Source organism: Salarias fasciatus, chromosome 6 (assembly GCF_902148845.1).
Source record: "Salarias fasciatus chromosome 6, fSalaFa1.1, whole genome shotgun sequence".
In the NCBI taxonomy this organism is placed as follows: Eukaryota; Metazoa; Chordata; class Actinopteri; order Blenniiformes; family Blenniidae; genus Salarias; species Salarias fasciatus.
Window position 1 is genome coordinate 39569494 of NC_043750.1, and position 54625 is coordinate 39624118.

Genomic DNA, 54625 nt, shown 5'->3' on the forward strand with positions numbered 1-54625 from the left:
TGTCGAACATCCGTCCAGCTGTTGGCAGCAGGTGAAGCATTCGCACAGGCTCTCAGTGCTCCGAGCCAGGCCGGCTTCAGCATTTATGCTCTCCTATCTGAGGAAACCTAAAAGCCAGATCGCACAGATCAGTTTGTTTAATTATCATCAGGCCTGATCTAGATTCATTGATAAACTGTATAGAGCACGTGGTTGTAAACTGAGCTGCACTCATTTAGATGGTTTTATTGAACAAAAGCTGAAATTACAGTAAAATTGACTAAATTAGTTTCCTCTTTGAGGAAATATTTGAACTAAGAGCTCTTTAAATGATGCATTTCCTCTAATGCAGCTTTGCCTTTTGACTCAAATTCCTTGAAAAAAAAAAACACAAATGTTCAAAAAGAGCAATAGATTCAATCAGCTACTCACAAAAAAATGTTCAAAATCACTTTCACATAACAAATCAGGCACTCATGTAATTCCTTCACAGTCCCTCACAAAGACTTTGTTTTAAAGTGAGATACTCGAAAACTAGAAAGCCTCATTTCAACAAAAACCTTGAACAATTATCATCAAAACTTGAACAGAATTAAAAAAAAGAAAAAGATAAATCTGGAAATCAGTCTTTGGTTTCTGTCCTTCAGCAGACATTAAATTCACTCATATCCAAAAAAAACAGATTTGTGGTAAAACAGCAAGGTTCAGCTTTTTCAGATGCTTCTGCTGAAAACAGAAAGACTATTTTCTATCAATGCCAATATGGGAATTCAGTCGAATTGAATCAACTCAATCTTCAGGTAATTCACTATCAAATCATTTTGTGAAAATAATAAATCAAATTTAAAACTGGAAAAAAAATTTGCAAACACTCAAATTACGGTGAAAATGAGGAAACGATGCTCCTCTTGAGCAGACAGTGTTAGTTAACAATTAACAATTAACTACTACATTGTTTTTTTTTATGAAAAATGTTAACAACTGACAATTCAGTCATTACCACTGCTACTCACACCCAAGCACAGTTTAAAGTCCACACAAACAAATTTCACAATTTCAAACCGTCTCTTAAAAAATCTGGACTTTCAGCCACTTGTGACACTGGAAATACCAACAAAAAAAAATCACATTTTTACATAAAACATGAGCAAATACCACCAGAAACCTGCTGCATTTGTTAAACCAACACAATCTTCCTCGCTTTAGCTGATTTCATACAAAATCAACCTTTTTTTAAATCCAAAAAGCCTGAAACCAGTGTCTGGAATCTATTTCAAGTTCAACATTTTCCATTTGAAGATTCACTTCCTGTCAAAGCAGCCTGCTCCATTGTCTTAACACATAGAGAGCAGTCTGGCCTTCCTAGTCTCGTCTGTGTGTTTGTCCACTGTCTTACCTGTGGCAGTGTGTGCGTGAAATGGAAGTGGACTCTGGGCTGGCGGTCTGTGTGACAGCGCCGGGCCCCCCGCCGCTTTTATATGCTGGCGCCCAGAGAGGGGGGATTATGGACACAGAAACAAAGTCGCTGAGCTCACAGCCAACACAGAATAGAAATACTCAATCATCAAAGAGAGAGAGGGAGAGACGGCAGAGAGAGGGAGAGAGAGAGAGAGAGAGAGAGTGCCGCAGACCAGGATGTGGTGAAGAGAGGAGACAAATATGAAAATATCAATCTGAGTGTATTTGGCCTGAAAAGGCTTCGTGAAAACCCTGAATCTGGAGACTGAGGCTTTCGGCTTCGACACTGAGCGGCGTTTCAAACCGCAGCTCCAACCAGCGGCATGTTTCTGGAGCCGCCGCCGCCGCCTCATCCACCGCTGCTCTCTGTCATAAAGAGGCGCTGGGACAAACTGTAGCGGGCGAAGCAGCAATAAACAGAGAGAAGCAATAATCTGGATGCACCTGCACCTCAGGGTGGGCAGAGCGTGTGTGTGTGTGTGTGTGTGTGTGTGTGTGTGTGGACAATAACCTGAATCTCTCTCCTCATCACACTGGGAGGACGTTATCAAATTAAAGCCTGATGCCTTTTTCTTTTTTTTTTCTTGCGTGGGTGAGTGAAGCGCTGTGGTGGGAGTTATCAGCAGAGGGAAAGTCCGTCAGGTGCTTATGCCAAAGCGCACAGGCAGGAAAAGACGAGCCGGGCAGAGTTTAGAGAGGACGGAGATTAGATTCTCTTCACAGACGTTTTTCACCTTAGGGCTTCAGACCTTCACAGACTCCTCTCTGAAATGTGTCTTTTATAAACTCAGGCGGTGGAGTCGATCGGCTATGACACCCGGCACAGGTCAAGAGGTCACCACAGGACACACACACACACCAGGCAGTTTTAGAGACTCCAGGAACACATTGTCACGGCCAACCAGGACCAGGAGAACCTGGACTGGGAGTCTTGACACTCTCACTGTTCTTATCGTCCATCGTGCAGAACAGCTCTGTACTCCGACCAGCAGCAGCTTCTCAACCAGGCATTTCTTAAAAGTTCAACCTTAGAAGCTGTTTTCAGCTCAGGTCCTGAGCTTCATTGATAAAGACGGTGGCATTAAAATGCATTCCTAACGAATACGTTGTTATTTTTCATTGTTAATACTGAATAAAATTAAATTAAATCTGTACTAATTCATTGCAATAAGCAAAAGCAATCACCTGCACAGTAGAGAAAAGGTTTCTTCACTGGTCGAAACCCCAGAACTCACCAGAGGAACCGTTCTGCCTGTTTTGTTTTACACTGAATGCTCATCTTGATGTCTTACATTAAACTGAGCCCAAAATGCCCAAGAAATGTACGACTTTTCTCACCTCAAGCCGTTTTTCAGGTATGAGAAAAACAATAATCCACAGTTTCAATATTCTCCTTGATTTTTTTCACTGTTCTCGTGGAATTTGTAAAGTTTCTCTCATTTTATTTCCACGTTTTCAACAGTTGATCCTCGGTTGTGTGTAATTCTCGCCACGGGTCGCTGGAGCCTGCTGGCTGAGGGTGAAGTTTGCACACTGGACAGAGACACACAAACACACTCCTTCACTCTCACAGCTCTCAAATCACCACTTCAGTCTGGATGCTCATTCTGGGAATCAGAACCAAAATATCTGGAGAATAGAAATGGAAACAGAGCTTTTAATGTAAGACTTTAAACGTCGAGTGTAAAACTGACCAAACTGAAGTTATTTTTATCTTAAACTTGCGGTCAGATTGGGTTTTAGAAGTTTACTTCCAGTCCAGAAGTTGAGAAACTCACAGATGGAAGCCAGTAAGACAAAGATACACAGAGAGAATCCAAACACCGAATCCCGGGTGAAACTGTGACCGGATGAATCCGGGCCGGGACAAACAGCAGACACGTGACACAGAGAGTCAACACAAACCGGCTGATATTATTCATCTCCTGCCTCTCAATAACGCTGCTGTACAAACTTCAATCTACGCTTCAGGCTGAAGTGAGCGTCTGGCTAAGGTCAAGGGGCGCCGCACGCCGCTCCCGGCGGCGGCGGAACGTCCTCACGTGCTCCTTATCGGAAAACATCACGTCGCATGTTTAAACATGGCGCTCTCCACGGCGTTCGTCTCCCGTCTGGAGGAGGAAGTCCGGTCCTCTTCCTCCTCGCGGCGGCGGACGGAGACCGAACCCTCCATTAAAACAGGCTTTCAAGCCGTTGAAGATGCTGCGGTGTTGGATTGCTCTTCTCCTCTCGGGTCTTATCAGCGTCTCCAGCATGCTTCAGAAACAGCTGGATGACGTGAACCTGGATTCTCTTTGCTTTAGACAGGAGAAGGTTTTCAGCTCATCCTCTCCTGATATACAGTCAGCTCACAGTATTCATCCACCATCTTACAATAATTACAGGGACATAAAGTGATTTACTCACTATACAATTATGAAACGTTGAGAATGAGTCACTCCTATAATAATAAGCATGAAAACACACAGATATGTGCGGCGGTTCTCCCACCGGTCGGTTTCTGGCTCACTGAAGGTCAGACATGAGCAGAGACCAGGAAGCGTCTCTGCATGAAACACAAGACGCTGACGACGGGGCCAAGGCTTCAGCTGTGTTTAATTACATGTTTAAAATGTTTCCATTGGATCACAGTGAGCTGGAACAAGACTTTTCTCTGTTATTATCCTTCTATTTACTGAGCTGTAGGTGAAATGTTTCACAACCAGGTTCATACGTCGTGAACAGGAACCTTCACACCTCGTTATCGTGTCTTCAGTGTCATACAGAGACGCCACCGTAGTGATTTCCTGGGCGTTGAGCATTTCCTCCAGCGATCAGTGAATTTATCTTCACATAGATTCATGGAAAGTGTTTCCAGCTCCGCGTCACTGATCTGCTTCAGTAATCAGTTTCTCCCTTTGACTGCTCATAGATGTGTAACTGGCTGCAAAGCAGAACTGTTTGAGCCGTAATTTATTATTAAAATGTCATACACTGTAACATTGTTGACTCAATAAAGAAAAGTCTTGAACAAGGAATAATTGTTTTTGTCTTAACTGAGGTGTTTCTTCCAACCCGACTGTGACAAACTGATGAACATTTCTAATGAATGTTTTATACATTCTAAAAAACAAACAAACAAAAAAAAAAATTAAATGCTGACAAAATGATCGTAACTTTAGCTACTACACCACACTGGAATTAAAACAAGCCACGACCGCTCCAGTCTATACATGATTAATGTCCTTATTCCTACTCTTTGTCAAAATATCTTTCAAAACTTCTCTTAGTTTAAACTCTAAGAGTGGAGTGTCAAACATAAGGCCCGCAGGCAAAAGCCGGTCCGCGGGAGGCTTCAATCCGGCCAAAGCAAATCTGTTAAAATTTAAAAGAAAAGAGATTTTGAAAGAATGTTCTTGGCAGTAGCTGCCTGGATGCTATCAAAGTCATGCTGTTAGGAGGAGTTTGGAAAAACTCCCATAATGCAACAGTGACAGGAGACATTTCACCAGATTCTACACCAGAACGTTTCATTAAAACTGACTTTCTGTTGAGATTAGAGTCGTTTTCAATAGTAACTGTTTGGTTTTTTGTAGCTATTCTGATCACATACCCTCTTCCCCACAACAAATATAATCTTACATTTAAAGGTTTTTATGTCAATATTTCACCGTTCCGGCCCAATTAAGATGAAATTGTTCTGAATGTGGCCCTGAACTAAAATGTGTTTGAACCGCCTGATCTATGGTTTTGAATGTTAGTATTTTTTACATTAAGGCAGCCAGTCCCACTCTGCTTTTATCAAGGTGATTTGAGCTGATTCAATTTGAGCACTTACACTCTCTGGGAACATTTCTTCTCTTTAGTTTTGTGTCTCGCCTGTTTGGTGATCGGAGAGTCAATATCAAAAGATCATTTATAAAAACTAATGTCTGGCACTGAAACTGTGATCAGTGTTTGTACAGAGGCAGATCAGAAGTTTACTCTCTTCAATCTTTATCACTCTTGTCTTTTTTATATATTCTCTTTTTCAAATGTGCAATTAATGAATCAGAGAGTGCAGGATCTGAGGGACGTTAAGTGGAAGCAGGTCAGAAAGGCTTGACTTTATCTTGATTGTGGCAATATGTGAGTGATAAAATCTCTTTATATCAGAATTACTGAGCCATAGAAAGTTTTTTTTTGTTTTTTTTTTTTTTTGCGTTGATGGGAATAAGTTGCACTTTTTATGAATAAACTCATCTGAAGTTTATTCATTGAAGAAAAGTATTTCAGCTTCTATAACTTATAAACATGTTTAAGAAAAAAACCTAACAAATTTCAAGCAAGTATAAATGAAAAAAAAACAACCTCTCTCTAACACCAGGAAGAAAATGAATTTTATTGCTATTTATCTGAAAATAAATCTTGAAATCAGCCAGTAATTCTATTACTGCAAGTTAAATGTGAAATTTACAGTGTTTACTGTGAGAACGGTGACTGTTCTCATGTCCTTGTATTTTAATAAATGTAATAAATGAATAAATGAACAGAGAGGCCTTGGTTAAAGGAGTTCAACATTAAGTCATGATCTGGTCTGCCTGTGAACCGGAGATAGAACCAGTGAACCGTTGACCTCCACTTATCACCTGATTTCACCAATAAACAAAGACTAAACTCTTCTGCGTGTTTAAAAGAACTCATTAAACTCTAAATAAGTCAGAGCTGAGCTTCAACTGTTTCCATGGTTCTTTGTTCTTCTTTTCATTCAAAATAGCTTTGTAGTCATCATCCTGCAGAATCCATCAGATTCCTCCTTCATAACGTTTATTTCCCACCTGTGACGTTTACGATTTGAATATAATGCCTTATATCCGCATTACTCCAAATCATTTGCTGCATTTCTGATTCTTGAAACGACTCGAGCTTGAATTGAAGAGCAGAGGAAACAACATCTAATCTCATTTCGAGTTGAAGAGTCTCTGTGGTTGAAAACGACTCATGGAAATACTCGACTGGGTTATTTACATACAGACCAGGAGTGGCGTCTCCAGAGTCAAGCTCACTTCATGGCCATCTTGTCGTGAGAAGCATTCACACCACCTCTGCAGACTGTTTATCTTTCATTCTGAGGAGAAATAAATGCAGGAGATGACATGTCTTCCTGCAAAATGAATTTATTGTTAATATGCAAAATGTGTATCACAAAAAACTATGTCCATGTCCTGTGCATTTATAATCTGCAACGTTTAAAATGACGGCATTAAAAATATGAAAGAAAATGGTGACTAATTATATTAATTTAAATTTTTTTTATTATTTTCAAGGGACACTCCGAAGGCCGTTGTTTTAAAGACGAATAGAAGCTCAACCAATAACCTTTAGCTGATACTGAATACTAATAGCAGTACCTCATTTTTTTCCAAAAGCTGCAAAATATACATTTCTAATGTCTAGTAAACCTGTCATCTCGAAACAGTATTTCACAAAAGACATCCTCTGATGCAGAATGTCTTTCTTTCAATACGTAATTAATGTGAGATCCACAGTAAATGATGCACTTCCTCTGATAATGAAGTGGACTCCACAAAAGCTAATGACATTTTCCCTGTGTGCAGCAAAACAATCCGCACAAAGAGCCCATTGATTAAAGTCTGCAGCGCCCAACATGCGTGACATACAACCCCTCTGCAAAATCACGCTTTTAATTGATTCTTCTCCTCCAGGGTGGAGAATAAATAGCAGATAAATGTCCCTGAAGTGACACTTTCCACTTTACTTTCCATGTAATGTATGCTATGTTTACACTTGAGGCTGTTTCAGCTCTTCAGGTGAATGGCTGCTTTATTGAAGGCTGGATTTCATCCATCCATCACCGTGACAAAGAATCCCCTCACTGTTCAGCGCAGCGTCACCAACCGGCTGCTCTGCAGCGGCGTCCGGCTGTGAGACTGCTGCCTTGGAAAAAGATGCTCCTAACTTAGAACCCGTTCTCACTGCAGTGTTTCAAGTGAAAAACGCATTGTTTTTGCTTTTTCCTTTCAGGAGAGTTTTGCGTTTACATGGCAACACTCTGAAGATAACATCCGTTTACAAGGGTTTCCAGACAGTTGTGTTTTCTCCCATTTCCATGGAGACGGAGTCAGAATGTTTTCGGAGACTTCCACCTTGAGAAACAGTTGTGTTTTCAGTGACTCTGAACACTCAAAACACAATGCAAGATTTGTGTTTCTACTGGAAATCGTTGCCACGTTAATGGTCCCTTATTGTCATGGATTTATTATCAAACAGCCCAAAATGTCCCTTTACACGTGAAGGTTTTCTGAAACGAAAACACAACACTTCACTTCAAACGGGGCCTAATATAAGCTTGATCTAAGTGCGCTGTATTTACCGGAGAAAAGAAATGATGGCATTTATGAAGAAAGCTGCAGCAAAACCACTGGAAAATGAGCAGCTTCGTTATTATTTCTCTGAACTCCTGTTTACTTAAGTTAATCCAGAGCAAACTACAGAACCGTGAAAGATTCTAGATTCCTCTGATCCGTCCACAGTGTCGAGTCTTCTGCCTCGTGATATGACGTGTGTGTGTGTGTGTGTGTGTGTGTGTGTGTGTGTGTGTGTGTGTGTTTCAAAGCGATCGCTCGTCGCGGTGCTCGAACCACTGCTGGAGCAGCTCTCGGTGATTTTCTTCGGTGTGCTCCATCCTTTTGTTAACGTGGATCTTTGTGTGTGTGTTTGCATTACGGTGAACATGTGAAGATGAACTTGGTGCTCGATACTTCCAACGTATGCTTGGGGAAATGTCAAGGACCGAGACCCGCATGACGCAGTTTGTGGGTTGTTGCCGTGGTAACCGTGGCCCTTTTGTCCAAAGCCGTGGCCAGTGGATGTTTGACATCAGGCATGTTACATGTTCTGCAGATAAACATACATGCTCGAGTGAGGGTGTCAACCGTGTGAGAAATGAACTGCAAAACCTAAAAAAATAAGAATATTATTAACCTCATTTTGGACAAAAAGGCAAGTGACTTTTTAACTTGAGGTATTTTCTGTCTGCTAACACTACTTAGTGAGAGTATGAAGACAAATATGTTCAACTCACATACACATACGGTCTTCTCACCTTAACCCTAACCCAACAAGACAAACATGTCATTCTGGACCAAAATGAAAAAAATGTCAAAAGTACAAGCACCCATTAGTCTCACGCCACCATTTTAATGTACTGCATTAAATCCATGTTGGAGGGTGAACAGTGAAAATATGCACACAGGAAGTCTTTCATTTTAGAGGAGGACAAAAAAAAGAAAACATGAAAACAAGAAGGGGGGCACAAAAAAGGAACAGATGAAAAAAGGGGGAAAGAAAAAAGAAAACAGCTTTTGGCAACTTTACAACGGACTTACCAAAAGTCACATTTTTTACTTCGAGTAAACTCATTTTGTCAATGATAAAAATTGTTTAAACTGTGATAATAAGCTGGCTGATTTTTATTAAATTGAGGATTACATTTGAAAGCTTTCATTTGGGGCTGTCAGTTTTAGTCCGATTAATTAATGGAGAGCTGTCAATGACTAATTTTTTAAATTATGATTAATCGTAGGATTAGAGTTCAGGTTAGCAGGTGGTTCAAAGAAAAGAAAAAGAAATAGGACAGAAAAGTCATTTTCCTGTCATTAAGACTTCACTGCCTTTTCCTCCCTGTGCAGTGCAGGTGAACAATGAGGATCAGATTCTTCATTTGAAGCTTGGAAATGTGACAAACATCCTGCTGTGGACATGTTCTGGACTGTTCAACACCGATAGAGAAAACTGGCTTTCCCTTGAGAAACTCAACATTAAAATGTTTGGATGGTTCAAATTCCCTCCGGTGGGCTCACCACCCACCGAGGGAACCGTTGGAGCCAGGTGCAATGTGGATTGGGTGGCAGCCGACGGCAGGGTGCTCAGCGACCCAATCTCCGGACACAGCGAATAGCTCCAGGGACATGGAATGTCACCTCATTGGGGGGGAAGGAGCTTCAGCTTGTCAGAGAGGTTGAGAGGTACTGGCTAAATATAGCTGGGCTCACCTCCACACACAGCCTGGTGTCTGGAACCCCACCTCTCGAGAAGGGCTGGATTCTTGGCTATTCTCTTATTGCCCATGGTGAGAGGCGTCAGGCTGTTGTGGGTTTCCTTATAACCTCACAGTGTCACGCCCTGTGCCCCTGTGTCCTCGTGGAGGTGCTGGGGTCCTGTTCTGTTTGTCTGCCCTCATGTTCTCCCGCCTCGTTACTCCCTAATGTGCCTCACCTGCCCTGCCATGTATTTAAGTCCCGTGCTCCAGGTGTGTCTTGTCGGCTCCTTGTGGGTCTGTCTGTGTGCGTCTGTGTGCGTGCCTCCATGTCCCTGCCTGCACCTCCGCTCCGTTTGCCTTTTTGTTCCTGAGTTCCCGATTTGCCTTGAGTTCTGGATTCCCTTGTTTTGGAGAATAAAGACTTTCTTACCCTGCCTGGCTGCCTGCGCCTGGGTCCTTCCACCCCGCACCCGTGACACACAGATTAGCCACCATGTGTTTGAGTTCACCCCAGTGATCAAGAGGGTCATCTGACCTCCAGCCTCCTGTTTTGGACACTCAGGTGAAGAGAGGAGCAGCGCTATCAACCGATCACCACCTGGTGGTGAGTTGGATTCACTGGTGGAGGAGGAAACTGGACAGACTTGGCAGACCCAAACGTGTTGTGAGGGTCTGTTAGGAATGTCTGTCAGAACCCTTTGTCAGCACGGTTCTCAACTCCCACCTCCGGGAGAGCTTCTCTCATATCTCGAGGGAGGCTGGGGACATTGAGTCCGAGTGGACCATGTTCTCTACCTCCATTGTCAAAGCAGCTGCTTGGAGCTGTGGTCGTGAGGTCTCCGGTACCTGCTGTGATGGTGACCCCCAAACCCGGTGGTGGACACCAGAAGTAAGGGCTGCCATCAAGCTGAAGAAGGAGTCCTATTAAGTCTTGTTGGCTCGTGGGACTCCAGAAGCAGCTGGCAGGTACCGGCAGGCCAAGCGAATTGCAGAGCAACTGTGGAGGCAAAAACTCAGGTTTGGGAGGAGTTCGAGGAGGCCATAGAGGAGGAGTACCGGTCGGCCTCGAAGAAATTCTGGCAAACCGTCCGGCGCCTCAGGAGGGGAAAGGTCTCCACCAACACTGTTTACAGTGGAGGCGGGGAGCTGCTGACCTCAACTGGATATATTATTGGATGGTGGAAGGAATACTTTGAGGACCTCCTCAATCAAGTCTTCTGTGGAGGAAGCAGAGGCTGAGGTCTCAGAGGTGGACTCGTCCATCACCCAAGCTGAAGTCACCATGGTGGTTGGTAAGCTCCTCGGTGGCAAGGCACCAGGGGTGGACGAGATTTGCCCTGAGTATTGTAAGTCTTTGGATGTGCAGGGAAAGTCTTGGTTGACACGCCTCTGTAACATTGGGTGGCAATTGGGAACAGTGCTTCTGGATTGGCAGACCGGGGTGGTGGTTCCCCTTTTTAAAAGGGGGACAGGAGGGTGTGATCTAACCATAGGGGGAATCACACTCCTCAGCCTCCCTGGGAAAGTCTATTGGATGCAGGAGGAACAATACGGTTTTCGTCCTGGTCATGGAACACTGGACCAGCTCTAGACCCTCCATAGGGTGCTCGAGGGTTTGTGGGAGTTTGCCCGACCAGTCCACATGTGTTTTGTGGATTTGGAGAAGGCGTTCGACTGCATCCCTAATGGTATCTTGTGGGGGGTGCTTTGGGAGTACGGAGTTCAGGGCCCCTTGTTAAAGACCATCTGTATGACCGGAGCAGGAGTCTGGTCCACATTGCCGCCAGTAAGTCGGACCTGTTCCTGGTGCATATCGGACTATGGCAGGGCTGCCCTTTGTCACCAGTTCTGTTGGTCATTTTTATGGACAAAATTTCTAGGTGCAGCCAGGGGCTGGAGGGGGTCCAGTTCAGGGCCCAGAGGATTTCATCTCTGCTTTTTGCAGATGATGTTATCCTGTTGGCTTCATCAAACCTGGACCTGCAGCATGCACTGGGGCGGTTTGCAGCCGCGTGTGAAATGATGGGGATGAGAATCAGCACCTCCAAATCCAAGGCCATGGTCTGCCCTCTCCAGGTCAGCGGAGAGACCTTGCCCCAAGTGAAGGAGATAAAGTATCTTGGGGCCTTGTTCACAGTGGGGGATGGATGGAGGTGAGATTGACAGGCGGATCGGTGCAGCGGCTGCAGTGATGCGGTCGTTGTATTGGTCCGTTGTGGTGAAGGAGCTGAGCTGAAAGGCAAAGCGCTTGATTTACCGGTCAATCTATGTTCCCACCCTCACCTATGGTCATGAGCTTTGGATCATGACCGAAAGGACAAGATCCCGGATACAAGCGGCTGAAATGAACTTCCCTCATAGGGTGGCTGGGCGCTCCCTTAGAGATAGGGTGAGGAGCTCAGTAACCAGGGAGGAGCTCAGAGTAGAGCCGCTACTCCTCCACATCCAGAGGAGCCAGCTGAGGAGGCTCGGGCATCTATTGAGGATTTCTCCTGAACACCTCCCTGGGGAGGTGTTCCGGGCATGTCCCACTGGGAGGAGGCCCCGGAAAAGACCCCGGACACACTGGAGAGACTTTGTCTCTCTGCTGACCTGGGAATGCCTTGGGATCCTCCCGGAAGAGCTGGAGGAAGAGTCTGGGGACAGGGAATGTCTGGGCATCTCTGCTGAGACTGCTGCCCCTGCCACCCGGTCCCAGATAAACAGAAGAAAATGGATGGATGGATGGATGGATGGGTTCAAATTCCACATTAGTGAGTGTTTTCTGATGTGAAACTGCTCCACTCCGGTTAAAAGATTCAGGTAAAGCCGTTTCTGTGCATTAGATTGGTCATTTTGTGTATTGATTACAAGTTCAGAAATGATGCGATTAATTTTGGTCTGAGTTGTGGTAATTTGTTCAAAATTTGTAAGAAAGTTCTTTTCATTTTGAAATTAAAGCAGGAAGTCCTGACATTCAGCCTTTATTGATGTCACTCTGAATCATTGAATGAATGAATGAATGAATGAATGAATGAATGAATGAATGAATTTATTTATTTTTCGAACATGTATAAAAAGAAAAAAGATAAAAAGGAAAGTTAATGCAAATCAAAGAAAAAGAAAAAAACAAACCAAAAAAAACAAAACAAAAAAAAAACAACATAACAGCACAGTTCGAAAAAAGGAGTAGGAAGAAGTAAACACTTTTTAGAGATTCCTACCCCTTTTTAACTATTAACAAGTTTTAAAATCATACATCATTTTTGAACAGATACAAACATCCTGGACCTTAAACAGGCCGTATGCACCTGCTGTGCACCTTTTTGTATCAGTTTCATCACCATCATATTGATTACAAGCGTTAATTAAAATTCTTGGGCCCAATATTCTGAATTTTGTGGAACTCCCTGTAGACACAGGCTCCCCAGGCCAGCTCTCCAAATCCTCCTCTTTCTCTGCCTATAGCCCCCCGGCCTTTGTTGCCCTATACGATGGCACTGCTGACCTATACGAATAGACCACAAACACAACCGCATTCAACTCACGCATCTCTGTGGCTGCTCTGTGTATGATGTGCTGAGTCTGCAGGCAGCACAGAGCCACAAAGAGAGAGAGAGGGGGGGAGAGAGAGGGAGAGAGGGAGAGAGAGGGGACATTTGCCCAAACACAGGAGGCTTCACCCTCTCACCTGTGTGTCAAGTTCATCAGGCTTTGTCGGTGAAACACCATCTTTCCTCTACACAGCCAAAATAAAAGCAGAAGGATTTTTGCACAAGAGGTTCAAATTTACATGAAATAAAATTTTCAAAGCTTAATTAAGCAGTATACTCTTATTATGTGATCAAATGTAATCATAGTGTGAGTTATATGGATGGATGGATGGATGGATGGATGGATGGTGGATGGACACATATAATATAGAGACCAACCAAACATCAGCTTCAAAAATGATCCCTGCAAAAGATTAAAAGTTATTTGATGGATGAATGTGTTTGGCACAAAAAAAATGTACCTTCTAAATAGCCAGAAATTGAAAGTAAATATTTATACATTAGAGTAACATGAGTATGGGCGTACCTGATGAAGATTAACAGAGATAGTTGTTGAATACATGGTGTAAATTATAATTAAGTATAAATGAAATGCTCTTCTTGAAGAAACCGGTAATATTCCCTAATTACACTGTCGTTACGGCTGACCTGAACTTCGACTCCTACAACACTGAGTTCTCACAGGAAAAGATCTTCAGATTGTTTTTAATAAGTGAATTATTTTCACATTTTTTCTGTTACACATCTTTAATCAATTTATTTTGATTATATAATGTTTATATTCACTAAAAGATAAAAACAATACAACAATAAATATGAGTACTTTAGAGATTACGTGACCTGTTAAAGGCATTTTCAAGCAATAAACAGACAAACAATATGGAAAAAACAAGTTAAACAGGCTGACAAATAGAAATAAAATGACTTTCTTTTACGTACATTTGACTTTTGAAGTGAAAGGGTATTTTATTTTGAACTCTCAAACCGGAAGTCTTTCTCTCTCCACTTGATTGATGCACAGCTGACCTCGTGAGAGGGGTCAGCACACGCACGAGCATTCCGCGTGGACGCCCATATATAACGGGGCTGCACGTGCTGGCGAAAGTCTAGTAAAGAGGATTTTAGAGGAGCGCGAGGACGGCGTGCAGGTAAGACGGAAAAGTTCAGAGAAGCTTCCAGAATTTTTACACTTTTTCCTGCTGAAATGAAATATTTTATTTCTCTTTTGTGTGTTTAATCCCGGATATAAAATCATATAAACTCTTCAAGCATCTTTGTTTACATTTTAGAACTGTAAAAGTAAGAATTACTCTTTTTTTTCTTGTTTTTCCTTTTTTATTCTTTGACTTTTAAACACAAAAAAATTTTTGATTATTTTCAAATTTGGTGTTTTCTCAGATGATTGCATCATATAGTGAGGAATAAATGTGATTTTTTTTTTTTTTTAACTTGTTTTCTTCTTTTTCACTTCAGAGATGTACAGATTCACAAAAACCCACATGACCTCCCCCATGTACATCCCCAGCATGGGCATGGCCCCTTTCTTCAAGGTGAATTAACTCACATCCAGCAGTAAGGGAAGGAAAGCGGCGGCCTGTGGAGGAGCTGATCTCTGTGCCGCCCTGTGTGCAGGTGACCGTGTTCGAGCAGGAGCATTTCCAGGGCAAGTGTCTGGAGTTCACCACCGAGTGCTGCAACATCCATGACTGCGGCATGGACAACATCCGCTCCATCCGGGTGGAGAGTGGAGCGTGAGTCATACAACCTGTACGCCTGCAAGTCTCTGTGGACAGCTGACTCTCAGTGTGTGTGTGTGTGTGTGTGTGTGTGTGTGTGTAGAGAGAGAGAGAGAGAGAAGAAGCATCCATTCACCCACGTTAAAGCTCCTACATGATGTATGAGAAACTCCAGTGTGAGAAAACCTCCATTTACCATCACCTGAGGAGCAGCCAAGGTCCTTTAGCTGCCCGGAAATCCGTTTCAATGGCAAGATTCTGTCTTTGTGCGGGTTATTCAGTCATCAGGAAGTGATCAATCCAGGCCATTAGAGTGTTTTTGTGGCTTGTTGTTCCATCTCTCGTCTCCCATTCTCTATGTGTGAAGGGAAATGTCAAGATTTCACTGAGGAAGACGTTCTTTCAGATTTTACAAACCCACACCGGGACGAGATTGAAAGAAACACATAAGATAAGCTTTATCTACATTTCTCCTTCTTTCTCCTCTCATTTCACACTTTTTTGTCTTTATTGCAACAATATCAGATTTTTTTAATGGTGTTCGTCTATTTTCTCTGCTGCGTTGTCCAGCGCAGGGCCACACAGGGAATTTTGATTTAATTATTAATAAAACAACAAAAAAAGCCCATTTTTCACATTCTGTAGCTTTAAAATGTGTCTCAGCCAGGGGTGTCAAACATGAGGCTTGTTGGCCAAATCTGTCCCGCCAAACCACCATCTTTTTGTTTCAGCATCTTCCTGTTCTTCCTCTCAAACCTTTATTGGTGGAGCGTAAAGTATCTTAGCATTTAAAGTAATTTTGTAGAAAAATTGTTTTTCCCCCCTGTTCACATCGTATTTAATGATCTGCGTTGATCAAATTACAGATATGTCAACATGTGAACATTTGTCCCAGCTTTCAAAAATAACATATTTAAGCTCTTTTCTTGTTGTTTATTTGCACAGATCAGAGAAAGAACCCTCTTTTTCTGACCAAATGTGGCAATGCTGTGCTAAATGTGGAAAAGTTGACCTTTAAAAAGAAATGCTGGGATATTTTTTCTCCATTTAAACATATTTTAATTTGAATTTATTGAATTATTAAGTGACATTAAGTGAGTAAATTTGTCACCTGCTTGTTAAACATAAATACAGTGTGATTATATTATGATAAAGGCTTTATTCATTTTTTATTTATTAAACTCAAAAAGTCTTAAAATATATTACAGCCACGAGGTTAAAATATGAAAGTATTTCACTAAGTGTGGTTTATTACTGTAGAATTGGAAGTGAGAAGAGGCAGAGGACAGATGATGGATGTGAAGAGGATTTCACAGCAGTAGAAATCCTTCAGTAATCCTCCGGCAGACTCAGTGACTGCAAACGGCCTCCAGCTTCCACGTTTACTCGGTTTTCCAGCTCAGCTCGCTCAAACGTCGAGTTTCTTCTGGGTTGAGAAAACCTGGAGTCCCGTCAGACGACGGCTCGGGGAGAGCTCTGCGTTTTGTTTATTCTTAACCGAGCGTGTGAACCGACTCGGGTCGCCCTCGGAGTCTTGACGCACATCAGCGACGGCGCTTTGAGCTGCGAGTGGCTCCGTACGTAACAGGCCAGGCCTGAGTCACGCCGGCTGAGGCCCGCCGACGTCCAAGTGCTTCTCCAAACACCTGCTGACTGCAGATCTCTCTTCATCGCATCGCGTAGAAAAAGTGTTTCTGAATTCAGCGCTGGCAGGTTGTCATTAAAGTGCCGAACCTCGGAGCTGATCCGGTTCAGTCACTTCATAGATCGGTGCCAGACAGCCGAGGTGTGAGACAAATCAGTCTAAAACTACCGGGGCAGATTTCTCTGAGATGAACTGAATTTCTGTGCAGCTCAGCCAAACCTGTCTTTTTGTAAGTCAACACTGGAAACTGACTGAGTTTTTAAACATAACAAAGGTTTACCGGGTCCAGATTCACTCGTTACATCCCTCCAGAGCTTCGCTCTTAAAGCTTAATGCTTTTCAGAAGGTCTCACATGTAGTTACGCAGATTACGATGAAATTTATTGGTCTTCAAATTCTTTCATAATGTGGGAATGTTTCCCTGGTGATGGACTGGAAACCTGACGAGGTTATTAGATGCAGGGATGGATGGATGGAGGGATGGAGGGATGGATGATGGATGGATGGATGGAGGGATGGATGATGGATGGAGGGATGGATGACGGATGGATGGATGGAGGGATGGATGATGGATGGAGGGATGGATGACGGATGGATGGATGGAGGGATGGATGATGGATGGAGGGATGGATGACGGATGGATGGATGGAGGGATGGGTGATGGATGGATGGATGGAGGGATGGATGATGGATGGATTACAAATCTCATGCACTCATCATAATCTGATTTGCGATCTGAATAACCCTCCTTCAGTTCTTTTCAATGCCCAAAAAAATATGATAAAAGTTAGCATTTTTAAAATCAGACATTGTGATGTTTGAGCGATAGATAATAATTTTCTGGTCCTACTGCAACAGAATGAACCATGTGATGATTGATCTCATGCACTGCAAAAAAAGAAAGGGAAAATTTCCTTTTCTGGAGGAAAAATATTCAGAATACATGACTTCTTTAGTTTTTGTTTAGTTTATTTCAAGTACTTGACAAAATACAATTTAAAGAGAAGAAAAAAATCAAACTGAATCGATTGATTAGAACTGGAAAGGGAATGTGAAGAAGAAAACTTGATGAATCCAGTTCACCTCACAAGTGGTTCAAACAAGAAAACATTAAACATTCCCATCCGAAGTGTAGATGAAAAAAATAGAACAAGGTTTGCTGGTGTCACCATGGCAACAGTATATCACATCCCATAAACATAGCATGGCAACAATAACAACTGACCTACCAGCAATGGAACGGAAGAATACTGGAAGGTGAAGAGCAGCAGGCAGAACAACAGTCACATGTCAGTATCCCAGTGTTCATGATGTACTGTGTTCCTGAAGCGGAGCCAGAGTGGGGGCAAGGGGGCGGTCGCCCCAGGGCCCACAGGGTCATAGGGCCCCATTTCATGTGATGTGTTCACATGTACTCGTGAATAAATTATTATAATAAAATGTGCAGTGTGTGCCAGAAGGTATACCATATGATTGTGGGCTCCAATTTGCCAATTCTTACATTACGACTGTCCATGAATGCATCAGAGCTGTAAGCCAGCGCTGATTGGCTGTGCGACATGAAGGAGTTTTTTTCTTTGCACTTGATCTGGACTCTTTGGAGGGAAGTTAAACAGTATGTTAAACACTATGCTAGCTGCTAGCGGTACTACCCAAAACCTAACATCGGAGCCACTGGTGAGTCAGTGAAACCTTCAAAAATATTATCTTTATCAGAATGCTGTGGTCTTAAACACCTGCCTACTTGAATGTGCCTTGTGTTGCTCTCAACTATGGGAGACCGCTGAGTCTATTTTTTTCTAATATACGTGAATTCCAAAAGATATAGATAGCTGTGTCTATATCTATCTGAATAGATTGTGTAATTTTAGACCAGCTGTGTTCATTTTATATTTAAGCTGTATCAAAGATGGTACAGATTTAGCCCGTTATCTGAGCTTTCAGCACCATGGACAGCGGACGCTCTGAGATTGACACCTGTCAGGCTGGATTTGTTTCAGTGTGTGTGTGTGTGTGTGTGTGTGTGTGTGTGTGTGTGTGTGTGTGTGTGTGTGTGTGTGTGTGTGTGTGTGTGTGTCTTTGTGTGTGCGTGCGTGCGTATGTGTATTTGTTCTTCAGAACAAGTTTGTGAACTGGTTTGTGACTTTATTCTGCTTTCTGAGGCATATAGGTTTGCTTGGCTCAATAAAAGTGAGCATTAGTGTGTTGTTTGATGGTAGCATGAGGGATTGTTTGAATGGTAAAATTACTATCATAAGGGCCAGTCGAGAATGCTCCGCCCCCTCTGTACTGAGACCCACGCTCCGCCTCTGACTGTGTCTTTATACTGGACCAGAAATGTTCATACTACACTTTAAACCGGTTGATGTTTTGCTAATTGTTGAGCTGGTCCAGATTCTCTCTCCACACAGACACACAAAAATCTTTGCAAATGGTTCAAAACTCAGGCACATCTTTAAAAACAAATGTGGTAAGTTCAAATAAACATGAGCTCCATCATCACAACTTTCAGCATTTACACTGCATGCTCGACGTTCCACATTTATCAAGTTAAAAAAACATTGAAGGAATTTTCACAAAAGTACAAAATCTTCGATGTTGCCTTGATTGAGAAAGCAAAGAATCTCAGTTTAAGAGAATGTTTCTGGAGCATACTGCACCTTATAGAGGCTAATTTTTAGCTAAAAAGGCAAATAATCTTTTTAAAAAACATAAATGGGACCATCTATCCCACCTATGTGGATCATCCATGTCAGGATGTCACTGTTCTGGGTCTGATCCCATCAGCGGGTGTTAATTTAAAAGCAACCGCCTCAAACAGATGAGGGAGGAAACTGGACTCTATCAGGAAACGGGGGAAAAGAGGAAGAAACTCTCACTGTGTCACTGTGAGTTCAGACTGTTCACCCAGAGGTTGATATCAATGAATGTAACTACAAAACTCACTTTAAAGAAAAAAAACAGCAGCTTGTTTGAAAATGAGCTTCAGATTTTAGTCATTTGTTGAAGAGAGAGTGAGGACAGGACACTCTCTCTCTGTCTGATGTGTCTCCTGGCCGAGCTGACCTCCGACCCCTTGCCCCCTCTCTGCCTCGCTCTGGTTTCCAGCTGGGTCGGGTTCGAGCACCACGACTTCCAGGGCCAGCAGTTCATCCTGGAGAGGGGCGAGTACCCCAACTGGGAGAGCTTCAGCGGCGCCCTGTCCTACCACACCGAGCGCTTCATGTCCCTGCGGCCCGTCTACTGCGCTGTGAGTGGGGGAGGTGGTGGAGGGGGGTGGGGGTGGACCTGAGCCAGCGGTGAGCGACACGAGGAGTCCGCCGTCTGACTCCGCCTCTCTGCTCAGTCCCACCGCAGCAGCCGCATGACCATCTTCGAGAGGGAGAACTTCACGGGCCGCAACGCCGAGCTGTGCGACGACTTCCCGTCCCTGCAGGCCATGGGCTGGTTCAGGCCCGAGGTGGGATCCATGCACGTGCAGTGCGGCGCGTAAGTCCATGCCTACACACACGTCCGGATCCCCGAGGGTCAGAGGTCGGCGGGTGGCATGTGTCTAACTCTTCATCTCCTGGCAGGTTCGTGTGCTACGAGTACCCCGGCTACAGGGGCCAGCAGTACATCATGGAGTGTGAGAGGCACAGCGGAGACTACCAGCACTGGAGGACCTGGGGGTCCCACTGCCAGACCCCCAAGATCCAGTCCATCAGGCGCATCCGGCACTGACGGGTCAGGACCCCCGGAGTCCGCCAGTGACGGAGCAGCTACCTCTTTACTCCAGCACCACTCAGACGTCTCCCCGCCGTCAGCGATGCTTTTGAAATAAAGTTCAGGCCCAGAGGGCGAAACGTCGTCTCTGGTTCCCGGTCTGGTGATTCAGGTGACGGTTATTAACGACACGTGACTCTAAAGGTTCACAGAACGCACATCATCACGGCACGAGCAGTAAAAACAGCGTCAGATCATCACAGACCAGCAGTTTGGGACAAACCTGTGAATTCAGCTGAGATCAGTGGAATGAAGACGTGAAGGCAGCTGAAGGAAATGTGTGTCAAACAGTTACAGATGAGTGAGTTTAAAAGAGCCTGTCTTTGTTTTCAGTTTGCGTCCTTATGAGTGTAACTTATGGTTTTTGCTTCGTTGTTCGGAGTTAAATCAGTGTAGGGGTGATAGAGAGGGACGACACAGACTTCCTGTTCCAGGAACAAAACATTTATTTATACACATTTTCAAGGCATCTTGAACCTGTTTTTAATTGGTTATATGCACATACATTTGTTATGACAGTGATCGTTGAGTTATTTATTTGAACATATCTGGTTTTCCTGTCTTCTTCTTATTGTTCGGATCAAAATAAATAAATACCACAGAATTAAAAGATGAAACCAAACTGGACAGGAGAGGAAAGAAGCCCAACAAACTCAAATGAAAGCGATCGCTTCAATATTCTACTTAAATGAAAATAACAACAAATGAAGGAGCCACAAGCAGAGAAAATCAGAGATTTGGACAACAAATGGTTACATAATTTAGCCGTAAAGACGGTCGAACAGGAAGCTTTTTAAATGTTGCTTTGTATATATTCAGTCTGAAACCATTTTACCGCATATGAAAGTAGATGGAATTGGTTTAAACTTTAAACTGTTGTTAATGTTTATAGGGTGTGTGTGTGCGTGCGTGCGTGCATGCGTGCGTGTGTGTTTTGTTTCATTACATAAACAACCAGCAACGCCACCTCATGGTCCAACATGCTCACTGCATTGGTTCGGTGATTCTCTAGTGGCTGTGTAAAGGGACTTCATTTTCAAAACCTGTTAACATGAAACTTATTGAAACATTTCATAAACAAGACCTTGTGTATATAAAATACATTATTAAAAAGACAAAAAGAGACTTTATTTATTTTGTTTATTAAACAAATGAGGAGAAACTACACACAACTGCCTTTAAATGTCGGCTGTAAAAGTTAAAAACCTGAGAAGTCCTGACATACTTTCCACCTCTGTTTCCTTTTTCCTCATCTCATATGTACAGATTGAAGGAATTAGCACATTACACAACAATTACTGCAATCAACCGGGTTTCCATGGGAATGAGGTTCGACCGTCGCCACGAACTCAACTTAAAGTTAGTCGCGTTGACAACACGCCGCCCACTCCAGGGACCGGTGACAGCAGTTAGCTTCAGACAGCCTGAATCATCGCTGTGTAGGTATCTACGTACATATCTGTGTAACTAGATAAAAGTCACCAGAAGGCTGATACAAGTTGTCAGCTGAAGCAAACTGAAACACATCGGGATCAGTGAAGCGGCCGTTCATCTGCAGTTCACCGTTTCACACCTTCTGAAACACTCGGAAACGGACAATTGTCAAGACGCTCTTCCATTTGTGACTCATCGAGACGAGTTTACAAGACCAGAAAATATCACAAGAGCTGTTGGAAAATAAAAAAGTATTGAGATATTTTGATTTTATGAGTGAATCCAAATATTTCTGTGTCTCAGCCTGGAGGAAACGTGACGCCGTTTTCATTTCATCTGTGGTTTAAATGTTCATTTAGTCCATTTAACCCTTCGCAGGACCAGTGACCACGTCTGCTTCAAACTGCTCACAACACAAACGCGGGCCTTATGTTTGACACCCCTGATCTAGACCATGTCAAAGTCCCCATGAGAGGAGCTGGATTATAACAGCTCTGATGCTCATGTAATTACTGACAGAACATGAAAATTACAATACAAGTTTGAAATAAACTGTATAGTTTTTATTCAGAAATGAAGTAAACTGTTGTTTTGCAGCAGTAAGGCTTCACATCTTATTTACAATACTATCTATATATGCATACAGTACATATTTATAAAACTTATTTTGTTAACACAGAAGAGAATTTATCAGTAAATACTGCAAAAAATCTAACGTAGCCGTGATTATATCAGGAGATGGATTTTGGATAAAGGTAATGAGCGCTTATGTTTCTTTGAGTCTTTGTTTGACTTCATGAGTAGAAATACGTGCGGCTCTGCTTCTGACATCTTAGTTTTAACACCGGAAAAGTTCCTGCCACCACCGGGATTCAAACCTGGATCCTTCAGTCTCAGGGAGTTACCCAGGAGCCTCTGGCCTGATTACCTAAAAAAATCTAAAAAAATAAACGGTAACACTTTACTTGAAGCCCCCCTGTATAACACATTATAAGTAGTTATAAACACTCATACATGATCAAAATGCTTTATAACTCACTATACAGCATAGGGTTAGGGTTAGGGTTCGGTCCTGGCATTGTGATCATCTATGAATGTTTATAACTATAGCTACACGTGTTATAATGGCATAATAATGCTTTATAAATGTACTTATGTGTTATACAGGGGGCTTCAAGTAAAGTGTCACCAAATAAACTAATTTAGCAGATTTGTGTGTCACAAAAAGTGCTAATTCAAATAAAATACAATGCTTTCAGCTCCTAATCTCATATTATAAATTCTTTGTAAAAATATATTTATATAAAAATATGTATAAAACATACACGGAGTTCAGGAAGAAAGATTATTATAACATGTTATTACTGAAAAGAGGTATGATAACATGAGTTTTAATTCTTCCTTCCCCTTTTTAGACAAGTTGAATTCGATATGTTTACTCGTATGTAGATTATTTATTTTGTGCAAATATATTTTCATAAAATATAGATTATTTATATTGACTTTATAAACTAAATATATTTACATACACGCACTCATATACAGATAAATACACTTAGAGTACGTATTTTTGTTTTTGAATGAGTGCAGGTGTGAATACATACATTGAAAGAAATCAATCTGAATTAGTATAAATACATTTTTTTTTCTTTCTGAATGTAACACACACACACACACACACACACACACACAGTGTACAGTCTGAACGTGGTTTTCCTGAATCACCACCGCTGTATTGAGTTGTGTGGGTTTTAAAACACACATCTGTACCTGCTGAATATAAACCTCCATTCACGCTCACATTGATTTCCTGCCTGCAGCGTGTGGCGCAGCCTGCGGACGCCCCAGGCTGGACCGGCATCTACCAGGAGACGCTTTTTTTTATCGTCTATATGCAGGCTCACTGAGGTTTGAAGATAAAAATATCACCCCCTCTCAGTGAATCTCACACAGGCCGGAGTCAAACCGATGCCTCTATTTAGTCAGTTTTTTCTTCTTTTTTTTTTAAATGACAGGTTTTGAGTTTGATGAAGCAGAAAAGAAGCAAGCTGCCCTTTGAGATTTATCAGCACATTTGGTAAAGAGGAGCCGCAATCTGTGTAGTGAGAGAAAAGTTTGGTGTCGTAATCTGAGTTTGTTACCTCAACAGCGTCGGATGAATAATAATAATAATAATAATGATGAATAAAGTCCATGTTTGTTTCTCTTTCTTCAGAATAAATAAAACCTGGACTGGCACCTCGTTACCACTCCTCCCTCTCCCCTCCCTCCTCCTCCTCCTCCTCCTCCTCCTCCTCGGCCTCCTGCTGGCGGCGGCGGCGGCGCTGACCCTCGCCTCCCCTCCTCCTGGCTCCGGGGGACTCAGCTCCCCAGACCTCCTCCTGCTCCTGCTCCTCCTGCCTCTCCTCCCCCCCGTCCCGCTCCTCGTCCTCTTCCTCGCCCTCCTCATCCTCGCTCTTTTCTGAGTCTGACTCATCAGAGTTGTCTTCCTCCAGGTAGCGGTAACCTTTGACCTGAGGACCGAAAAAGAAAGGGACGTGTTACAGTGAGGACGTTTTACCACGAAGCTTCGATCACACAGAGGCTTCATTGACTAATTGTTCTATTTGTGGGAGTTAAATTCTCACCACTCAACAGTTCTCCTCTACGTCTCAGTTATATAAGAGACTGGAAAACAAAGTGTTTTCAACTTTTACTTTGTGAAAAACTTCTAAATATTTCCTGATGGGTTTTATCCATCTGTCTCCTCTAACGTCCAGATTATAGAGCATCTTCCTCATCCCTCCTCTGGCATCATTTACTGCTTTTATTTTTGCTTTTCATCACCTGACCATGTCTGGTAAACAGACGTAAGGAGTCTGAACTGCGTCTTCTAGCATGGCTCCACTGTCTGGATGCTGTCCGGTGAAACTCTGGCAGTACTGGCCTGACTGAGGGACCCTGTCAGATATAATCCAGAGAGGCTTCGTCACCTTGTGCCGTGGCCGGGGGATTCGAGGGAGTCTGTACTGCACTTTCGCGGCCAGCCGACGCTCCATCAGCCAGTAGCAGTAGCAGGCCAGCAGCAGCGTCACCAGCAGGATGGACAGTTTGGCCTTCGGACACACAAAGTAAAGTTAGGACAACGGAGACCTTGTAGCCCGGAGACGTTTCGCTCTAGCAGCCTCGTACCCTCATGGGGAGGTGGGCACAGAGGTAGACGATGAAGATGGCGATGGCCTGCCACCAGTTGTAGATGGTGTAGACGAAGTCCAGGCGCTCTTTCTCCTCGGCGTACAGCACGCCGAGCAGGACTGGAACAGAGGAGAGTTAGCGCTGAGGCGCCTCGCCGGCGTCCGGGTGAGACCGGCGGGCCGCGGAGACTCACTGCTGACTCCGGTCCGGTTGAGAGCCGAGCCCAGACCCCACAGCGCCGCCACGGCCAGCAGCGGGTGGAGGAACTCCTCGTGCTTCGGCTTCGGGGAGAACGCGAAGAGGGCGACGAGCAGCACGAAGTGCACCACGGCGCCCGCCGCCAGGCACGTCCAGCGGGGGAGGCGCAGCAGGAGGAGGGGCAGCGAGGAGAAGACGGAGGCGGACAGGCCGTAGACGGTGATCAGGAGCCAGAGTCTCTTCAGGCCCAGGACGCAGACGCCGTACGACTGAGGAGACGGGAAGCACGTCAGACACTGTTTCACATCAGTCTGAGGCTCGTCCTTCTAGAAGTCTTTACCAGGGAGAACCCCGTGATGGCGAACATGGCCTCGAAGCCGCTGTAGATGAAGAAGGGGCAGAGCAGCCGCAGCCGGTAGTCTCTCAGGTGTTTGAAGGGCAGCTGGAAGATGTTTCCCCACCCGATGCTGCGCAGGTCGATCTCCTCCGTCGGCCGGTACGCCGGGCCGCACAGCACCAGGAACTGGAGACGAGGAAACATCAGGAGTGCAGCCACTGGGCAGGACTCGCATTTTAAAACTCCAACACTGTATATCGGCAAAATTTTTTAGAAAATCAGCTTTAAGACATGATTTTAAAATCAAACTGGAGCAGTACAAAGCTGCACGAGGCTCTAATCTCCATTTGATTTACTTTTTCTACAATAAATATGTTACAAACGTGTCAACTTCATAGTTAACTCACTCGTATACACGTACAATAATTCTGCTGATCGAAATTTTTAGATTTTACTCCTCATCTAAATTCATTTTTCTAGTCTCTTTGAATTACGTTACACAAATTAACTCATTATAAGTGACTGGACGTTATTTGCAGAGGCTTCTTTTTCTCATTTTGGGTAAGACAAGATGTAAACGAGACTTTGTGCACCACCTTGTGGTGCAAAGTGGGATTACAAGACGCAGGCTGAGGCTAGCTGGAAGAAAATTCTGGAAATTCTCGCATAATTTATTTATATGCTTAAGAAAAGACAAGATCTGTCAGTAAATATAGACATTGTTCAAGAATCACAATGTTTTACAGTAACGTCTCATATTAATGTATCAACATGTTCTTCATTTAAAGTTTGGGCGGAGTGTCAAAGCAGCTCTGCTGCTCTTCTGACTCATTTTTACATTTTATGAACTGTTGGTTGTTTAAAAAAAGCTCTTGACAAGCATTATGTTGCATTTACCACATCTGTTGTAGAATTTTGTCACAAAAAGTCTGGTTTGGTGTCTTTCTGAACTCTTACAATGATCATGGAGAGGAAGGCGAAGGCCATGAGGACGCTCTCCACGTAGATGAGCAGCATGGACTGGGGCAGCTTGGTGAGCACAGTGGTGTTAAAGCCGGGGATCAAACCGTGGACGTCGGCACCTGGTGGAGGCCGAAAAAAAAAACCTTTAATTCCAAATAAAGCAAAAACAGTCCTCAAGCCTGATAGAAAAGAAACAAATACGACTCTTTTACCAAGAAATACTTTTGAAATTGTCTACAAGTGCCTGAAATGTAGATGTGAAAGCGAAAGCAGCTTCATGCTGTGTGTGTGTGTGTGTGTGTGTGTGTGTGTGTGTGTGTGTGTGTGGGGGGGGGCGTCAGGTGCTGTTTGTGCTTTTGGTGATTTTTCAGAGAAAAGAGTGGTGAGACGCCTGAGGTGATGTGAAACTCTCCACGGTTCTGTTTCCTCATTCTGCTGCTGACTTTAAAAAGGAAGCATCAACTTTCACATGTCTGCAGTCATCGGACGAGGTGTTCAGGTTTACATGTGATGGTAACAGCGCAGACACAAATCCTGCAATTAAACATCTAGTTTCATTGATCTTCTTGAGGAAGTATTTCCTCTGCATTCAACCTGTCCTGTTCGGGGTTTTCAGTGTTTTGCAGCAGCAGAAAAAGCCAAAACCCCCAAACGAACCCAGTTTCACCCTGTAAGGTTGAGGTCTGGGTGATAATCTTCAGCCTTCACATGCAGAGTATCCACCAAACGGTTCACTGAAGTTCAGTTTCACTCTTTTCAAACACTTTCAGAAACTCTTCGGTCTCCAAATGTTCCAGCGGCTCGTTGTTAACCATGTTTTCTCTCTCTCTCTCTCTGGCTTTTGTAGTTTGGCAGGTAGAGTGATGTTTGTTTACCAGCTTTTCTTAACCAACAAAGAGACTCGTGGCAGCAGAGATAATAAAAAGGGAGTGAAGCTCGGACAAAAGAGCTGAGGGAAGCTAGGAAAAAAAAAAAACTCCACACAGAAAGGAGGTAAATGCCAGAGCAGATGAAGACTGATACCAGCACCAAAAGAGGTCATTTTAGGTCCTGTATTTAGAAATACAGAGAAGTAATGAGGTCCAAAAACGTATCTTATTAATATAATTAAGTCGATTTTCAGGCTTTAGTTCAGTGAAAACTGAATGAGTCAAAACTAAATGATTCAATATAGCAAGCCCTGGTCCAGAAAACATATATATATATATATATATAAAACAGTTAGAAATCCATTCAAATAACATTTAAATTCTTTTTTTTTTTTTTTTATTTAATTGTTTTTTTAATTTGGGCCTTAACAAACCTTGTGTTTGACACCCGGGAGCCAGTTTGAACAAAGTAATGAGGACAAAGTACATAAATCTGCCTTCACATGTAGAGAGGAAAGTAGAAAGCAGACACCGGAGGGACGTGCTGGTATCTGAAAATAGTTGTGGCGATACAAAGAAAAACACATTCCTGTCATATTTCAGCTCCATACCAAGGACTGTTTAAGTTGTGCTCTGTACATAGTATTAATCTTTCAGATTGTATGAATAGTTCACCATCCAACCAGAAAAACACAGATCATACAGGTGTGTGTATGTGTGTGTGTGTGTGTGTGTGTGTGTGTGTGTGTATTAAAGTGTCCTTCAGCAGCACAGCAAACAAGCTGCCACTAACGAAGGTTTCCTCTGCAGCCATCTCTATGTGTGTGTGTGTGAAAGAATGAGAGTGAATGGCGAATGATATTCAGTATAACATGAGTCCGTTCACACTAACACCACAGATTCTGAAGGAGACCATTTATCAAAGCAGGTTGAGTAAAAACTCTGCGCCTCTTCACCCTGAAACGAGGGAAACTCTGAGATTTCAGTTTCACAGAGGAGGAAACTCAACCTAGAGAAAGAGGAGAAACTGTGATCTGATTCACAGAAAGAGGTAAGATAACCTCTCAGTCAGTTACTGCAGTAACACACTCTGGAACTAACCTGGAATTAACCTGAACTAACCTGGAATTAACCTGAACTAACCTGGAATTAACCTGAACTAACCTGGAATTAACCTGAACTAACCTGGAATTAACCTGAACTAACCTGGTCCGGAGCAGGTTTTTCCCTCAAAGCCTAGTTTCTCTCTGACTCCGCCCACTTTCCGCCACATATAGTTTCATTTCCTCCTTCATTAATCCAGCTGGACAGTTTAACAGAGTGTATTTCTGCCATCTGTCATTTAAAACAATTATATATATTTTTTAAATCTGTCAGTCTTGTTATATTAGAGTCCATTAGACTCAGTCGGTAGAGTCTTTTATCACCAACTATTATCTCTTGATGAGGATCTGTGGATGAAGGCACAGCTTTGCTGCACAGAAGATTAAATATTGGTCAGGAGTTGTTTATCTGACCGCAGAGTTCCCAGACAATCATCCTTATTCGCGGAACAGTTTCACGTCATAGTCCATCATCTACCTAAAACCTGATCCGTCAGCTATCAAAGAGACACTTAATATTTACTTTTCATTGTAAAACATGTTAAAAACAATCATGTCTTCCCATGAAATTATTCCAAGTTGTCACCTATTTGAACAATGATTTAAAGGTGCTGTAGGCAGGATTCAGCATCTCTGCCATCTTGCTTAGGTTTACCTAAGCAAGATGGCGATTTGAAACCCAGCACAGCCAATCCTGTCCTGTTTTCTCTGACATCACGCCCTTACGCAAGTTAAGCCCCTCCCACAAGAACGTGTGACGAATGCCCCTCGACCAATCACGGTTAGAGCCTGAGAGGCTCTTCTGATTGGTCAAAGATACCTGGAGCTGTGGAGATTCCTTTTCGGCTCAGAACAGAGACAGATGGAAACGCTGCGCCCTCGCGGTAGTGCAGTTATGCTACACTCCTAAAGGATTATCAATGGATACTCTAACATTTAATCCAAAGAAAACACAGAAAAATTAGCACTGACTAGCAACATCCTGCCTACAGCACCTTTAATATTTCAATTTAAGTTGCTGCCAAGTTTTTGGTGACATCATTGCGATTTCAAAAGACCACATTACAACTTCTGCACTGACCAGAGCAGTAATGTTCTCCCTCTTTTTTGCAGCTGCAGTTTGTTGCGCTACTTTCTAAAAGCATTCAAATCCGCCGTATGAGCTCATTAAAACGAAAACCCCTCCCTCCGCTTCCCCGTTGCCATGGCGACTCATCAAACGTGGCTCTATTGATGCCATTTTTTTAAAGTTGTGGCGTGCTCACTTAACTCCGAGAACTCTAGAGGACATCAACGCGCAGCTGAGCGTTTATAACCTGCTTTGTGAAACGGTCTCCAGGAATCATTCGTTCACGACTCTCGCTGTCGGTGAGTCCCACCATGAGAACCTCTCCGCCCTGCAGCTCCACGTCTGGATGCCAGCGGTACTCACCACACTTCTCCACCCTGTCCAGGATGTGGGCCTTCCCCTGCAGGTCGTTGTTGAGGAAGAGGCTCATGGGGAACTCGGCGAAGACGAAGCTCAGCTGGAAGAAAGAAGAAGAAGACGGGCTGGAGCGTCTGGACTGGGTTCAGGTCTGGATCTGCTGATGAGCTCAGGTGACTCACATTGAAGATGATGTAGAAGACGGACTGGAAGACGATGATGTAGCTGTGGCACGCGCCCTTGGGCAGCTTCTTCTGGTCCTGCACGTGCTCCTGCTTGTAGTTGACGTACTCGTAATACTGCTGCGCCATCCTGCAGGTTTGAAAAGGAAACAATTGTTTATGGATGAGCAAAAAGACACAATCCTGCAACTGTGCATGTCCAGATTCCTGCGAAGGACGATGAAACTCTGCTCCCGGTGGAGGTGGAGGTCTCTGCACGGCATCCATGGACGTGCTTTTATCTGGCTGTGAATTTGGTTTCACTCATTCAGTTGTTTTCTTTGCATGAAATCCTTCCAGTAAACTCGGATGTTGAGCTTGCAGCTCTCTGCTGCCGGTGTGTTCTGTCCTGCTGGGTCTCTGCAGTGCTACTTTAATCCTCGCCTCCCAGCAGGAACTGGCTTTTTGAGTTGAACTCAGCATGGAAACACTCGACGCGGTGCAGATGGTCTGGAGTCGGGGAGCCGAGCTGCTGTTTGGTGAGCTGGCTGACGGTCTGGCCGTGGCAGAAACAGTGATGTTCAGCATGTTTACGTCTCTCGGCCCGATGCTAAAACTGGCTGTGTGAACACATACTGACTGGAGTGTGAAGGCTTTCTCTTTTCATTTCCCAAATTCAGCATAAGTTCACGCAGAAAAACTGTGAGCGTCGCCTTGAGACTCTTCACAGCCGGAATATTCTGCTTCCACTTGAAGGAAATTCAGTTTTTCTCAACCTCGAGCAACTTGACACTGATGTACGAACATGTAAGAACATTCATAAACAAACTCTGCTTCATACTTTTGGATTCATCCTCACTCTTCAGTCATCATGTGCTTTTCCATTCACTCACATCACCTGACGTTCCAGTGAGACCTGCAGGTTTCTGAACGTGTTAATGGTGAGTTCTGTCTGTATCGCCGCACAGCTGACCTTTGTCTACCGATCTAAACCCGCTTCCCTCAATCTGTCACCTCAGCAGGTGTGTAACAGCCTGTCGGACCTCAGAGGGGGTGTGAAGGGTGGAGAAAATCTTTCTTCACAGACCTATGAAACAACGTTACGGAATGGAAGAAAAGTTTTCGACCAGACGTGTCTTTAAATCTCAGCAGCGTGCTCAACAAAAATATAATCACACAAAAAAACACAAGTGGTGATTAGAGAGAGCTCAGCTTGACAAACAAAGCAGCGTCTCAACAAGCAGCTAAATGATTTTTAAAGTTCCGCAGAATCGACTGGAGAGAAATATGAGGTATTGTTGCTGCTTTTTGTGATCAGACAAAAAAATGAAACAAACTTGCTCATCAGGTGCCTAACGATCCTTCTCTGAAGCTTTGTTGTGATCGGCTCAAACACCATGTGTAATTTGGGGACGTGTGAGGACGAGTGTATAAAACACAGCAGAAGCAGAGCCAGTGTCAGCAGGGGGTGTAAAAAAATGATTTAATATCAGGTAAACTGCTCCTCGGCCAACCGATAGGCTCAACATTTACTGGTCAGTCTACGTTCCTACCCTCGCCTGTAGTCATGACCGAAATCCAGGATGCAAGCGGCTGAAATGAGCTTCCTGTCGGCTGGCTGGGCGCCAACTCAGAGACAGGGGGAGGAGCTACGTCACCAGGGAGGAGCTGGGAGGACAGCCCTACTCCTCCACAGGGAGAGGGGCCAGCTGAGGTCCTGTTCCATACGCCTCCTGGACGCCTCCCTGGGGAGGAGTTCCAGCCATGTCCCACTGGGAGGAGGCCCCGAGGACGACCCAGGACACGCTGGAGAGACGATGTCTCTCAGCTGAAATATGAACGCCTTGGGTGGCGGCCTCTCTGTCCTCCTCCTTCTCCTCCTCCTCTTCCTCCTCCATCTTTCTCCTGCTCATTGTGCTTGATGTTTTCTTCCTCCTCAGCCTCCATCAGTGATTACAGCATCTGTAATAAGTGCAGAATTTGGCTCTGCAGCTCCAAACAGCCCTGCTAGCAGAAGATGCTAATGTAGCCTGCAGTGCCAGTTTTCAGGGCCAGACTTCAGAGTATCCTGGGGTCACAGTTCAGAGGTTTTCAGACATCAGAGCAGGTGACACTGGGTCTAGTTTGAAACTGCTGGCTAAAAGTAATCATAAATCCTCCCTGTTACGTCAGTCAAAGGTCACAAAACTTTACATTGTATCTGTGTGTAAGTTTGAAACAATTTGTGGGACTCCATACTTTTCTCTGGCCTCTTCTCTGACTTGACCAGTGACGAAATGTTTAGCTCAACATCCTAGTTTAATCACTAGCTGTCTAGATGGCGTCCTGAAAGAAACGTGGACTACATGGACAGTGGGAACAGTTTTTGGGCGAAGCCTGGTCTGATGAGGAGGGATGGACGACATCCGTCCTCCTCTGCAGCTTCTCACCTGCATGATGTTTCTAAGATCAGGAACACGTGGCCTCAGAGTGACCCGAAGAATTAATCCACGCATTTATCACCTCCAGACGAGGCTGCTTTAATTCATTCTTATCAGGGTGTCTAGGCAATATTCAGAACCCCGAGTTCCACAATGTTTGGACGATGTGTAAAATGTCATTAAAAATATCATATAATCACCTCCAGAGCTCAGAGAGAAGAGTCACGTCAAGAAAACTTAGCCGGGACTCAAACCCATGACGTTCTCAGTGTGGAGGGAGTGTAAACCACTGCCCTGTTTGTTACTCCCCTACACACACACACACACACACACACACACACACACACACACACACACACACACACACACATACACACAAACAATGAACGAGTTTTTTCTTTTGCACTTGATCTGAACTCTTTGGAGGGAAGTTAAACAGTATGCTAAACACTATGCTAGCTGCTAGCGGTACTACCCAAAACCTAACATCGGAGCCACTGGTGAGTCAGTGAAACCTTCAAAAATATTATCTTTATCAGAATGCTGTGGTCTTAAACACCTGCCTATTTGAATGTGCCTTGTGTTGCTCTCAACTATAAGAGACCGCCGAGTCTATTTTTTTCTAATATACGTGAATTCCAAAAGATATAGATAGCTGTGTCTATATCTATCTGAATAGATTGTGTAATTTTAGACCAGCTGTGTTCATTTTATATTTAAGCTGTATCAAAGATGGTACAGATTTAGCCAGTGAGTTTTTAATCTGAGCTTTCAGCACCATGGACAGCGGACGCTCTGACATACGCCTGACAGGTGTATTGACACCTGTCAGGCTGCATTTGTGTGTGTGTGTGTGTGTGTGTGTGTGTGTGTGTGTGTGTGTGTGTGTGTGTGTGTGTGTGTGCGTGTGTTCGTATGTGTATTTGTTCTTCAGAACAAGTTTGTGAACTGGTTTGTGACTTTATTCTGCTTTCTGAGGCATACAGGTTTGCTTGGCTCAATAAAAGGCCCGTGGAGAATGCTCCGCCCCCCGCTGTACTGAGACCCACGCTCCGCCTCTGCACACCACCCTGCCTCACCTTGTGATATAATTCCCCAGCGAGGTCCAGAAGGGGACGATGGTGGCTCCGATGGCGACGGCCGACGGGACCAGGGTGTAGTAGCGCTCCCAGTAGTTGGTGGAGACGAAGAGGGCGTAGATCCCTGAAGCCAGGAACATCATCCACTTGGTGCCCAGGAACCTGAACGAGACCAGCAGCAGATCAGGTGTGTGTGTTGGTACCGGCGGTGGAGCGCCGTGCGCTGTGCGTGTGTGTGTCTACCTGATCAGGACGGGTGTGTACAGGAGGCCCACGATGGGCGTGACGTTGATGCCCATCAGCATCTTGCGGTCGATGTCCTCCAGGCCCAGGTTGCTGTACTTCACCTCTCGGTAGGTGGTGTCGTAGTGGAGGATGAGCTGCATCTGCAGCAGCCCTGACACACACACACACACACACACACACACACACACACACACACACATGAATACCAGCTCACCCACAGCGTGAACGGAGTGTGTTTCTATGCATCCCACCCATGTACACGCTGTAGACGATCATGGCGCCCACGCTGGCGGCCAGCACGTTCTTGACGACGCCCAGCCTCTTCCTCCTGTAGTACTTCCTCTCCTCCTCCTCCTCGTTGTACTCGGCCTGCGGGTCCAGAAACTCCCCCATCTGGAGGGGGACAGGCTCAGTTTGACGCCGGCGGGTTCCTGATGGACCAGGAGGGTCAGGGACTCACCTGGCCCTGCAGGTTGTCCTCAGGAGCCACATCCAGCAGGTCATTCATGCCGCCGTTAGGTGGCGCCGCCGCCTGCACAGCATCATCCAGCAGCGCTTCTCTTGCAGTTGCCTCCATCTAGTGGTCAAAAGGTGGAATTACAAGGATTCAACAACATTTCAGTTTTTTTTCTGAGCAATTTTTTCTCCAATTTTAATGAAAAATAAAGAACTTTAGTCATGATATAAAGCATTTTATTCACATTTAACGAGTCATGTCTGAAAGGACACATCTCTGAGCAGAGTGGAATTTTTCTATGCATCAAGATTCAAAGAGAAAACACAAGCTGGATGTGGTTTGATTTATTTCAATGTATTTCACCACAGTCCCACTAAAATTTCCTTCATTTTTCCTTAAAAAAGTCAATTCCTTCACGTTTTGTTCAATTACATTAAATCTTTTCCATTAAATTGAATTTATTTTATACTTTGCAAAAAGCTTCAAACTGAATTTATATGTAGTTACATCTGTATTTTAATGTCCCTATGGAGATTTTTTCTTGATACGATCGATGCAGTTCCCTCTCTTTATTCCAGCAGGAGTTTTAAATTTAAGTAAGATGCTTTCAATGAACGACAGTCCAAATGTTTCTCTCTCTTTGTGTATAAATGCATGATAAAAGCAGTCAGGAGGATAATTGTATAAACTGATTATTGATTATTATCTAAGTACATTAGGATTAAATCAGCTTTACTTCCTCCAACAACACTCCAGACATGTTGATTTAGATTAATGTGTTCTCTATGTAGATTTATCAAATTAATAAATAAGATTTTTTTCATTTCTGAAAACATGTTTTGTGTCTTTTGGCATCTCTATAATGAATTGATATTAAAAAAATTAAAAGAAAATGTTTGCAAACAACCAGAAGAGCTTCATTTCTCAAGGAAAAATATAGAGCATATTCAGCAGTATTTCGTATCCAAGAGACAGAGAGGTGCAAAATACAGTGAAATGTATAAAATCAAGTCTAACTTGTGTTTTCTCTGAGTAGAAAAAGTTCAATCTCCTCAGATGTGTGTCCTTTCAGACTCCTCCATTCATAAAGCCATCCTCACATCATGATGGAAGAATGAAGCAGTGAACCTTCCACACAAAACCAGGCAGGAATGTGGAGAAATGAAGCAGAGTTCATGAATTTCAGTCCAGAAGAAACATGTTCGATGCAAAAGTTTTAGCATCAGCTTCAGAGCCAAACATTTATGGAGAATTTACAAAGAGAATCGTTTAAAAATCCCGCTGAAGACTGAAAGATGCTGCAGATGAAGGTTGATTGCTTTGTTTGTTTGGCTTTATGTGGCCTTTTAATCCACCTTTTGAATTCATTTAATTTCAGTTATTTTTCTCAGTACTTTGTATTTTTGCTTTATTTTTTGCTCCTGAAACCATTTGCTTTGTCATTTGTCTTGTGCTCATTCTTATGTTTCACTCATGTTCCGGATTTTCAATCCTTTATTTCTGGTTGCTAAATCACTCATTTTCTCATTTATTTATTTTTATTTAATCACTTTTGGTTTCGAAGCTGTATCTTCTGCTCTTTATCTCAGTTCATGAGCTCATTCATATGTTCTTATTGTTATCTGTATATTTCTACTCTAAAACAATTCTTTTATCAGCTATTATTGTTTCTTATATCATTTTTTTGTGATTTGTTTTCACTTAGATGCCATTTTAAGTTGCATATTTTTATAGACTTTTTAATTCCATGCGTTTTCATTTATTTAAAGCATTTTTGGTTTGTTTTACATTTAAAATGATCTATTTTCTAGGTATATTTTTATTTTTATATTTTTAATATTTAACATTGGCTTTGAAGATCTCGATAGATAGATAGATAGATAGATAGATAGATAGATAGATAGATAGATAGATAGATAGATAGATAGATACCCTGCCTGCTCATACATTTAATCTAATTTTTCTAATTTTCTGTAAGCGCCATGTGTCCAGGCAGCCATGTGTTAAAAGAGGATCTGTTCTGAACTCAGTTCTCTAAATCTCACAGATTATAGAAACGACACTAATCTGTAATGAAAACAGCACAAGTTACACTCCTCAAATTCACATTTCTCTCACAAATGGCTCTACTTTCCACTAAGAATTAAGAACTTGTGTTAATTAAAGCTGCTGTTAGTTGGATATTTAGTAGCTGTTATTGATGAGGACTTCAGGTTCCAGTCAGTGTAGATGATCATCTTTTTTTAAACGGATGGATTCCAGGTTGTTTCAGTCAGAAAAACATCATAAATCCTGTTTTCCTGCTGTTTACTCACCATGTTAAAGCAGCGTAGCTCCTCTCAGATGGAAGGTGGCTCCTTCTGAGGCGCAGAAACACACACACACACACACACACACACACACACACACACTCACACACTGTCATGCACACCCACTGATCAGTTCCTCTTTCTAACAACACACACGGTGCAGTCAAAAATAAAGTTTCAACAGGGAAACGAAAGTAAAGTTCACTTCCTCACTGCGGCACTGTTTTGCCTTAAAGGGACACACACACACACACACACACACACACACACTTCATAGGAACTCCCAAAAGTGGATTCTGCCTCTGGCGTCTCTACTTAACCCTTTAAATGACTGATCATCTGTTTACATGCGCACTAACGATCCGATCAATATCCAGTTCTGGAGCCATCAGATTAATATTTAATCATCTTGAAGCGTTTCAATCAGAAAACTGTAATTACCCAATCATGACGAATAAAAAGATAGAGAATAAAAAAATTTAATTTGAATTTCCAGTTAAATCTAATGAACGCTGCGGAAATCTGGTGTGCTTTCTGTTGCGTTACAATGAATCTCACCCAGAACTTCGATTTCCTTTTATTGGAGTTTCAACCAATCCAAAGAAATAATAAGCTTTAATTCGTGGTTAAATGGGAAAATCCTGATGTCTCTCCAGCTGGAAGTCGGTGAAAAACAGTTAGTGCAGCACATTTATCTGGTTTTATTTGTGACAAACATCCAGGAAAAAAAGCCTCAAAATGAAGTAAAGGACAGAACAGGACACACCGAGGACAAGTCCAGATACATGATACTTTATTAGAGTCCTTAACATATTGTTCAGCTTCTGGTTTTCACATGAGAAAAAAAAAACAAAAACGAAAAAAACAAAAAACCATGGCCCACTGACACACTGACAACAGTCCACACACAAAGAGAGAGACACACTCACACAAACACACAACAAGCAAAGTTCAGGCTGATTTTCACCCAATCAAACCGAGCGACAGGCGAAAACGAGGCTTCAGAGAGGGAACGCTGCATAGAGGCTGGAGAGGCCTTCTGGCTCCAGATCAGCGCTTGTTCTGATAAGTTTTCACCGATTCACATCGAAATCACAGAAACGGGAATCTCTCAGCTGTTTAGAGGCGCTTTCTTCACTAAAAACTGACTTTCCAGTGCTGAAAATACACGTCAGCTCTTCACTGATGAACAAAACGATGTCAGAAACGAGGTTTTTCTTCTAGGTTTGTCAATGTGATTCTACTTCTGTCGTTCACAGAAAAGAACGGATGAACGTGAACGCACCATAATGAAACCGCATTTTTAAGAATGGTGCGTTCAAGACAAACTGGGAAATTAGACAATGAGACCGTCTTTTCAAATTCCCGGCCGTTGAAGGCAACAAAGAGTTTCACGGCCCAATGGTGCGTTCAAGACAAACCAAGAACTGAGGGAAAATTGAATGTTGAGTAGCAAACATATGCGCGTGCTGCGAAGCAGAATTTACAACTGGGAAAGTGAGAAATCTTGATAAGTTGGAAAAATCTAATTGGATCAAATCAGAAGCCCACTGTCAAAAAGCTTTTAAGTGTGCACACTGTTTACAGAAAACCCTTCATGAAAGCACCAAACACACATTCAGGAGAACAGTTTGTCTGATTGTTGTAAACTCCCAGCTTCCCACTGAAGGTGGGAATTACTGCATGTTCATCTCCACTCACAGGTCTGAACTTTCACACTTGGATTCAAACTGATGATCACTTTCATCAGTCTTGACACGGCAAACATTACGGAAACAGCTTTAGTCATAGAATTTCCCAGCTTTCTGAATGCATCATGAGTTCCAGATCAAAAGTTTGATCACACCTTTTCCCATACACGGGTGAACTCTCTGGTTGTGTTGTTCCGCTGCTTAGAAAGGGGAATTTTCCAATTGGCCTGAAGGCACCACACCTCCAGAGTGATTTACAGACCGATGATGCATTCAGGAACTGGGAAAACTCACAACTTTACACTGAGAAAGTGTGAATTTTGGCTCCGAGCAGCAGATTTCACATCACTGAACCCACCCGCATTAATACATGTACAGGCGCATCTCAAAACGTGAGAATATCAAAGCAGAGTTGGTTGTTTTGTCACTTAGTTTCACACGTGTAACCTACGAGATAGAGAACGCATTAATAAGGTTTATGGCTGGAAAAAAAGAAAACCATCTAATGTTAAGAAACATTGACATAAAAAAAAACTAAGATTTAAACTGTTTTAACAGAAGTAAAATTAACGTTTTACTATTCGAGTTTAATTAAGCGATAAATTACTCTTCCACAACAATAAAATGTTTTGAGATGTACTTGTAGTATTTCTTACCTCTAATACTTTAAGTCGTCTGGTTACTTGAAGAAAACAGTTACTAACATGTCAAAGTGTGTAAACATTGACCTCAAAGCCTCAAGTTCAGACATTTGAACAGTCCCACGGTTTCAGTTACCCATGAACACACCATTATTTCACTTACTAGGAAAGTGACTTCTATCACTGTGAATGGAGCCAACTCAGAAACTGGAATTTCTCACTCTCCCTCGTGACATGAACGCACCATATTTCTACCACTTCACTTAAAAAAAAAAAAACAAAAAAAAAACTTGACTAACAAAATTTTGAACAAAGAAAACTCATAGTTCGTGATTAAACCTGTCAGACGCGCCTGGAGTCTGACACACAGGCAACAGGCTTGAATGTTGGATTCAGAGACGGATGTAAACGAGCACAAACTCAGAGGTGTGTGTCGGTTTGTCTCCAGGCCGAGTGTGAAGTGAGGAGGAGATCCCGGCAGCCTCCCTCTGCAGCCTCCGTCCTGCGGATCGTCCTCCGGCGTGAAGAGGAGGCCAGTTCGTCTCAGCGGAGCCTGAACTTCTTTTGTTTTAAATTTACCCCACCCCGACCCCTGACCGCGGCGGCGGCGTCTAGCCGCTGCCCACGGCCGCCTTCCTCATGGTCTCCTCGTCCTGCACCGACAGCTCGGTGAGCTTCCGGCCCAGCCGCTCGTGCAGGTCCAGGTATTTGGCCACGCAGCGGTCCAGGCACACCGACTCGCCCTTGGTGAGCTCCGCCTCCTTGTAGTGCGGCGGCACGCACTTCCTGTGGCAGCCGTTGGTCATTCTGCCGGGAAACAGAGCGGGAGGCCCGTTAGCAGGATTTATACTTCAATACCCCCGGAAGCAGGAGCCCGAAAAATCAAAGCAAAACCACCAAAAAGTCACAAAAAATACAAAGACGTCAACATCTGTAAAGAGCCACATTCAAGAGAAACACTCAAACTTTCAAAAGATCTGAATTCAAGTTGGAACCTGACAACGTCAGACGGATGATCACAGTTCGTCAGAGTCACACAGAACAACTAAAACCCCTCACTGGAGAAGTTTCAGCCTCTTGGGTTAAAGAGTAACTGGTTTCCCTGTTAACTGGTGACAGACTGGATTCTGGATTCATGTCTGCTGTTGCACCACATTCTGCACTTCGTCATATGAGGAGGAGATTAGCCACAGGAAGAAGAAATAAACATCTCCCAAGGACACCAAAGACTTTACACACACACACACGTTTACCATGGAGGCAGTAAAACTGTTGTCTCATTAGCACAAATACAAACTTTGTAGGTTTTAAAGTCACAACAATACGTCCATTTTTGAAGGCAAACACACGTGACACCTTGAAAACAAGCTGGAGAATCACTGCACTGTCTTGACACACCGGGGGTGTGAATAGAATAGATATAAATATATAGATATACCCAGAGATCTTAGTATGGATGTGTTAAATACAGTAGGACTGGTAAATCCCTCATGTTTGAGTGACAGCGTGTGTCAGTCATTCCTCCTGCAGGTGATAAAGCTTTTATTGATCTGTTCTGGGAAAAGAGAGGAACAATTTAAGACACTTTCAAATAGTTTATCTCAATTTGCCCTTGATCAGCATTATCTGATGTACCTACAGTGAAGTCTCTGCCCGATGACACACTGCTGGAGAAACACCATTTGAACTGAGAAGGTGCAATAGGTTTAATCAACATTTAAATATCCTGATAGCATCACAGAAAGCTGAGAACATAATATTAATGTTTTATGTGCAAACTGCAGAGCTGCAGCCAAACATCAGAGGACTGCTGAAACTAAATCGATACTGCAAAACTAGACAAACCCTGGAAATGAGTGTTTGGGAGAAACTCCTGACTTCAGTCCTCGGTGGCTTCATGCATCTTAATCCCTCAAACCACAGACCGGGATTAATGGCTGCAACCGGAGCGTCCACGAGGAGAACCGGCCTAAAGCAGACTTAAAGAAACGCAGTTTGGTGTATTTGAAGGTCTTTCCCGCGGTGGGGGAATGAAGCACGTGAAGCGCGGACCGCTCGCGCGGCTAGCCGCCGCTAGCTTCTCCTCACCGGTTGTACATGTCCGCCATCATCTCCACCTCCAGCTCCGCCGCCAGCTGCTGCGCCTTCATGGGGTCCATGACTCCGTCTCACGAACGCTCGCCACCGGCCTCAGTCTGCGCCAAACTCCGCCGAGGTGACCGACAGGGAGCCCACGAGCAGTGCGGCTCTTCGGTAACCTTCAGACCGCTGATAAAACATGTGTGGACCGCTTCCGGCTGCACTTCCGCTGCAGGAAGCTCGATCCAAAGCGCTCCGGCGCCCCTACAGGACGACACCCGCATTGCAACGGCAAGATTTTTTTATTTCCATTGTACCGGTCAGTCTATTTATTATTATTTACATATATTCACAAAACCAGAAAAGGATAAAGACGTTTTTCAGAACTTTATTTTTTTTTTTACATTTTTTCCACACTATTAAGTTGTACTTGTGAAGCATAGAGGATTTATTTTACAAACGCCACTGAAACGACACTTTCCACATAAAATGTACAATGATTAAAATAATTAACAAATAAAGATTTCAAATGCAAACAGTAAGAACGTTTTCTTCCTTCTCTGAACTTTAAAACTGAAGTGCAAAAAATGAACTGTGCAGAAAACAACTGGAAAAGCAGACTTCATCCTGCACTGATCAACAAAACAAAACAGACTTGATGCGTTCGGGCGCTGAATGGATGAAGTGAAACCCAGAGGCAACGCTCATCCTGTTAATCTCCGGTCACGTCAACCTCCTCCTCCTCCTCTTCCTCGTCAGAGATAAGGTGTATGCTGCACGCCCTGATCCGAGGAGTTCCAAACGGAGAGCAGATCAGAACGTCCACCTCGACGTCCTCGTCCTCTTTGATGCTGCAGGGGGTCGTCTGGATCACCGTGGCCTCCAACGGAGGAGGAAGAGCACCCTCCTCTTCGAGCTCAGCGCAACTCACAGACGTTTCTGCAACACACACCAACAAACAGACAACTTCTCAGAAAAACGCCCGATTAAACGTGAATAAAACCCTTTTCTTTGAGGATGTTGGCATCTTAACACTGTAAAGCCAGCAAACATGTTTGAAGAACTGCAATTCAAGTGAGAACTTTACATTCTTCTTTAAAAAAAACAAACTGGAGCACCAGTTTGATATTGGTCCAGAAGTCATTTGGAAAACAGTCTGATTCCACTGAAGACCTTCAAATGGAATCACATGCTTCAGCCCTCCACTTCAGACAGTGTCAACTAATGTCCTGTGCTCCAGTCCCAGTGAACCAGATTGGGAACCACTGTCATCCCGCCACTGGCCACTAGTCCGTTTAGACAACGACGACACTCGGAGCCAACGTAGACGCAACTTTTCGAAAAATCCACCAATGTGGAAATGGAAGAAACAGCACCTACTAGTGGCCGACTCTACGCCGTCCTCAGTGTTTCCACCATTTTCATGTAAACAAAGGTCGTTTCCAATTGTATTACTTTCTTTAAGATGCAAAAATGACACGTCTTCATATGAAACGGTGTGTAAACACAGCCTCGGTCTCCAGGCTGAACTTTATGGACTAATCTAATGGTAAGTAGATTGAATTTCCTGATCATTTTTTTCTGTGGAGCTGGCTTCACACACTTCAAAAAGAAGGTTTAATTTCACTTGGCTTGATAGAAAAGCCACTGACCTTCCTCAGCGTCCGCCGGAGACTCCTTCACCTCAGGCTTCACTCGTCTCGACTCGCCTCCGCGGAGGGAGGAGGACGCCGCCGAGCGGCCCTGGCCATTGACGCTGGCCTCCTGAGAGGAGCTCTTCACCTCATCCTGCCGCGCTGCCGATTCACTGAGAGACTCGCTTCCATCCAGCTTGTGGACCGAACGGTCCGTCGGACCGTCTCCTTCTCGCTTCACGTCGCTTCCGTCTCCTGCAGGACTACTCGTTCCCCGTATCTTCCTGGACTTCCTCCTCCTTTTGCGCTCCTGTCTGCTGATCTTCTGAGGCCGACCTCCGTCGTCCAGTGGAACCACGTCGCTGCTCCCGGACCTCGCCTTCCTCTTCGGTGGACTTTCCTCCGCTCGGTTCCTCCTCCTCCGGCGTTTCTTGCGCTCTTCTCCGTTTGCTCCTCCGTCTGGTTCTTCCTTGGGTAAGCCGTCGGCCGTCTCCTCCTCGGGTCCAACATGGAGCGTCTCTGCCTCGAGGACGGAGGGAAACCCGTCTGCCAGGTTCACTTCCAGCTTCACCTTGCGGGGTCTTCCCCGGCCTCGCTTCGAGAGCAACGGCTCTGTCTTCACGCCGCTCGCTCTGTGGACCAGCGGGATGGAAACAAACTTCTCGCCGACTGTGTCGTTCGCCATCTCTTGAAACTGTCTCACGAAGGCTCTGGTCCTGATTCGGGGCCATTCGGAGATCAGATCCGCCGCTCTGCCGGACTTCTCTGGTCTCTCTGAACGTTTGCGACGGACGTCTGGAGAACCTGCCAGCGCGTTGTTGCTGGACAGATCCACCAAGCACACACTCTTCGACTCATCACTGACTTTTGGTTTCTTGCACGCCAAATCACAACCGTCGTCATGCTGTGGACAATTCCGGCGTCTCGCCCTCTTTCTCGGGGCGGGGTCATCCGATTTTGAGCCATTCTGTTGAGAGCTTGAACTTTTCTGGGCGGCCGTGGGTTGAAGCCTCGCTGTCGCTGCTCCTTCCTGTGCGGTCTGTCCATTCGTTGCGTTGCCCGTCACTCGGCTCGGCGCACGCTTCGGCACGGGGCTGTGGACCGCATCCTGGTCACTGGTGATGGTGCTGAGAGGAAACTGCAGCAGGTCGGGTCCCTCGTTGAGCCACGGCGGTCTTCGCAGCTTCGGCCTGGCGTCCCGTTCAGGACGTTTCCTCGGGAAGTTGCAAGGCGGTATTGGAGAGATGCATGGAGGGAGAGTGAAATCACCCATCTCCCCTAAGGGGAAACCTCCCTCCGGCTCCAGATGGTCCTGCTGAGACGTCTGCTCTGAAGCCGAGTAACCCGGTCTCTGCCTACCGGACCAGGCGTCTGCGGCCACCACCACAACCTGCTGCTCGGACGAAGACGTGTTCTGACAGGAGGACGAGTCTCGTCCCTCGATCTGCACATCAGGCGGCGCGTTCGACACGCTGGAGCCACTCGGCAAGTTCTGACTTTCAGAACCATAATGGAAACCTGGAGAACGAGAAGGGAAGAGGAGCAGCGGTTAATCTGAACTTGGAATATTTATTTTTGTATGTATGTGTGACAGAAAGCAAGAAGACAATTTCAAACCGAAAACAGAATCTGTGCTTTAAATGAGCTGCATGCCTCCAAAGATCCTTCAGAGAGGATTCAGGTTTTAACATCTTGCGGGGAAGCTTGAAGGTGTACCTGGATCTGTCAGCTCAGGTTTCCTGCAGCCGCCCTCCAAGCCCGGCAGGATGTTCATGCCCATCATGAGATCGTCCAGCAGCTTCTGGATCTGCTCGTCCGACTCTTCAATGGAGGCCTGATGCTGACGGAGCTGCTCCGACTCCGGACCGGGAACCTGATCAGGGAGCGGCTCCGACTCCGGACCGGGAACCTGATCAGGGAGCGGCTCCAGCTCTGACCCAGGAATGAGGTCAGGGAGCGGCTCCGACTCCGAGCCGAGCTGCTCCGGCTGCTGGGGGCGGACGACGTTTCCAGTCTCTGAAGGCTTGTGGGTCGCAGGAGGCGGGACTTCCCTCCGTGGCGGCGACGCGTGTCTGGATTGTTTCTGTTAAGATGAACAGCAGGTTTACTGGGACGTTACCAAGATGTAGAACGACGCCTCCTAACGGTCAGGAGCAACCACATCACGCTGGTCTGAACCCAGATTACACCTTCACTCCTGAGCTGCTTAAAACACTGAGACACCGTCTCCATGAAGAACGTTTCAAGTGAAAACGCTTCGTTTTTGCCTTTAGGTTTCAAGGAAGTTTTGCGTTTGGACGACATTACGGAGCCTCAGTGTCGGTATTTTGTGTGAAGCTCCAGGGAGGGAAAACTATTCCAGGCTGAGAGATACGCCTCATGATAATCGGTGTGTTAAATGTTTCTGCTTTTTTAATCGTCTCGTTATGACTCCGCTCCCTCTTTGAGGGACTGCAGATTATTCACGCTGATTTCTACACCTGCGGTGCGGCAGATGATGAAACGGCGCCGTGCCCGAGGCGCCCCGCCGGGCTCCAGCCGCTCCGCTCGGCGTTTACTTCGCCTTTGCGTCATGCTGCTGCTTCTCCCTTCTCAACCGGAGCTTCCAGCGTGAACATCAAAGGCCCGAAACGGCGGGTCTCACCGCAGAGCGAGTTCCCACATAACTAAACGTGTGTTCGCCGCTTCCAGAGGCGGTTATGAAACCTGAACGAGGGAGCCGCACACTGACGGACCTGTTTCCGGGAGCGGCGAGCAGACAGCTTCTCCTCCTGGGTTTGAACGCTCACCACCTCCCACACAGCTCCCCGAGTCCTCCTCCTCAGCTTCAGCTGCACAGAGACGACACGGCGCTGAGACGGAGACCGACCGACCACAGATTACTGCAGCAGAGACTCAGAGAAGATGTAATCTGGGGGGATTATCACACAAGCAGGCAAATAACAAGCCTACGGTTCTGCAACAGTGAGATATAAACCACTGTCAAGATTTAAGACTGTTGAAGGAAACGTCACGCTGCAACCCGGTGTCAACTACTTATAATCAATCTATTGAAATATTGTTATTTACCCAAACAACTTTGCTGAATGAATCATGTTGAGTCACATTTTTCTTTGATATTTAAAAGTGAGAAATTCCAGAGGAGTGTGTGTGGAAGCAGAAACACCAGTCAGCTCAGGAGGAGGCTAATCTCACAATCTCTCCCATTTACAACATCATTTTCTCTTCTCTGGCAAAAAAAAAACTCAATAACCCAGCTTCAAACGCTCATGGTCGAGAACAAGTCACCTCCTCTGAACCCCATGTGGCTTTACGTGACTCCACTGGTCACCATAAAGGTTATTATTGTTGTTATTGGCGTTACCTTGACAGAGATGTGAGCCGTCTCCCTCAGCTTCACCGTGGCCACGCTCGTCCTGCCTCCACCGCCACCCCTCCTGGAGCGTCCCGCTTCGTCTCCGCCGCCCTCAGCCACGCTGCCGGCGGTTCCTCCGGAGCCGGGTCCGGTCGCCTGGCTGTCGTCGGACTGCTTGGAGGTGGCGGGTGAGTCTGAACCATCGAACGATCCCATCGGGTGATGGGAAAGCGCGGAGACTGTGGTTTCATCACAGCTCAGCGGCGAACAATCAAACTTCTGCTGATTGGCAATAGAAACGTTCAAAAATGCAGAAACTTCGGGGGTTGAATGCTGAATCTGGTATCTCACGGTCTCCTCTAAGTTCTCCGTCTGCGTGGCTTTAGATAAACGTCCTTCCTTCCTGACTGGAGAGACGTCGTCTCTCCTTGCTGTCAGATCAGCCTGAACTTCTGCGTCCTGGACGCTCTGAATCCGTCTGCTCCTCCCCAAATCCGGACGTCCTTCAACCAGCTCGGTAATCCCCAAGCGGCGAGCCGCGGCCAGCACGTCGTCCTGCTCCGTGTGACCTCTGACCTCCAGCTGCCCGGAGTACAGCAGACTCACCAGCTTGAGCAGGGTGTGCGGCTTCACGGCCTGCAGGTGGAGCTGCTGCTTCTGCCCTGCCGGAGGAGACGGGGCGGTGGACAGCTTCTGGGACAGGTAGGGACTGAGAGCGGCCAGGATGCAGCCGTGGGTCGGCACCAACATGCCTGCAAGACGAGACCCAGGGAAACACACTGCAGGTGACAATCGGCAGCAGCCGAGCAACAATGTTGAGTCAATGAAAGCTTTGCATTTCACTTTACAGTCACCAATTGCATACTAACTTGCCATGATAGTCTTTAAATATTTGAGATAATGTAACTCTGATAGTCACTGGAGTTTACGGGGATGATTTCACCTTCGGTCTGCAGCAGCGTGTCACAGAACAGAGAGCAGTTCTGCTGTTTCTGCAGCTGCCTGAGAAGCTGCAGCTCAAACCCAGGCCAGTGGAACAGCCTGGCGTCCATGAGGGCATGGGCGGGAAACAGCTGGAAACACCTGGAATTAACAAGAACGAATGGAGTTTGAAAAGCATGGATGGGGAAACAGCCCAAAACACTTGGGATTAAAGAGGGAAAAAAAAGCTGGAATTTGAAAAGAATGGGTGAGGAACTGGCGGAAAACAAATGGAATTAAAGAAAAAACAGCGGGAATTTGAACAGCATGAAAAGCATGGGCGGGGAAACATAAAACAGCTGGAATTACAACAAAACAGCTGAGATTTAAGAAGCAAAGGCAGGAAAGCACTTTGGATTTAAAAAGACAAGCTATAAGTGAGTGAGCAACACTCATGGTGCAGACGCAATAAATAATATGCACATGTCGATCCTGTAAACGGAGATAATTGAACATTTTCGTCCTGTTTTGTCAAAATTTCTTCTATAAAAAACAGTCTGAACACATATGGAGTGAAATTAATGCCAAAACCTCTCCAACACAAAAAACGTGTTTTATTCACAGCCGATGATTCACACACAAACTCAGTGTGTTTTGCAAAAGCAAAATGTCATTCACAACTAATGCACTTAGGTTTGTCCATCAAAAAAACGTTCAACAAATTAAAAAAATATGTATCTGCACTTACATTAAAATATTCTTTAAGTGCAAAATAAAATCTTTCAAGATTAATTTTTTTTTTCCGAGTACAAAAAACAATTCTGCGGGTTGGAGAAAAAAATCTGCAGGTTGGAGAAAAAATTCTGCGGGTTGGAGAAAAAATTCCGCGGGTTGGAGAAACTTTTCTGCGGGTTGGAGAAACTATTGGCTCCCCAGCGTCACGTGACTTTTGGCAGTGATTTTGCACCTTCCTGATTCGCATCCGCAGGACTTAGGATTTATTCACAACTGCCAGTGTTGTGTAATTTGCATGCCACAACAGGAGGTGGCGCTGTGCGCGTTCACGTTTACAGTGTTTACAGTAAATGATCATGTACTGTGCTTCAACAAGACAGAATTAAACACAAGGAGAAATGGACCAAAACAGAAAGGCGACGGACTGTATGGAGACCAGCTGGACCCGGTTCAGACCCGGTTGGGCTCACTTACCGCTCCTGTTGTGGAAAAGGCTGCCTGGAAGTGAAATGCCCATCAAAGCATCGCAGCAGCACGGCGCTACAGGTTGTCAGGGCACAAACTTTTGTCTGGATTCAGTGATGGCATTTTGTCTTGAAGAAGACAGTAATACTACAGCCAGACACAGAAACACTACAGCCAGACAGACTCACATCTTTGTGACAGCTGCAAAGTTTTGTGACTTAGTTGTGTGGACGCTGGTGGACTGCAAGGTGCACAATGTTTTCCTTCATTTTATTTGCAGTGTTATTTGTTTATGCACAATCTAATCGTACTTTATACAGTTGCAGTGATATTTGTTTGCACAGACTTTTGCACCTTATTTGAACTGTAACTGTAACTTTAACAGTGTGTTGCACGACACAAGAAGGTTGGTAATAAACAGAAGACTTTGAAACCAGAAATGGTGACATTATTGCAGCATGGGTAAATGGCACAGTCTCACAGAGGATTTCCCATTAAAATGAAGTTTCATAAATAGCTACTGAGCTACAATATTTAATTTCACCATAGTCTTATTAACTTATTAAAGCAGAGGCTGGTTTTTGTCACCATATGAGCAGTAACAGCTGAGGAGATTTACCTGTCCTGAATGTTCAGGATAAATATTAGAATTAAGCAGAGGAAGACTGTTAGCCATCAATTTTATTTACAGAAAAACAGAAGTTGGCCACATATAATCAAGATAAACAAAACAAGCGGTTCATCTCAGCACACATGGACTTAATTTCACCATTCATTCGTTTATAACTGACACACTGCTCATTCTCCACCATGTCGCTCTGTTGTGGAGCCTGATAACCATCAGGTGTGTGAGGTTCAGGTGCAGCAGCTGCAGTAACTGCCGTCACGACCTCCTGTCTCCTTTTTCTCCGTTGGAATCTTTCCGCAGCTTTCTCCTCCGTGTGTTGAGATGTGATGACAGGAGCGCAGTCTGGATGAGGTTCATTCACTTCATCAGCAGCTCTCCTGAAAAACACACACACGCCCATTATGACTTTTAACATGAGGTCAGTTACAATGTACTCTCAAAGTCAATCTCCTATGAGTGAGGACAATTATGATATAAATTCAACAGTACAGGGAAGTGGAGGAAAGAGTGTTTGCTTTGCCACTACTGCCCTGAGCTAGCGTGGCTAACGCTAGCAACCAGCTAACACCACGGACACCACAACATGGGTTAGCTCCGGCAGTGACAAAAATGACATGAACCCATGAAGATAATTTAATTTTTCATCAACAATGACCACAAACTCACCTGTTGGCTGCTCAGGGCGCGTTGTTCTGGGGCGACTGACTCACTCGGTTGTGGTCCTGGCTGGTTGTGGATGGTGCTATGCGTTAAACGGCATAAACAGCGCCACCTCCTGTTGTGGCATGCAAATTACACAACACTGGCAGTTGTGAATAAATCCTAAGTCCTGCGGATGCGAATCAGGAAGGTGCAAAATCACTGCCAAAAGTCACGTGACGCTGGGGAGCCAATAGTTTCTCCAACCCGCAGAAAAGTTTCTCCAATGAAGTGTGTGAATTGTGGAGGTGCACACAGTGTGGGCCACAGAGATTGTGAGGCTAGAAAGAGGGCAGCTGAAATTCAGCAGATCAGAGCAGAAAGGAAGTTATCTTATGCTGAGGCAGCAAAGCAAGTGAGAGTTGAGCCTAAGCTGAATCATGGACCAGGAGTTGTGCAGAGTCTGGCAATAGATGGAGACTCACTGATTGTCAAGAAAAAGGATTTTTTATACTTCATGGTTGAAATTATTAACTGTACTTTCCAAGCAAAGCATAGATCAGAGAAAACTGCCATTGTTGTTAAGAGTGCTGCGAGATACCTGGGAATTAGAGATATTACATGGGAGACAGTGTATGAGGAACTTCAGTTCAGAGAAATGACAGAGAAATCGTCAGCACAGTCGGCACAGTCATCACAGTCATCGCAGCGATCGGCGTTATCTTCTAAAGCAAGGACCTAAATCATTTATTTCTTACAGTGGAATGCGAGGAGCCTGTTGGCTAATGGCCAGGAGTTTAAAAGATTTGTTTTTGAAAGAGAAGTTAAACCGGATATTATATGTATAGTTGAGACTTGGTTGCTACCACATTTAAACTTTGTTCTAAATGGTTATGTTTGTGAAAGAAGAGATAGACCTGGTGGGAGTGGTGGTGGGTGTGCAACATTCATTAAAGAAGGAATTCCCTATAGAGTTTTGGGGAAGGGTGATGTACTGGAATATGTTGTTATTGAAGTATGGGGTGTTAATGGTAGTTTAGTTGTTGTAAATTTTTACAACCCTTGTCATAGGCTGGAGACGGCTGCGTTAGAAAGGATAGAAGGACAAGATGATAGGAAAATAATCTGGTTGGGTGATTTTAATGCACACAGTTTTCTTTGGGGAGGAAGTAAAATTGATCACAATGGAACAGTTGTAGAAGAGTTTATTGATAAAAAAGGATTGGTGTGGTTAAATGATGGGTCACCTACACGTATAGGGGTTACAGGGCAATCGGTGTTGGATTTGACCTTGGTTTCTCAAGCTCTGGCAGATCAAGTGAGTTGGGAAGTTTTAAGTGATACAACAATTGGAAGTGATCATTATCCTATTGTTTGCAGACTTGGTAACAGGAGCTGTGATGCGTCTAGGGTCTTTTATGAACGGTGGAATTTTAATAAAGCAGACTGGACATTGTTTAGATTTTTAAGTGAGAGACAAATGAGCCAGATTGATATCGTAGATGATGTAGATGTGCTTAGTGAAAAGGTTACTGTTGCTATAGCAGAAGCTGCAAAATCCTCTATAGGGCAGAGTAAGACAGGAGGTAAGAAGCGGAAGCTGGTTCCTTGGTGGACAGAAGAATGTTCTCAAGCTGTAAAGTCAAGAAATAAGGCCTTCAAGAAGTTTAGAGAGTGTTTTAATATGTCTGAGTTTATTGCGTATAAAAGAGAACAGGCAAAAGTGAGGAAAGTGGTGAGAAAGACTAAAAAGAGCTATTGGCAAAATTATTGTAACACGATAGGGAGACAAACATGTATAAATGAAGTTTGGGGAGTTGTTAAAAGAATGAGTGGGGTGCAGAAGTCTTGGAGCTACCCAGTTCTTGAGAATGATGGGAATGTTGCAGTGAAAGATGTAGAGAAGGCAACGCTAATGGCTAGGACTTTTGCTAAAGTACACAGTAGTTTTAATCTGACAAATGATGAGAGAACAAAGAGAGAGGAGACAAAGAAACAGTATCAGCATCTCTTGGAAAATGTAGAAGACTCAAATAGTAGCCTGAACATGTTGTTTTCTTTGAGGGAGCTTAAAAAGGCCATAAACAAAGCAAAAATTACAGCCCCAGGGAAAGACAGAATAAGTTACGCAATGTTGAAACATCTTAGCGACGATGCGCTTAATATATTATTGATATTATTTAATAAAGTGTGGGAGTGTGGTAGAGTTCCAAAATGTTGGAAAATGGCGGTGGTTATTCCAGTTAGAAAGCCAGGGAAAGACCCAACGATAGCGTCAAATTACAGGCCAATCGCATTAACGTCACACCTTGGTAAGATAATGGAGAGGATGGTTGTGGAAAGAATGAGTTTTTATGTTGAATCACGCAATCTAGTTTCCCCGTTTCAGAGTGGGTTCAGGAAGGGCAGGTCAACAATGGATCCCGTTATAAAATTAGAGAGTGACATAAGAAAGGCACACGGATGTAAGGAAGTAGTTGCAGCGGTTTTTTTCGATGTAGAAAAAGCGTATGATATGCTTTGGAAAGAAGGTGTGCTAATTAAAATTCGAAGGAATGGAATAGATGGAAAGATGTATAAATGGATTAAAAACTTTCTCAGCGATAGAGAGATTCAAATTAGAATTAATAGTAGCTTCTCAGAATGTCTGACAGTAGAAAATGGAGTGCCTCAAGGCAGTGTTATATCTCCTATCCTTTTTTCAATAATGATAAATGACATATTTGAAGGACTGGATTATTCTATTGGAAAATCATTATTTGCAGATGATGGGGCCATCTGGAAAAGAGGAAAGAATGTCTCATCTATTGTGAATGGGTTACAAAAAGCTGTTGATGCTGTTGAGGTGTGGGCGGGTAAATGGGGATTCAGGTTTTCTGTGGAAAAAACTAAAGTTATGTTTTTCTCATTTAGGAAAATTCAGGAAAGTGTCAAATTTCAACTGTATGGTAAAGATCTAGAAAGAGTTAATTGTGTGCGGTTTCTAGGTATGCAATTTGACTCCAAGTTGACTTGGCAAAACCATATTGGGAAGCTGATTAATAAATGCAAGAAGGCTATAAACATCATTAGGTGTTTAAGTAGTAAGGAATGGGGGGCAGATATGATTTCAATGAAAAGGTTATATGCTGGATTAATTAGATCTGTCATTGATTATGGCTGTATAGCTTATGGGTCTGCAGCAAAATCTGAACTACAGAAGCTAGATGTGATTCAAAGTACAGCACTTAGACTTTGTTCGGGAGCACTGAGATCATCTCCAGTGTGTGCGCTTCAGGTGGAAGTTGGGGAAATGCCGTTTGAGTTGAGGCGTCTGCAGCTGACATTGGCATATTATGTGAATTTAAAAGGACATAAGGATGATCATCCAACTAAGAGTGTACTTGTACCAACATGGGAGAACTCGAAAATTAAGAGAGAGACTTTTGGTATAGGGGTGCTAGGAAAAGCAGTAAAAGCTGGTATTGCAAATCTCGAGTTAAGTCCATCGATCATGTGTCAGCCGCACCCACCATGGTTGTTACCAGCTCCAGATGTTGATACTTCATTGCACGAGACAGTTAAGAGATTTAAGGGTGACAGTGGCCAATTGGCAATGAGATATATAAATAATTATTATGGATATTTACAGATATTCACTGATGGATCAAAAGATCCAGAGTCGGGGGCTGTTGCTGCGGCATGTGTAATACCAGAGTTTGATGTGAGGGTGTCTGCAAGAGTGTCTGACTTTGTATCTGTATATACGTCTGAGCTGGTAGCAATTATTATGGCACTACAATGGGTGGAGCAGGTTAAACCACTCAGAGCAATAATCTGCACAGATTCGTTGTCAGCATTAGAAAACTTTAAATCAGGTAATGTCAATGAACGAAGTGAACTTGTTGGTGAAATATTGGTTCTTCTCCAGTCTATTCAAAATTTAGGAACTCACGTCAGATTTGTTTGGGTTCCAGCTCATGTGGGCCTGGATGGGAATGAGCTGGCGGATAAGTGTGCAAAGTGGGCTTTAAGAGGAAGTACTGTCTCCATCCATTGTAAACTGTCTAAATCGGAGGTCAAGTCGATAATTAAAAAACACATGAGGAATTTGTGGCAGGACAGATGGGATGAAGAGTCCAAAGGGAGGGCTTATTATAATTTGAATCCAAAGGTTGGTTTGGGACGTCAGAGAATAAGGTTGAGGAAAGAAGAAGTAGTATTCACAAGATTGAGAATAGGACACACGGGTCTGAACAAAACACTGCAGTTAATGGGGAAACACAACTCTGGAGAATGTGATGAGTGTCATGAAGCAGAAACCATAGAGCACGTTCTGATTAGATGCAGAACCTATGAAAGAGAGAGAAGAGTTTTTAAAAGTAAGGTTGAGGACGAGAAGGTGATCTTCAGAGTGAAGGAAATTTTAGACAAGTCATCTGACCATGCAGTTGTTAAGTATTTATTTGAATATCTTAGGAGGACGGGGTTAATGAATAGAATCTAGGTTTTATTTATTTATTTATTTATTTATTTATTTATTTATTTCCCCCTGTAGCTTGCATGCTACAGTTTTTTCACTGTTAGTTTTGTGAGCCATAACTGTGAGAGTTCATTCACTCATTTATCAGGAGGGTGGCGGTAATGCGCTGATATAGCCGCGTCTGCCGTATAACAGCTAAAGAAGAAGAAGAAGAAGAAAGTTTCTCCAACCCGCGGAATTTTTTCTCCAACCTGCAGATTTTTTTCTCCAACCCGCAGAATTGTTTTTTGTACTCGGAAAAAAAAAATTAATCTTGAAAGATTTTATTTTGCACTTAAAGAATATTTTAATGTAAGTGCAGATACATATTTTTTTAATTTGTGGAACGTTTTTTTGATGGACAAACCTAAGTGCATTAGTTGTGAATGACATTTTGCTTTTGCAAAACACACTGAGTTTGTGTGTGAATCATCGGCTGTGAATAAAACACGTTTTTTGTGTTGGAGAGGTTTTGGCATTAATTTCACTCCATAAACACATTGTTAGCATTAGCATAGCTTCCCGTAGCTCCTCTTTGGCCTCTGAGCACATGGAGCATGCATAAATTGGACTTCCGACGTGCATGTGAAAGATTAAACCCTGACAGTTCGTGTTTTTGAAATTACTCGGTTTTTTGCTTCACGCTAATTGAAAGCTTATTTGGAGTAATATCAGAGTTAAAATTAAGAGACTTTCCCGCTCTGAGTAAAGTTATCTTCATCATACTCACCGGCGTTTGCTCCTTGTTCAGGCGTGGGGAGTTAATTTGTTTAAAACGCTAAAACACTCGTTAATTGTGCAGATTAATTGCCGCTCCACATCTCGAACAACTTGTGCCGCTTCAGTGGTAAAACGTGCACATCGTAGCGCCTCGTGCGGAAGACGATGGAAGCGACGCGTCAAGGCGGCCGCCATGTTGGACCGGGCAAACACGCGACAGATGATGACGAATGGGATATTTCGTTGTTTATTATTCCTCTATGTCAAAACAAAACAGCTTATAACCCAATCAGTGTGTACTATA

At 44.0% G+C, this 54625-nt stretch overlaps 3 protein-coding genes across 3 annotated transcripts; 1 reads left to right on the plus strand and 2 right to left on the minus strand.

Moving 5' to 3' along the window:
* The first annotated feature begins 14465 nt into the window (after window positions 1-14465).
* On the plus strand, window positions 14466-20094 carry LOC115390478 (beta-crystallin A1-like). Its single transcript, XM_030094356.1, has 5 exons — window positions 14466-14540; window positions 14623-14741; window positions 19480-19621; window positions 19718-19860; window positions 19947-20094. The coding sequence occupies exons 1-5, from the start codon at window positions 14466-14468 to the stop codon at window positions 20092-20094; spliced, it is 627 nt and encodes a 208-aa protein (XP_029950216.1).
* A 2539-nt stretch (window positions 20095-22633) lies between these two features.
* Window positions 22634-36486, minus strand: unc93b1 (unc-93 homolog B1, TLR signaling regulator). Its single transcript, XM_030095079.1, has 13 exons — window positions 36319-36486; window positions 34007-34123; window positions 33798-33939; window positions 33544-33697; window positions 33301-33462; window positions 29823-29952; window positions 29647-29740; window positions 26237-26361; window positions 25283-25465; window positions 24938-25211; window positions 24742-24863; window positions 24543-24665; window positions 22634-24083 (listed from the first exon to the last, which is right to left on the minus strand). The coding sequence occupies exons 1-13, from the start codon at window positions 36319-36321 to the stop codon at window positions 23814-23816; spliced, it is 1899 nt and encodes a 632-aa protein (XP_029950939.1). The 5' UTR covers window positions 36322-36486; the 3' UTR covers window positions 22634-23813.
* Window positions 36487-37094: 608 nt separating this feature from the next.
* Window positions 37095-40923, minus strand: timm10 (translocase of inner mitochondrial membrane 10 homolog (yeast)). The gene is made up of 2 exons (XM_030094182.1): window positions 40733-40923; window positions 37095-39451 (listed from the first exon to the last, which is right to left on the minus strand). Exons 1-2 carry the CDS (start codon window positions 40801-40803, stop codon window positions 39256-39258), a joined length of 267 nt encoding a protein of 88 aa, XP_029950042.1. The 5' UTR covers window positions 40804-40923; the 3' UTR covers window positions 37095-39255.
* Window positions 40924-54625: the final 13702 nt, after the last annotated feature.

What these genes read in the sequence shown, in the direction of transcription:
- LOC115390478 (XM_030094356.1), top strand. Translation starts at nt 14,466, where the DNA reads ATGTACAGATTCACAAAAACCCACATGACCTCCCCCATGTACATCCCC. An exon ending in ATCCGGGTGGAGAGTGGAGC is followed by an intron (nt 14,742 to 19,479) that starts GTGAGTCATACA and finishes TCTGGTTTCCAG; the next exon opens with CTGGGTCGGGTTCGAGCACC. An exon ending in ATGCACGTGCAGTGCGGCGC is followed by an intron (nt 19,861 to 19,946) that starts GTAAGTCCATGC and finishes ATCTCCTGGCAG; the next exon opens with GTTCGTGTGCTACGAGTACC.
- unc93b1 (XM_030095079.1), bottom strand. An exon ending in CTGGGGAATTATATCACAAG is followed by an intron (nt 29,953 to 33,300) that starts GTGAGGCAGGGT and finishes TCAAACCTGCAG; the next exon opens with GATGGCGCAGCAGTATTACG. An exon ending in CAACCGGACCGGAGTCAGCA is followed by an intron (nt 24,864 to 24,937) that starts GTGAGTCTCCGC and finishes CCTCTGTTCCAG; the next exon opens with TCCTGCTCGGCGTGCTGTAC.
- timm10 (XM_030094182.1), bottom strand. Translation starts at nt 40,803, where the DNA reads ATGGACCCCATGAAGGCGCAGCAGCTGGCGGCGGAGCTGGAGGTGGAG. An exon ending in ATGGCGGACATGTACAACCG is followed by an intron (nt 39,452 to 40,732) that starts GTGAGGAGAAGC and finishes GTTTCCCGGCAG; the next exon opens with AATGACCAACGGCTGCCACA.